The sequence below is a fragment of the Rhododendron vialii genome, chromosome 5a (assembly GCF_030253575.1).
Source record: "Rhododendron vialii isolate Sample 1 chromosome 5a, ASM3025357v1".
NCBI classification, from domain to species: Eukaryota; Viridiplantae; Streptophyta; class Magnoliopsida; order Ericales; family Ericaceae; genus Rhododendron; species Rhododendron vialii.
In genome coordinates this window covers 31,463,074-31,524,021 of record NC_080561.1, presented here as the reverse complement: position 1 = coordinate 31,524,021, position 60,948 = coordinate 31,463,074, and the positions used below count along the sequence as shown (strand labels likewise).

General features: G+C 38.3%; 4 protein-coding genes across 5 annotated transcripts in view; 3 read left to right on the top strand and 1 right to left on the bottom strand.

Annotated features, from left to right (window-relative positions):
* Positions 1–1,918: 1,918 nt before the first annotated feature.
* LOC131327820 (uncharacterized) lies at positions 1,919–2,398 on the top strand. Its single transcript, XM_058360951.1, has one exon. It carries the CDS (start codon positions 1,919–1,921, stop codon positions 2,396–2,398), a length of 480 nt encoding a protein of 159 aa, XP_058216934.1.
* A 5,649-nt stretch (positions 2,399–8,047) lies between these two features.
* LOC131325268 (multisubstrate pseudouridine synthase 7) lies at positions 8,048–30,252 on the bottom strand. Of its 2 annotated transcripts, none has more exons than XM_058357422.1 (21): positions 30,107–30,252; positions 28,379–28,457; positions 28,106–28,303; positions 27,791–28,005; positions 24,166–24,238; positions 23,880–23,936; positions 22,347–22,426; positions 22,165–22,227; positions 21,958–22,045; positions 21,446–21,548; positions 21,204–21,307; positions 20,079–20,152; positions 16,966–17,030; positions 16,633–16,814; positions 12,777–12,844; positions 12,622–12,682; positions 9,585–9,622; positions 9,267–9,335; positions 8,806–9,166; positions 8,394–8,543; positions 8,048–8,273 (listed from the first exon to the last, which is right to left on the bottom strand). In XM_058357422.1, the coding sequence occupies exons 1-20, from the start codon at positions 30,187–30,189 to the stop codon at positions 8,514–8,516; spliced, it is 2,091 nt and encodes a 696-aa protein (XP_058213405.1). In that variant the 5' UTR covers positions 30,190–30,252; the 3' UTR covers positions 8,048–8,273; positions 8,394–8,513. The 2 variants fall into 2 exon arrangements, with proteins under 2 accessions (XP_058213405.1, XP_058213406.1); XM_058357423.1 differs by having other exon boundaries at positions 8,048–8,276; positions 8,433–8,543.
* A 9,812-nt stretch (positions 30,253–40,064) lies between these two features.
* LOC131327819 (uncharacterized) lies at positions 40,065–41,714 on the top strand. Its single transcript, XM_058360950.1, has 2 exons — positions 40,065–40,801; positions 40,895–41,714. The coding sequence occupies exons 1-2, from the start codon at positions 40,065–40,067 to the stop codon at positions 41,712–41,714; spliced, it is 1,557 nt and encodes a 518-aa protein (XP_058216933.1).
* Positions 41,715–53,843: 12,129 nt separating this feature from the next.
* Positions 53,844–60,948, top strand: part of LOC131325263 (uncharacterized) — a 10,431-nt gene continuing 3,326 nt past the window's right edge. The window contains exons 1-7 of the mRNA XM_058357419.1: positions 53,844–54,217; positions 56,443–56,507; positions 58,505–58,553; positions 59,142–59,236; positions 59,401–59,486; positions 60,609–60,668; positions 60,815–60,896. Of these exons, the coding sequence (XP_058213402.1) occupies positions 54,031–54,217; positions 56,443–56,507; positions 58,505–58,553; positions 59,142–59,236; positions 59,401–59,486; positions 60,609–60,668; positions 60,815–60,896 (624 nt within the window). The 5' untranslated portion in view covers positions 53,844–54,030. The remainder of the gene's footprint in view (positions 54,218–56,442; positions 56,508–58,504; positions 58,554–59,141; positions 59,237–59,400; positions 59,487–60,608; positions 60,669–60,814; positions 60,897–60,948) is intronic.

Below are 60,948 nucleotides of genomic sequence, written 5' to 3'. Positions count from 1 at the left end.
AAAAGCCAAAAAAACAAAAAGTCAAAAATAAAAAGCCAAAAAATTAGCTCTCAAACACCCCGTATATATCTCATGGCTGCATGTTCTGGTTTCCAAATCAATCGACAGACGGAGTTAGCACCTTCACTGCTTTGTCTTGACTATGCAATATTCTACCTACTCCACTAGAGAGAGACAGAGAGAGAGACAGAGAGAGCGCAACGAGCACCGAAGCAGCACAGTGTCTTGGTCGTTGACGCTACTAGGCCTCTTGCTACTGCTAGGTCTTCCTAGCTACTGCTTAGGCTAATAGGCTCCACAAAAACTTATTTTTCTTTTGTGTTTTGTTTGTCTTTTTTAAAAATTTTGTTCGATTCACGTCATATATTTTGAATTAATCATTCTTCTGGACAAGAAGAGTCTAAAATGTATAAAATTATGACAAAGCAAAAAAAAAAAACTCTTATTTGTCTAAAATACCGTCTTATTTAAATTTTTTGAACATTAGTTCATATTTTTATTGTAACCGCCCGCGCCAGCTAACTTGTTAACCATTCGCCTAATCACGTGACTCAAAAGGTTAATTTCAAATTATACAGTAGCTCGTCACCATCATTTACATAACCACCTTAATTTCCATATTTTTCCCGATGTGGGACTTAAATGGGTTATCACATTTATATTTTTTCAATTCTTCTTGTCGAAACAAACGATTAACCCCAAAATTACAATGAAAAGCTAAACAAAAAATTATAAAAAGTAAAAAATATCAAAATAAGTTTCAGGCTTACAAGTTTACAAGAACGCAGCCTTAGCCTACTTTTGTCTATCACGTTTCTAAAGCTAAACCTCGCAGCCCTAGTTTTTTAATAATGGATGGATTTTTTTTTTCTAGAATTTTATATTTTGAAATTTGTAAGTCATACATGGTAATAGTTCTAACTTTTAGGACTTCCAAATATGGTACTTGTCTTTTTTTTGGTAAATATAAATAATAATATAGTACTTTTCTTGTGATGGAGTATGTAGTTTTTGTTGTGAAATTAATGACCGACAAAATGTAAGTAATGATGAGAGTCATAAGTTTCAACGAATTAAGTTTACAGAAAACGCAATTATAACAGGCGTATTAAATATACGATTGTAAACTTGTAATCTTTGGCTCCTATAAAAACAGAATATAAATTGCAATGAATAGTAAGAATCAAAAGTATCTGATTGATCCTGTAGATCAATTGTGTTTCTGATAGTTCTGGAAGAACTACATTTAACATATATTGTGTTATTTATTGTCTTTATTTTCTGTTCTGTTCTTTTGATATTTCCTTAGTTTTATAATACGTTATCAGCACGAGTTTATACCCAACTAAGAAGGTAATTGGTTACGTTTCACTTCGGTATGTATCACTATTTATGTTTGTCTATTACATGCGTACATAGATATATAAATTACAAGTAAATTATTGACAAAGAAAAAATGTTCTACCAGAAGTAGTTTCCTGATAAATATACAAAGTATTCTTGCTAATAAATTCTTGAAGTCAATTGAATTTTGACAACAATAAATACCTGAAGTATTTACTATCCAAAACAAAAGTACTCGAAGTACTTATTTATGAGCACATATAATACTTATACTACGAAATGAATTTATATTAAGTGAAGGATGTACATTTAATATCTCATTCATTATCTGTGATAAATTAACATCGGCATATTTTTATATTGCTTTGCATATGTGAACTTACAAATGTTGGAGACTAGAAATTTTTTCATTTACAAATTAGTGAAAGTCATATTATGCTTTGTGCATTTTATTATTGCCAAACATTTTTTTTCCTAATTAGTTACACTTGTACTATTAACTTGATTGTCTTTTATTTCAACATCCATCTAAATTAATATTTCTAATTTTATAGACGATGTCAAACTACACAAAATGGATTTCCCTGTACTAGACATTTCTGGAAGGAATTATTTGTCATGGATACTTGATATGGAAATCCATCTCGATGCTATGGAACTTGAAACCACAATTACCGATGGTAACGACGCATCCTCGAAGGATTGTGCAAAAGCTATGATCTTCATTCGGCACCATCTCCACGAGGACCTGAAGTCTGAATACCTTACAGTGAAAGACCCACTAAGTTTGTGGAATAATCTGAAGAAAATGTATGGGCACCAGAAGGCTGTAATCCTACCAAATGCTCGTTATCACTGGTTGAATCTACGGCTGCAAGATTATAAATTTGTTAGTGAGTATAACTCTACTCTGTTTAAGATAGTTTCAATTTTGAAATTATGTGGAGAACAGATTACGAAAAAAGATATGTTGGAAAAGACTTTTTTCACTTTTCATGCTAACAATTTGCTCCTGCAGCAGCAATACAGAGAGCTTGGGTTTGGAAATACTTAGATTTAATCTCTTGCCTTTTGGTCGCTGAACAAAACAATGAGTTATTACTGAGAAATCACAAGTCTCGTACAACTGGTGCTCTACCATTCCCTGAAGCGAATAGAGTTTCTTTTCCGAGTAATGGACAAGGTCGTGGTCGTGGACATTGACGTGATCAAGGTAGCCATAAACACCAAGTTCGTAGAGAATATATTCATAAATCAGGCAAGAAACCGGAGTATCCCCCGAAGTGGAATAAGTGGAATAGGTCGGAAGTGTTCAAAGAAAAGGGCAATATGGTGCTGAATAAACCCTCCAAGAACTCTGAGGATTCTTGCTACAGGTGCGGTGGGAAGGGTCATTGGTCGCTTACATGTCGTACGCCAAAGCATTTGATTGAGCGTTACCAAGCATCGCTTAAGAAAAAATGAAAAGAAATTGAAACAAATTTTACCGATCAAATTAGTCAGAACCAATCCGTTGACCCTTTTGAACCCATTGACATTCCGCCTTTCAACATTTCTGAGTACCTTACAGGACCAAGTGGAACCAAAGATGATTTCTTTGGTGATGGAGGTGACTATTCTGAATGGTCACAAGAAAAATTGTGTGCTTATAGCATACCTTGTGTTTCTACTTATATCCAAAATAAAAACATACTAAGGTTATATCTCAATAATGTTCTGATGTCATAAATTAATCAAGATGCACTTATTCGATAATAATATTTTAAAGTATTTTTTTTAATTATTTATTCGTGAAACTTTTGAAATTATGTTTTGTATATAATAGAGATATGGATACTAATCGGGCACTATCAAACACGAAGATAACTAGTGAAGATATTTGTTTAGTAGACAGTGGTACAACACATACTATTCTCCGAGATAACAAATATTTCAAACAATTGACAAAGGTACAAGCGAATGTCAATATAATATCAGGTTCTGCAAACCTAATTGAAGGCTCTGGAAGAGCAAATATTGTGTTAACAAATGGAACAAATCTAAGTATTGATAATACTTTGTACTCTACCAGATCCAGAAGAAATCTGTTAAGTTTCAAAGATATACGTCGTACTCCCTCCGTCCCTTATTTATAGTCTGGTATTCCATTTTGGGCTGTCCCTTAATAAGTGTCCATTTTGTAAAGTTAGTGGGTAAAAGTTGGTGAATTGTCTATTTTGTCCCTAAAAGTAGATTCCATTTTAAAAAGAAAGTGAGTAAAAGTGTAATGATGATGGGTAAGTAGAGGAAAAAGTTGATGTGAAAGGTATAATAATGATGTCTTTTTAATAAGTTAGAATTACGAAGCAGGACACTTAAAAAGGGACGGAGGGAGTAATGATTATCATATTGAAACCATCAGCGAAAGTAAAGAAGAGTATTTGAGTATCACTTCTTACGTATCTGGCCAGAAGCTAGTACTGAAAAAACTTTCTACATTCTCTTCTGGATTATATTATACGACGATTAGAACAATTCAATCGTATGTTGTTATGCACCAGAAGTGTACTAACCCAAAACTTTTTATGCTATGGCATGATCGCCTTAGGCATCCAGGTTCAATAATGATGCGTCGTATTGTTGAAAATTCACATGGACATCCGTTGAAGAATTAGAAGATTCTTTTGCATAGTAATTATCCATGTACTGCTTGTTCACAAGAAAAACTGATAACTAGACCATCCCTCTCAAAAGTCATTGTTGGAGCCCCATCCTTTTTACAAAGAATTTAAGTGGATATTTGTGGCCCGATACACTCGCCATTTGGGCCATTTCGCTTTTTCATGATTCTAGTTGATGCCTCAACCTAATTGTCACATACTTGTTTATTGTCTACACGAAATATTGCATTTGCTAAATTACTAACCCAAATAATTAGATTGCGAGCACAGTTTTCAGACTACCCAATCAAAACAATTCGTTTTAACAATGCTGGAGAATTCACATCTCAAGCATTTAATGATTACTGCATGTCAATTGATATTGATGTTGAGCATCCTGTTGCACACACTCATACCCAAAATGGTTTAGCGGAATCTTTTATTAAAAGACTTCAATTGATTGCCCGACCATTGCTTATGAAAACAAAATTACCAATTTCTACTTGGAGACATGCTCTCTTACATGCTGCATCTTTAATTTGTGTTAGACCAACTGTATATCACACATATTTACCTACACAACTTGTACTTGGTCAACAACCGAATATCTCTCACTTAAGGGTTTTTGGTTGTGCTGTGTATGTGCCCATTACACCTCCCCAACGCACTAAAATGGGTTCTCAACGTAGACTTGATATATATATATATATATATATATATATATATATATATATTGGTTTTGACTCTCTATCTATCATTAAATACCTTGAACCCTTAACAAGTGATGTTTTTAAGGCACGATTTGAGGATTTGCATTTTGATGATACAGTATTCCCACCATTATAGGGAGGTAAGTTGCAGCTAGAAGCTCAACGAGAACTATCTGGAATGCTTTGACATTATCTCATCTTTATCCTCATACTAATCAATGTGAACTAGAAGTTCAAAGGATCATTCATTTGCAAAGTATTGCAAATCGGTTACCGAATGCATTTACCGACACAAAAAGGGTAACTAAATCCCAAATATCAGCTGCTAACGTTCCTGCACGGATTGAAGTTCCTACAAGACAGACCACTTGTACAACAGCTGATAAATCTAAGACACTCCAGAAGCATAGGAGACCAGTCGGTGCAAAAGATAAATTTCTCCGGAAGAGGAAAATCCAAGGCAAAGAGACTAACGCCCCAGAAGTAACTAACACTCTCAAAGAGACCAAGCTTACAAACGCAAGTTCTCCCGAAGAAACAAAACCTACAGAACAGGCAAATGAAAGAATGAATCTACCAATATTTTCTCGAAAGTTTGAATCTCCCGAAGAGAAGTCTCCTGAAGAGGTGTTTCCTAAAAAGGAATAGATACCTGCAAATAATGAGATCTCAATACACTATATGAATACGAGAGAAATATTGGATAGAAACAAAATCGTTGTCGACAACGTATTTTCGTTTAAAGTTGCTCTTAACATTACCAGAAGTAATGAGAACATTACTGAAAATAATGAAGAAAGTGAATCACAAACTGTCGAAGAATATCGACATAAGAATGATTGGTCAATGTGGAAGGGAGCAATTCAAGCAGAACTAAGTTCTCTGACAAAAAGGGAAGTATTTGAACTTGTAGTCCAAAGCCCGGAAGGGATACAGCCTGTAGGATATAAGTGGGTGTTCGTGCGAAAGCGCAATGAGAAGAATGAAATTGTGCGATACAAAGCACGACTTGTAGCACAAAGTTTCTTACAGAGACCTGAAATTGATTATGAGGAGACATACTCTCCTTTAATGGATGGTATCACATTCAGATTTTTGATTAGCTTAGTAGTCATAGAATGTCCAAATATGCATCTGATGGACGTAGTGACAGTATATTTATATGGATCACTAGATGCTGACATATACATGAAGATCCTCGAAGGATATGCTATGCCTGAAGTATACAATTCAAAACCTCGAAGTGTTTATTCTCTTAAACTACAAAAATCACTGCATGGGTTGAAACAGTCTGGTCATATGTGGTACAAACGACTTAGTGATTATTTGCTAAGGGAGGGATATGAAAATGATCTAATTTGTCCATGTATTTTTACTAAGAAATCAAACTCTGGATTTGCGATTATTGCGATTTATGTCGATGACTTAATTCTCGTAGGAATTTCGGAAGAGCTTATAAAAACTGAAAAATATTTAAAAGGGGAGTTTGAAATGAAAGATCTTGGCAAAAAGAAATTTTGTTTCGGCCTGCAAATCGAGCATTTGCCAAATGGTATCCTAGTACATTAGTCGGCATATACGGAAAAAGTCCTGAAACAATTTTAAATGGATAAAACGCATCCATTGAGTATTCCCATGGTGGTTCGATCACTTGATGTTAACAAGGATCCATTTCGTCCTCTTGAAGAGGGAGAAGATATTCTTAGTCCCGAAGTACCATATGTGAGTGCAATTTGTGCACTTATGTATTTGTCGAATTGGACACAGCCAGATATAACATTCTCGGTCAATTTATTGGCTCGATACAGTTTGTGAAAGACTACAATACACATCCCTTATTTGTGTGTGTATCAAATGCACCCCCCAAAATGTTATGAATTATAGAGAAAATGTTACGAATCATATTGCTAAAAAAGTTACGAATCGTATAAAGGTTACGAGATACACCAATATGTTATGAATCATAATGAAAATGTTACGAATCGTACTGTTGAAAAGTTATGAATTCTAGAACAAAAGTTACAAAACACGCTAAACTGTTATGAATGAACTATAAAATAGGTGCATATGGTACACCCTTTCAAGGGGTGTGTATTGTAGACTTTCACATACAGTTTTGCTCCAACTCAGCGACATTAGAAAGGAATTAAACACATTTTCTGTTACCTCCGAGGAACGGTTGACTTAGGCTTATTTTATTCAAAAGGATTGACGTCACAATTAATCGGATATGCAGATGCTGGTTATTTATCGGATCCACATAAAGCCCAATCACAAACAAGATATGTGTTTACTTGCGGCGGTGTTGCCATTTCATGGCGTTCTGTGAAGCAAACTTTGACTGCTACTTCTTCTAATCACTCTGAAATCGTCGCAATTCATGAAACAAGTCGTGAATGTGTTTGGCTGAGATGAATAATTCAACACATTTGGGAGAAATGAGGATTGTCTTCAATCAAGGATTGTCCAACAATTTTGTATGAAGATAATGCCGCATGTATCACACAGATCAAATGTGGTTATATCAAAGGAGACAAAACTAAGCACATATCACCAAAATTCTTTTAAACTCCTGACCTCCAGAAAAGCGGTGATATTTATGTTCAGCAAATACGCTCTAGCGACAATCTAACAGACTTATTCACTAAGACATTATCAGCTACAATGTTCAAGTAGCTGGTAGCAAATATCGGAATGCATCGACTCAAAGATTTATCATGCAGTGTTAAGGGGAAGTCAACGACCTGAAGACTATATATACCATGTGTACTCTTTTTTCTTTGCCAAAAGTTTTTCCCATTGGGTTTCCTTGACAAGGTTTTAACGAGGCATGCGTTTAATATTTTGTCATCCAAGGGGGAGTGTTGTGAAATTAATAATTGACAAAATGTAAGTAATGATGAGAGTCATAAGTTTCAACGAATTAAGTTTACAGAAAACGCAATTGTAACAGGCGTATTAAATATACGTTTGTAAACTTGTAATCTTTGGCTCCTATAAAAACAAAATGTAAATTGCAATGAATAGTAAAAATCAAAAGTATCTGATTGATCCTATAGATCAATTGTGTTTCTGATAGTTCTGGAAGAACTACATTTAACATATATTGTGTTATTTATTGTCTTTATTTTCTGTTCTGTTCTTTTGATATTTCCTTAGTTTTATAACAGTTTTCAATCATAGATATCATACTTGAATTATGATTTAATTTGGTCACTTGAAGAAATATATTCTTCTGTTGTTTCCAATGTGCACCACACTTCATTGAGGCACGCCGCTCGCTTAGCGTTTCACCGCTTAGGCTCGAGAGGTCCTTACCACTCCAATGCGCCTCGGGCCTTTTAAAACACTGGATGAAACAAATCATTCCAAGATAGATGAAACAAATTTAGGACAGACTTGCAATACATCTTGATAATAGAAAATCTCAAGTGAACTTGAAAATCGAACACATAAATTATGACTTTGACTTCCTTATCAATCATCCCATCGATTCTTACATTCTCCCGTCGTCAACCCTTTTATTTGTAGCCTACCGAAAAAGTTTCCAGGAAAAAGCAACAAGATCTCAGAATATAACCTGCATGTTCACAGAAGACATTAACGTACACTCAGAACACTATCAACAGTAAACAAAAACAAAATGAACTTTCTTCTTCTCGTAAAGCTAAAATCTCAAGAGCACGGGAGAACACTGTACCTGTTTTGCTCAAGTTTTCCTTGTTTCAGAGGCACTCTATTTTATCCAATGAACCCCATTGCATGATTGAAAGAAAGTCCATTATATGCGGAGATCTTCGTTTTTCTACCCGCAACAATTTTACTGGTTCAAGGTTTTGTGAAATGCGACCTGCACAGCATCCACAACACAAAATGATATAGGCAATACACGTTTCATTGACTAAAACTCGTCAGAAATCAAAAAAAAAAAAACCTTGTCTCAGATTACTTGATTCATTTCTATAGCTGATTCTATCATAACTAAAGAAAACTATCCCAATACTTTCGTGATCATATCCTTTGAATAACTGTCAAACTAACCCCTTATTTCGGAGTGACAAGACTATCTAGTACCTACAAAATAAAGCTTTGATGATGAATAGAATACGTACAGATGTAGATGTTTTAAGCAGCTCCCTTATGGCCATCGTTGCATAACAAGAAGATGGAAGAGTAAAGCTCAACTGGAGAGCCGTCTTCGCTTCCTCAGCATTTGAGAAACCTACAGTTGGCTTCTGTGGCACCTCTACCTCTCTGTCACCATCTTCTGCCTTGCTATTATACGTTGAAGATGATGAAGCATTTTTTTCAGGACTCTCCTGTTGATTTGTGCAGTTAGATGGAAGTTTTACTTCTTCACTTCCATCGGTTGGATACTCTTTTCTGACCACACTTGACGTTCTTGACTTGGCAATAATTTCCAAATCTGTCTCAACAAGCGGTATGTCTCCGTCTGTATATGTGAGTAGTTTCCTGCAACGATAGAGATAAAGTAAGTGAGCTACTTATCATTTAATATTTGGACCAACTGCACCAAAAAGAGATAGATGATGGGATTTGAAATGCAGGATACCATTCAAAGTCCATCGGTTTCTGAAAAACTCGCCTATAGCCCCCAGTCATACTGGTTATTGAGAACTCCCTAAAATAACATTATAAAATACAGACCATCAAAATTTAGTACCAGGAAAATAGAGAGATGTGGGGTCCTCTGAGGTAATAGCTGAAATAAACCATGGTGTTGAGAGTAGTCACATGAGCAGGTGGCTCTTATACCAGCAAATACACAAAAGTCTGGCTTTCCAAGAGCCAAATTCTCTCTAGACCATAGCTTATTTGACAGCAATTTTCTCCGCACTCCAGAGGACCCACTCCGTTTTCAGTGGCTTACTTGACACTATGAACACTCTCGGTCAAGCTAATATCATCCTGTTAACAAGAAGACAAGAAACACAAGAACAAAATCAGATTCAGCAGTTACTAGGGTAAGAATCTTCAAAAACATAATAACAGACAAATAATACAAAGAAGACAAAAGATTTCTTGAATTCCAGTTTTTTTCTTAAAACAGTTGACAAATTGGGAAGTCGACAATTTATTGGTAGGCCACCAGACAAACCATGAAGTAGCATATTGCAACATCATGCTAACAAGACAACAAGGTCAATCCTCTTTCCTCAACGTACAAAAATGCGAAAAATGTTCTACAATAGCCAATTCTAATCATAACTCATTAAACCAACTCATACAACCGTTATTTTGTGAAACTTCGTTTATTTCTACTCATCTGTCCATATGGTTCTGCCTTGAAGAATACCCCGCTAATCTAGTCTGTTTCACTGTCTGCTAAACTAGTGAACACATCCAATTAGATGTTCACATCTGCACATTTCCTCCAATTTAGATTCAGGTTTGATGTTGACTTACGGACAAATAGGGTTAGGACTAGAACCAAATAATCCAACAAACAACTTCCTAAACTAGCATCAAACTCACTAGTTGACTTATTCCATGTTGGCCTCGCAGCCTTTCCCAATATTTAGGTAAACATAAGCATCCTGAACTGGCCATTTTTCAAGGGACAGAGCCATTTTTTGGCATGCTACAGCAGCAATTAGCCAAATTTTAGCAAAATTGGTCCAAGGAACTTCAGCCATGTAGTAGCAACAACCTTCTACACATAATCACAACCCTTGGGTTATTACCATGTAATCTGCCCTAGGATCAATTTTCATAAAATCGCAACCCTTCAATCACTTCCAAAGGATCACAGCCTTTACTTTACCTTGACAAGTCTCTGGAATTCCAAGTGCCGACTCGATCTATCATGTCTCACTCGCATTACATTTTGTTTCTTGATCTCTCTTCACCCTTCTCTGACGTTTTACTGCCTTTTCTCCCAGAATTGATGGAATCGGCGGCAATCAATCATCAACCTCCTCCCAACTCTCATGGCCAACATTCTCTCTTCCAAGAAACTCTCATGATCGGCACTTTCTATTTCTTGGTCCATTCCTAGGGTTTTTCAAGGTCATTTTTTTGTTGCCGTTGGAGTGGTGGAAGTTGAATCCCATGCCATAAATTGGCTTTGGCTGAAGATATAGCAGGGTTTCAGAGATGCTCTAACAGTTTACCTTCACCTATAATAAATACACTGATCTACCTCTTTTTTCAATCCATCTAAACGCTGCGCTAACAAAGAATGCTTATCAATGAGTCCCCAGAAACTAAAATATGAAATAAGAAACAAAAAGGTATAGTGATCATTTCTTAAATAAAAAATAAAACCCAAACAGTGAACCAATGTCAAACTTTAGTTAGATATGGAATTCAAGCCACTAAAAGTTGATGTTGTAGTTGACTGCTCCTTAAATTGGCATTTAAAAGAACACTATCCAAAGTACTCTATGATAATCTTTTTTTGGAAATGAAATTTGTCAAATGAAATTGGTCTGTTAATTTCATTCTTTGAAAGTGATAAAGAAAATCCCCTTATCATTAGATAGTTCCCCACAGATCAAAAGTCCAAGTAAACACTCAGTAGATAGCACAATGTACGAATAGCGCACCTTAAAAACTTCACAATTCTAGAAAATTAATTAGTACTTTAGGAGCTTGAGGTGCATATAGAAACTGCTATGCCATGAGTATTAAGCACGTCAATATAAACAACCTACACCAACAAAAGACTTGAAACTATTTTGGAACAAAAAAGTAGAGTAGGAAAGACGAGAAAAAAGAGAACCTGAACATCAAGTCATATGCAGTGTTGTCAAAATCCTACAATGCGTGATTTGTATCCTAAAATTCTATATGATTAGAGTTAAAGTTGATACATATCTCTAAACGTATCTTATGTCTAAATAAATCTTTAGTTATGCATAAGATACGATTTGATAGAAACCCTATGATTCAGCTCGTTTAGAGGTCAAACCGATATGTATGACAAATATCTAATCTTGTAAATATTCTTGCAGGATCCATGATGCGATGCGCAGTACTTTTTCTTATTAGAACATGCCATATAGTTGAAGAGGGAAATTTTGCATCATCAAAGTTTTTATTCAATATCTGCAATCAATTTTGTATTTTACTTTGGGTGTAATTACTTTTTTAACTTATATGTAAACTTAATAACGTATCCTACAACATTCAATATGTATCCTGTTATAAAACATAAAATGAAAAGAACGATATATGATGTCTTCCCTGTTTTCACAACCTCGGTCATAAGCATGAAAAGGAAAATAACTACGGAAAATAGGCGAAGGGGGAGGATAAGAAGAAACTGATTATATCACTCTTCTAAACTAAAACTACACAACAATATCAATAACAGAACCCATCAAGTCCCCAATCATTGGAGATGATTATATATCACTCTTCTAAACTAAAACTACCATTTTTTTTTATTTCTTTGCCAAGATAAGCAACTGTGAGTTCAAAGAAGGACAGTAGGGGGAAAAAATCAGATCATACAGGGAAAATGTATTTTAAATAGGTGATAGAGTTCCTATATAGCTTCCTACAGGTCTGGCCTCCCTAAACTGCTGACTCATCGTCTACCTCTCTAAGGCTATCAATATCACTTTATGAACTTTACTCTCTTATCGCAAGTATTCTTGGAGCTAGGAAACCCAACTTCTCCAAAAGTTTGTCCGTTGATTATGCCATAAGAACCACACCCAATGAAGTCATGTCCTTGAGAAAATTAAAGAGGGACACTTTAGACTAATTTCCAAATCCCAAACTCCAGACAAACTACTTAAACATGGTAACATAAATGTTATCCGCTTTGACATTATACTAGGCACAAAGCTCCACAAATAGCGCATCACCTTACATGAATCAAGTTGAAAAGAAACAGACTTCTTTACAGGACAAAAGGGAAGGCATTAAGAGACTTTAACCCGGGAAAAACGACTTGCCTTCTTGGCTAAATCATGAAAATTTTTGCTTATCTCATTCAGCGGATAGATTACTCTTGATCTGCAAGAACAGTAAATGTTAGAGAAAAAACAAAGCAAAACTACTTCATAATTTAAATGGTCCAAATGAACTGAAACCTGGTACAGAAACTTGCCCAGGCATAGGAAGGATAACATCCTCAATAGTATAGTTTCCAGCTACTAAGTCATCTTCACCAATAGCCTGCCCAAAAGGAAGAAACTCTCTTAGAATTCTCAAAGGCATCAAGCCAATTGGTTATCATTACATGTCAGAATGACAAATGACAGGTAAGCAATTAAGAGAAATAGCGTCGCACCAACCCTACCACCACACAATCAACTCGTCAGTGGACGAACTCAGCAACATCAACTCCTCTCTCTCTATCTCACGCAAACACGCACATTCACTCAGATCTCTACTTCTTACCTATTAACCTGATTACAGTACAGGTAAGCTAGAGACAAGTTTAAAAGATGTCCAATTTGCAACAGATTTTCAAACTGCTGAGTCGAAAATGCTAGACACTCCAACCAACTCGTTGTCTTAAACTTGTAGTTTTGTCACTGCTTAATTTCAAGGACACCCCCTCAACTATCACGTTTTGTCAACGTCACCCCCTCAACTAAAAAACTCATCAAGCACACCCCCTCAACTTTCAATCTCCATCAACTCCACCCCTTCCGTCCAAATCTGTTTAAGAAATGTTAACATTACAGGGTAACTTGGAAGAAAAAAGGAATTTCAACCCTAAAATGCTCTTGGCCTTGGGGCGGGAATAGCCTTGGGGCATTTATACCCCTTAAAACCCTAAAACACACCACCAAACACCCCTACTTCTCTATCATCTCCACTACTCTCCCTACTACTCCATCTCCCCCACTGATTCCGAAATTTCAAACCCAGAAATTTCAAAACTCATCTTCTTCTCCTCTCATCTCTACTAGTCTCTCTACTACTCCATCTCCCCCACTCATTCCCAAACCAAAACCCATAAATTTGAAAACCCGTCTCCTTCTCCATCTCTCCAAACCCAGAAATTTCAAAACCCTGGTATAAAGGAAACGGTGGGGGGGGGGGGGGGGGGGGGTGGGGGGCCTTGCAGAACCGATTAAAATGAGATTGCAAAACCGAACAAAAGGAAATTGTAGAGCCAAATCGAAATGAAATTGAAGTACTTATCCCCAACTGGTCCTTGTTTCCTTGATTCAGCCACAATTCCGAGAGCAAATACCCAAGCAATCAAGATCTACCTATCAACGAAAGGAAAAATCCCAAATCTCAAATACACGCATTTACGGGCTCGGCCCTGGACAGAAGCCTAGAAAGCCAGTGCTTAAATTGATTTTTTTTTTCTTGATCGGCAAAGAACTGCTTAAATTGGTTCAATCTTGGTGTGTGGATCGGACAAACCAATACCAACTGGGAGTGTTTATTTACTAGACCCTAAACAGATCATGCTTAAGCATCTAAATTACCCATAAACAACTGCAAACAGATAGATTGACGACACAATAGAGAGAGAGAGAGAGAGAGAGAGAGAGAGAGAGAGAGAGAGAGAGAGAGAGAGAGAGAGAGAGAGAGAGCCTTACCTGATCGATTTGAGATTTTGGGTGGGTTCTGATTCAGATCAGTTTAAGCATCAAAATTTTGAATTTTTTTCCAAGTCCAAAACCTAGTTTTAACATAACAAGGGGTAACTTAGTCTTTTCATTCATTTCCGTCCAAAAATTTAACGGAAGTGAGCGGAGGGGATGGAGTTGATGGAAATTGAAAGTTGAGGGGGTGTGCTTGATGAGTTTTTTAGTTAAGGGGGTGATGTTGACAAAACGTGATAGTTGAGGGGGTGTCCTTGAAATTAAGCCTTTTGTCTCTATTAGAACAATTCCAACCCCACCAGCAGTGGTTTTTCGTGATATCTGTCCGAAATCAACCTTCACAAACTTGTACATACCCCTATAGTGGACACTGTGTGGTTAGAGATAATTGGAGGTGGAGGAGAAGAAAGCTGATGCACTGAGCACTCTTGGGAAAGAGAGGGTGAAATTAGAAGATCCTAGCCAAAGGAGAAAAGAGTTACAAAACCACAAGAACTTGGTTTCTTAAGCTTGATGGACCACTTTATACAGCTCACCAAATGCAGAGCAGCTCACCTTCGGCAGGTCGTTTTAACCCATTTCACTCATATTCCACCCACCCACCCACCCACCCACCCACCCCTTACTAACACATGACAGACTTTAAGGGTCATATCCAAGGCGTCACATGTCGTGGGCAACACTCCTCCTGCCCTAATACTGCTCAAGGTAGATCAATCCAAACCAGAAGGACCAAGCAATACTGGCAATCCCTCAACTCTAGCCTACAAGGTGCAAGTTCCCGAATGGAGATTCAAGGTCCTGCTCTTAACCTAAGTTGCCTTGTCTTGAGATGAGTGTAAATTGAGACGGATTGCATAGGAGATCTCTGATAGGATCACACAAATGGAGATCCGTGCTACGCATTTGCTTAAATGGGGACGGACAAAGCCTTGGTTTGCCTCGAAATAGAATACTACCTTGAGAGAACTCATGTAGCTCATGCGGAACCGGTTGTCCCCATGAGTTGAGTGGAAATGATGTGGCAATGTACTTAGAGCCTAGTGGAGATGGACGCATGGTAAAATTTGAGTGCTAGCCTGTACAGCTTCACAGTTAGTTATACAATTGTCATTCGTATTAATGCAGAAAAATACTGATGCAGGAACAAGACGAAAATCATATTCTCAAGTCATTTGGTTTTACAGTAGGGAGATTCAAACAATTTACCCATTAGGGCTGCTAGTTTGGTTTGAGTGATTTATTTCTAGCCATTGATTAAGATGGGTTCAGTCATTACAAGAGTTTAGAAAGTCTTCTTTAATGATAATTTCATTTTTCCCTACATGTAGTAAGGCCCTTTCAGAGCTCAACAATTTTATGAGTTTTTGATAAGTTCATCATGGGTTAAAATTTAGCCCACTATTCATACAAAAAAAATAAAAAATTTACCTGTATTACTGAAATTTCAATCATAAATGGGTCTTCTATTCAGTGGGCCAATTTAGTGACCTTAGTCTCTATGTTATTATAGTCTCTATGTTATTATAAGTTTCTACTATCTCTATGAAGATTCCCCCCGGAATACGTATTTAGAGTGGAAGGAAAACCTTTTCTTAGTTAAAGAGGTGCAGGACCTGTGGAGCTCTTCTAGTTTGCATGTGGATTCAAAAAACTAGATTGAGTAGGATTCTTATTTCCCTCAGTTACTTATCTCATTTAATGAATACTCCATTTTAAATCTGTTTGCAGAACTTTATCTTCAAAATCTGAACCAAAGAACTGACATGCATTTGTTTACAAACCCAAACCTTTTCCCCTTTGTCCCACCCCTAAACCAACCATTTTCTGTTCCAATATACACCTAGAATACAAATTAATTTGCTTTCCTACGTCGAACAGAAAACTTCTTTTCCTCTCATGATCCAGATTCCTGTGACTGCGTAGACTCGGTACATACACCAAATGTTCAAGATTCGATAATGAAACCTTAAAGTAGAGCAGTATAGCATAATATGCGTTAGGTTTGCAAATGATAGAAGGTGTATTGATGCTTTAAGGGTGTAACAACTCCTGCATATAAACAAAGAAACAAACATCTTTCACAAATTCAAGTCTCCGTAAGTTTTTATCCCCCTCAAACCCACAAGAAAGAAACCTTCCCATGGCACAAATGTTATTAGACAAGAACTTATGGTGGTATAATTATAAGTGGACAACGAAGAAGAAAAATATCATAAACTTGCCAAAGAAAAGTAACATATATCATGCCATGTAGACTGTTGAAAGAATGTTACCAATATTTTACCAAAATGAGGAAGTCTCTAAGTTGCAATCTTTCAGAAAAAGTTACCTTATAGGTCGGAATTTATGTGAACGCATGCTATATAGCTCGAGGAGTTCAAAGTACCATACCTTCACGGAGTTGCTTATTTCCTCAGGGAAAACTGTTTCGCATATTTCATCTAGTTGGCTACACTCATTCATGTCGTTACAGCTATCATCTTCACATTCAGAATTATGGATCGTTGCTGCCACTTTTTCCCTATGGTCTCCTTTACAATACACCAAATCTCCAAGCACAACTTGGTCAATTCCTGCGAAGAATGCCCAAAAAACGAAGAGACACAAGAGCATAGTCAATCGCAAATAGTGCAAACAAGGACTCACAATGACAACTATTACATAACAGCATATGCATGAGATATTCCTTCAATTACTAACAGAAAAACGGTGTAGCCCAAATACCATATTTTTGCACTCTTGTACTTGCTGCATGGTTCCATAAGTAGCTTTGGTAGCTATGCACATACCTGCAGCACAGAAATTGACAGTTTTGTTGGTTTGGAGAAGATAAGATGACAATAAAGGGATGAAACCAAATTTAGTTTCTGGTTCCCTCATTATTTTCCTTTTTCTTGGTAAATATCTCCATAAATTCATGATCCAATCAAATCATCCGTATAGTAATTAAGTTCTTTTTTTGTCCTTTACTTTTTATTGGGGTATTTGGGGCTTTGCTGGAGCGTACATGATGTAGTAGAATCATCGCCCCCAAATGTCCTATTAAATCTATACCTAAGACACAAAAATCGTTTTTGATTGCACCATTTTGGTAACAGAAACCTAGGTTCCGATCCTAATTCTTTTTATTTGATTCACAAGTGCGACACATCATTGCACATAATCAACTGACTTCGATATGTGGAAATGATGTTAATCCGAATTGACTATGCTTCTGAACAAATTGACTGTATTCAAACAATCAATTGCCTGCTGCACTAATCTGAATTGCTTAAACTGAGACAAATTTTCTTTGCATTGCTTCAAACTAATTACAAAAGCCAAGTAGACATCGTTCATTTATTTCAGGCTACCAAATTTCATCTCGTTCATTGCAAATTCAGATTGTTTCTGGTTGCTGGATACTAACCCAACTTGCTTCGAATTGTTTTGGTCTCAACTTGGATTGCTAACAGTCTTATTATAAGGACAACCTTTTGAGTGGCGATACCTTACAGTTGCTTCGCAAAGTCTCTATAAATCAGATTGAAGCTGAATTTACCTAATTGTTTCTTCGTAACACTGACAAGTTCATAAAATCAATCTCCCTGTGTTTGGGGTCTTTTTGCGGCCTCTGTGACCATATTTGGAGTCATACTGGTATGCATCAAGCTTTACGCGACATTAAATTACTGTATTGGCGAATAGTTTGGAGTACCTTCATTTTGCCAGTTGTCCCCATCAACATTCAGGAACAAAAAGGAACAGAAGAAAATTCCACTTGAGAGATAATGATATGGTTAGAAGAGATACAAAAGGTAGAGCTGCTGGATAGCTTGATATACAATGTCGGGCCCATTTCCTAGCAGCTTAAGTTTTTGGGACAATTGGTGACTTAACATGGTATCATAGCTTAGGTTGGGAGAGGACTTAAGTTCAATCTCTCCATTTGGATTTTGTTGCCTGCTAGAATTCTGCTTCTCTTTCAGTTTCTCTTGATTGATAGATGTGTGGCAAGTGAGCACGAGTGTTGGATAGATAGTAGAGCTGTTACTCGAAAAATCGATCGAAACCGGAAAAACCGGACCGGACCGGACTTTTTAAACCGGTTGAATAATTTCAATCCGGTTCCAGTTTATAAAATTTTATAAACCGGAAAAATAATTTCGATCCGGTTTATGTGTTTTAAAAACCGGTTGAAACCGGAACCGGTTATATATATGTATAATATATAGATATATATATAGATATATATATATATATATATATATATATATATATATATATATAAAACATAGGGGAGGAGTTGAATTATGGGTTTTTGGTTGATATTTTGTGGTGTATATTGGTCTAATAAATATATTTATTAGATAAAAACTATTTTTATGGGCTTAATTATGTTTTTATGGATTTTTTTTTATGTATTGGGCTCAAAATTGATCCTTTTTTGTTGGGCCCAAAAAAAAGGGTTGAATTATAGATTTTTAGTTGATATTTTATGAGTTGAATTGTGAATTTTTTGATGTGTTGAGCAAAAAATATGGCCCGTGAATGAAAACCGGATAAACCGGACCGAAACCGGTTGAGCCGGTCGAAACCGGACCGGTTTTGTTTTATCTCAACCGGTTCCGGTTTCTAAAAATCTCAAACCGGATATCCGGGATATCCGGTTTCGACCGAAAAATACACTCAAACCGGTCGAAACCGGACCGGTATCACCCCTAATAGATAGATACACATTGGTGGGCCCATTTCCTAACAAGTTAAGCTTTTGGGACAATTCATAACTCAATAAGAACAAGAGGTTGAAGGCTTAAAAAGCGGAAACTAAATAAAAGAATTCGCATTTTTCTCTATTTTGATTTTGTATTCCCAAATTGCATCAATGTGCAGAAAAATTCTGGGTCGAGGAGTTGGAGGGGGGGGGGGGGGGGGGGGGGAAACAAATCAAAAAGCATTTCAATTCGAGGAAACGATCCTGCATGGTTCTAACTACAAATAGAAGCCAAATCTGCAATACAGAAAAGATTGCAACAGCCATTTCTACAGGAGGATAAACATGAGGAAAGAAAGGCTACTGTGGGGCGAATTGAAACCACCAAAACTCAAAGACAAATGGTAAAATTTTACAAATGGAAGCAACTCTTGATTTTCACTGAGAATAGAAAATAGTGCAGGAACTTCGCGAACTAGTTGATGGACAGAAAATGATGTCAAACTGCAGTTAACATAAAACTTCAGAATTAGAGAAAATTAAGTGTGGTGGTGGTGGTGGTGGTTGTTGACAGATACTGGACATGGTTGAGGTTGTGAACTGTGAAGAATAAAGGCCAATATATTAAACTGAAACTAACTTCAAATGGCCAATCTCAATTATGTAACCGACTTTCAATAGGTACCATGAAGACTCCATAAACATTTCTGAAACAGACACACTTGCGCATGAATCAACTATGGAGGTTCTCTTAGGGTGACAAATAACCTAGTAATTGGTTAACCAGAACTAGTAAAAGGTCCGCTGGAATACTTGATCTGGGCTGTTTGAAGAACTTTCGAATATTTGATCTGGGCTGTTTGAAGAACTTGTGAACACAGGCCACTTCAAGTTAGTAACAACAATACCAGAAGAAAAGCTTATCGACACAATTTGACCTTATTACTATGGCTACCGTGCTTGCATATGTATAAGGCTAAAACTGAAGTCTCAGCCTATTTTGAAACAAAATCATGTGTTAAGTGGTAATCAAATCTTCATGATCAAACATTCAAGGGGGGGAAGCCATTGAGATTTTTCCATTCTGCACACTTAATAGGGCCAATAAAGATCTCCTCATATCACTGGTGAGCAGATCACTTACATCATTCTTAGAGTTCTCGGTATAGCCTTTAGAGCTTGCAAGTAGTTTCCGGGACATTTCTTCAAACACTGCAGCTGACAAGGATTGAAAAGTAAATCTCAGTCAGGTAACCCATAACTATACCTCAAACATCAGGAATATTAAAGAGGAAATGCATTGGAAAACCAACAGAGAGCAGCAAGTATTGAAAGGGAGAAGCATACACCAATCTGTTCAAAACTTTACTAGTTCAATGATTTTACGTTCTACCTTCAAGGTATGTAAGTTGTTCTTTTTCTCTTCTGTATTGAGGTTCTACTTATCTTTTGAAAGTAGTGTTGCTTTGTATAAGTAATTTCCCAAAAACAAGAAACAAAAATTGGTGATATGGTCATCGTTATGGAACAAAATGGGGTGGACTGAAACAACATTGCAGAAGAAGATGTAATACAATTTTCACTTTAGTCAACATGACATCTGGCTTTTTCCAAAGAAGCTTTGAGAGACTGCCGAGACTGCCTGGATACAAGCATCACTTACTACCTCCAATCTATGGCAATATAACGAAAATAGATGGGAACATTGGTCCCTATGATTTGCTTTGCTGCAACTTCGGCAGAGCTCATAATGGATTACTGGAAGTGGCGCTGCAAGTAAATTAAGCTGGACGCAATTTCAGCATTAAACAAGGGTCCACAATGTTTTAACAAAATGCAACCAGGGAGTAAACCAATTATAGGGAAAATGCTCAAGAACATGTGGTTTATGAGTCTCTCTCTCAGAGATATCTCCTCTCCTCATCTCCCCCCTCCTCCCCCACCTTTGGTGGTGTTTGGCCATCATTCTGCCTACCACCTTCCTAGAGGCTCATAGTTTGCCCGCATCGCCATGTAACCATTGACACAACGATTCAATTTCCATTAGGCAATTGCATGACAAAGGCACAACTTGCATACATGTACATGTATACCTTTTCCTATTTATGAATGTACTTGCATATGTTTATACTAAATTATTAAGCTACCGTATGGAAAAGAATTTATAGCATAATAGGAACTTCGTACTCTATTCTTTCCAAGAAACACACACCATCATAACGGGGGGAATTGAAAGCATGTGAAGGGATGTTGAGGGTTCAGAACTTACAATGGCTCTTTCAGCCACCAGATGACGGGGCAACTGCTTCAAGGTCCCATCAATATCATTACTCTCTTTGTAATATTCCCGTACCTTCTGTATTGAATCCTTCTGTATTCAAATATTTAAGTTAAGAAAATGACAGTCTGTCATTCTGATGCTGCATCAAACCAATGCACAACAGAACAGCCTTTAGAAGAATTTAAATAAAACATTATCTCCAGTGCACATGGAAACATATAAAAGGATATCCCCTTCTCTCGGATCAAGAAGCATTTCCACTGCCTTTCTCCACTCTCCTCTAAGTAATGTAGCTCCAACAAGGTGAGTTGGCACTGAGCCACTTCCAAACCGCTGAATACAGCATACGCTTAACCAGTTAATTTTGAAAATACAGAAAACAACTATCAATATCGCAGAAATACTTTCACAACTCAGAAATCAAAAATTGGCAACATATTTACAAACACCAGTTTAAAAAGACACATTTCCCAATTGAGATGACCAGAGACAGCAGTAATCCTCCTTTCTCGCAGGAAGAAGCTTTCTAGTTACTAAAAACTAGAAAATTCGCAAAACTAGTAGTAAGTTTGGCAAGTGCTTTCACAACAACCAATCTTGGACCCCAAATGAACCCAGCAAACATATCAGACCAAATAGAAATTTTGCAAGATCATCCATTAGTTTTCGTAGGTTATGGCATCTTAAGGATTTCATTTCAAATCATGTGGATAAAGAGAAGTGGTGATGATCAAGAAAGTACTTGCAAACCAAAGTAGTTAATAAATCCATGCTTTCCTAAGGCATCTGCAGATGCTTTAATGGTATCTGCAGAATCTGCAACAATACTCCTGCAAATTCGAGCACATACAATCAGTATACCCCACAAGATACCAAATGATGGAAAAAAGTGAATTTTGCAGTAAGATAAACAGTAGTGCTTTTAACAAAGTGAAGTGCATTTAGATACCTTAATGTGACAGTGAATCGGTTCCCATACAGCTGCCCAAGAAGAAGTCCTTCTTTGACATGGCTGGACAACAATTAGGTGGTTTCATCCATAAATATCAAGATTTATTTATTTTTTTGATTGGCAACCATCAAGAAATTACAGTGCAAGTAAACTAAGAATTGAGAACTTTGAATGCTTACCAAAAGTCACCAACTTTGATACCAAACAACCTTTCATTAAGAGCAGCTAATTTACTTGCACGCTGCTTGAAAACAGTTACCTGCACGTTTAAGCACATAACAAATGTAAGCAAAGTAAATATGAAAATTTCTATTCACATGAAGTCAACCAAGTAACCCAGCTACATTCTCTCCTTCTTAAGGCCAAGAAATTAAACAAGAAGAAAAAGAAGTTGTCCACCATATGACAACATCATAGCTGATAAGCAACAATCAGATCACTTCCCAACAATCTTGCTTAAATAGAATTTGATGGCTGATTGTTACAACTTACAAGCAACTATCTAAAGTTGGCAATTCCACATTTTGCTACCGTTTCAAATATCTTTCCCTCATACCAATGCTGGAGCAATTCATGCCTCTACAACCGTCAACTGATAAAATAATCCCACTCTTTACAACTCAATCACAACTGCGCAGCACCATGCAGAGACAACCTCTGCCAGCTCTTTCTACAACAGGAAAGATGACCCACAAAATGAGTAAACTGTATTGTCTGCATCCATCTAAAGGTAAAGGTAGTCCCTCAACAGAGGCAAATGACAAGATACATATGTTAAGTGGATTCTGCTATTGAATGAAGGACCCTTATTGGACAGTTGACCCCTGGGTTAATAATGTAAGGAAAGTTCGTCTGGCATTAACTTAACAAGAATTAACCATTCACACAACAAGCATATTCAAGTGTGTCAGTTTACCATATAAACATTATAGAACTCACGCATTGCATGAATTAGATCAATCCGACACTTTGACCGACACTCATAGCTGAACCCATCTAAGATATGATAAAAAGCATTAACATTGGCCGATATAGTGAAAAGAACAGTACAGTGAGATGAATTGACTGTATGATTGGAATGGATGCTTGGTTTCTAGAAAGATTTGCAAGAAAGGAATATGAATGATGCTCCCGAGTCATCTCTTTGTCAGCATATTTATTGATTCGTTTCTCAGGGACAATGATCTAGGGATCGCGAGGAGACAATCTTAGTAATAGAAGTGGCATTTAGCGATAAGCTTTTGCTGGCTTGGAGATTGTAAGATCCTTGAACCAATTGTTACTTTCCCAATTCTCAGTTCCCTCTGTGAAATTCTTATTCAAAGATAAAGAAGAAGAAAAAACCTTTCCTGTTATTACAATAACATGTACAAAGCATAACAAGGTTGTTATCAGACAGAAAATTTCTCACAAGATAAAAGGTTACTCCGCAAGGGCATTGGATACTTTTAGATCGCCAATTTGATAGATATTGTTATTCTGATGGTTTTACGGAGCCCAGCGACCTTTTCAACTTCCAATTTCAATTAAAAGACTTTCCCCTACAAAGAGGTCCATAATTTTGACAGCAATATTGCTCGGTTAAGTTATTTTCCCTGAATCCCTAAAAGAAGCAACTCTAAGTGAACATTTAGTAGTCTGCCACTAATGAATAAACGAACAATGATGAAAAAGCAGGGCTAGTAACAAAAAAGGGTTGGAAATAACTATACCCTTTGAGTCGATACAGCACGCTTATCTTTTGTACCAGCAAATCCAAATGACCTTGTCTGCCAGACAAAGATACCAAACATAATGACAACATAGTGAAGCACGGAAATTTCTATTCATACTTGTACTCACTCCATGTAGCCAGGATATAGTTGCAACAAAAGATACAACCCATTTAGAAGTAGAAGATTGAAAAAGAAACAGGCAAACTGCATCTCTTTCATTTCATCGGCACATCATAAAATGAACAAGCTATCAAACACTGAAGCAAAGCGAAACAAAGGATACCTGAACCCCTAGCATCTTTCCAATCAGTCCTAACGCCTCTTGGGTATCCTTATTCTCCTTGTAAAGATGGAACCTGAAAACAGTAATGAAGAAGAATCTTGCTCACGTCTGGACTAAGCCCAACCCAAAACACTTAAACTCGTACATAGTAATTGGAAGTCATCTATGAGAAGATTTCATGGGGACAAATAAAAGAGAATATATATGTCCCAAATTGACTAGCATTGCTGAAAGGTTCAATTATTGTCTCTCTTCTACTGCATTACATACCCCAAGACCATTGAAGGTAACAGATTAGATTCTAAAAACAAGCTCTTACTCTAGTATAGTTCCTTAGGTTATACTGTTCACAGATTAGATTCTAAAAGTAATCTCTTACTCTAGTATAATCGTTAGGTTCTGCTGGATGCAGATCACATTCTACGATAGAGATTGATCAAAATGGAGATGACGAGAGGAGGTGGAAGGGTGCAAGGGGGGATTTTAGAGTTTAACTTTCCTATTGCGTTTTTCTTGGTAGATGAAATTCCCCCTCAAGAAAGTATATGGATTGTTACTAGTGTTGTTTAAAGTGCCTCACTTTTGTTTGGAGAGAAGAATTTATAAACTTGCCAAATTTTGTAAAGTTAAGTGCATTAAATATAAAATTGTGGCATTTTAGTTAAGGATGATGAGCTTAAGGGAAGATGGAACTATGTAAGAACTACTTTGATATACTAATAAATAAGAAGAATGAGGAGAACCTAAGCGAAGAGGGTTTGGGTGCTTCTATTGGGAGTGAGAGCCAAGAATACAAGTTTTATGGCAGAGCACAAAAGTTTGAAGTGGCAAATGCACTGAGAATGATGAAGAGAGGCAAATCTTTAGGACCAGAGAATCTTCCTATTGAGACAGGGAAAAGCCTAAGTGACATTAAAGTGCCATGGTTGACAAAGCTATTCAACAAGATTATTCTGACTAAAAAGATGTTTGATGAGTGGAGAAAGAGTATATTTACCTACATAGAAGAATAAAGGAAATATTCAAAGTTCCAATAATTATGGAGGTATTAAATTGATCACCTATACAATGGAAGCTGTGGGAAAGTTATGCAAAACGATAAATAGAAAGAAAAAAAAAACAATAAAAAGATAAACCTTCGGAATCCACTCCTAAGGAACACTAGAAATACACATCTAGGAATTGTAAAGGCATCCACACCAATACTTACAAGAAATTCATTCCATATTGTTAAAGCATCCAACTCAAAACCAATTGACAATGAGTGGAGAGGCCGCCCAAGCTCATATACTAGTTTTGGAGGGGATAATTAACCGTTCTGGGACAAACTCTAACACTCCCCCGCACGTGCGACCCCTGACTCGCACGTCTTGAGGTAAACAAAGGATTCAACGCATACGAGAACAATCAAATATCAACAACAAACAAAGGGAGAACCAACCATCAACGACATAGTGTCTTGTTTAAAAGCCTCCGAAAGCCTATCTCTTATACCATGTTAAAGCATCCAACTCAAAACCAATTGACAATGAGGAGAGAGGCCACCCAGGCTCATATACTAGGTTTCGAGGTGATAATTATCCGATTTGGGATAAATTCCAACACTTCCCCACATGTGCGACCCCCAACTCGCACGTGGAGAAGTAAACAAATGATCAATAACACTTGAATCACAACAAACAACGGTACACTTATGGCACAAACAAGAGGGAACAAATTCTCTGCAACATTAGCTCTGATACCATATTAAATTGTTAACCACCAACTCATCTAAAAGCTTAAGCTATTAGAGACAAGGGCAACTTAATTATTTATATTTATAACACGCCCCCTCACGTGAAGCTAGGCTCTCATCCATAAGCGGGCTAAACACGTGTAAATTTTAATCATTAGGCAAGCAGTGAGGTGAACACAGGATCTATTGCCTACTCTGATACCATGCTAAAGCATCCAACTCAAAACCAATTGGCAATGAGTGGAGAGGCCGCCCAGGCTTATATAGTAGTTTTGGAGGGGATAATTAACCGATGTGGGACAAACTTTAACACATCATAAGGTGAAGAGATTGTGGATGATGCAACACAGAGCGAAGTTAGATGGTGGATAAGGTGGCGAGCGCTTCGAGAGTGTTGTGCGACCACAGAAAACCCGCAAAGTTTAAAGAAATTTCTATTGTATCGCAACAAGGCTAGCATTTATATGGCATGTATTGTTGAGCTACTAAAAAACAACATGCGAATAAGATGAGTGTAGTTGACAATGTTGAAATGAATGAAGTAAGACTTTACGAGATAGAATCGCGGAGTGGTAGGGTAACATCGGTAAAAGACACGATGAGAGAACACAAGCTAATTTGGTTTGGACATGCCTATTGTAGACGTTAGATAGGCGGACGCAGTAGTTAGGAGGAATGATATGGCTACGCTAGAGGGTAACACTGAGGAGAGGGGTAGACCAAAATTGACTTTGGAGGCGTTATTCAAAAAGATCTAGGCTTTTTAAGTATCGAAGAACAAGATGCCCTCGACAGAGCTGAATGAAGAAAATGGACTAACGCAACCGACCCCAATTGAAGAGACTTAAGGCTCGGTTTTGTTCGGTTTAACAGATCTCGATTCTCTCTTTAAAATGTATGGCCTTGGAGGCTTTAGTCTATTAACAGTTGTTGCATGTGCTGCAAAGAGGAGGATTCGTAGCACTTCTACTTTATTGCAAGGTGGCAAGAGTTGCATACTTTGCTTCTTTCCATTTTTGTTGTAGAAAATGTCCAAGTTTGCATATTGTACCAATCTTGGGCAGGTGGATGTCCATCAGAAGGGTACTTACAACCTAGAAAGTGCGTGAAGTGTAGGCATTAACGGTATAGACATACTTTTGAGCGGTCAAACCCTAAACCCTAAGTTGTGAGCGCTTAGATTAAAATCTATCATAGACTAAGGTTTTCAATTTTTGATTTTGGCTAATACAAAACAGATAATCTTCTTCCCCCATAAATCTATTAGGCCCAATTACTCCCGGTAAATGTTTAATAGACAGCATACACCTAGTGTGGTGGTACCCTTCTAGAACATTTGAGTACAACTTAGAAGTTTAATAAAGAAGATATTCAAAATTGTAAAATCTACTCTATACGGGACACGTTGAAGTGCAAAACAAGTAGAATGCAGCAAAACCTAATGATGAAGTTGACTGCCTCCAACCAAAAAATAAAATTTAAAAATATAGTCTAATACTATACCATAGAGATTGGGACACAAGGCTAGAAGGTGAATGTGTACTTCTCATAAAAGAGGGAGCGATTGTTAATGTCCATATGATTTTCTACTGACATTATCTTCTTATCTTAGCTTCTCCTTTTTTGTCCAAAAATTCTCTTTATTGATGAAACATTATGCAAGTATCTACATGCATAGACTGACTTATATGTTGTTGTACAGCTAAATGACGATTACTTTGGTTTCTTTATATTTCAAACTTTATCCAAATTACACAGCTATTCATTGAAGAGAGCAGAAAAGGCAGATCTATATGCACCTTTCTAAAAGATGAATCGGAGGAAACCCACACAAAAAATGCAAAAATGCATAGAAAGATGAGCAATAGACAAGCACTGTGAATATATTACCTAAGGAACTTGCCGAGATGGTCTGGCCAGTTATCCGAACCTCTGTTATCATAAGGCTTATCACCCCTATCTTTCCGTTTCCTAGAGTTTCTTCCCCTCCCATTATTCCCTCCTGCATTGAACCACACACGAATGCATTTCGATGAGGTGTCTGGCCCATCTACGGTGTCTGTGACAAGGAATGTGAAATGCTCCTTGAAAAAATTGTGCACTGCCTGAAGAACATAAACGAATAATCGGCAATATACAACCAAGCAAAAACATAGATGAATAAATAGGAATAAATAATACAATTGACTCGAACACGAAACTAACCGTCCGATGTGATTTATCAGAACTTGGCGAAAGAACAATTGGTGAGAGACTGTCTTTAACACCGGAACTAATTTGATTTACAAAAGCTTTGAGACAATCAGCATCAGAGTCGCTAGTGAGGGATTTAAATGATTCAAGTTCGGTGTCATAACTTTTATTCAGCTGATCAGACATCTTTGTTTTTTTTTCCTCCGCAATCTGGGTTCTCAAACAAGGGTCAAATTAGAAAATGTGAACAAGATGGCACAAGAAAATTGCAAGTGATGAAATTACCTCTGATGGGGCTTCTAAGTTAGTTAAATGAACGACATTTCCCTCCAAATCTACTTCATTTACAATGAAATCAGAATACCTACAAAACATAAAACAAGAAGACTAACATTAAAAAAAACTACCTTAATTTATTTAAATAGAAATACAATAGCAACATATAGATGGAAGTGGAACCCATGTCCTTAAACTATGCGAGTTCAAAAATACAATACAAACTAGGAATAACAGAAATGTTGTAAAATCAGAAGATAGCACAATTAATATAGAAAGTCCTCATACTGTAAGAGTCACTGATTTACTTTTCAGCTTGAGGTAGTAATATTGATTGCAAAACATCAAAACAAGACTATTAATTGTTAATTGAACATATGTTTTGGTTCATGTCTTAAACGAAAAGAATATATATTTTGGTCATTTTCCCTAAAAATGAAAGGAGCATGCTAGTTTTCCTGTGCCTGGACTATAAAATCGTTGATTTTACATATTATTTATTACTCTCTCCGTCCCATAATGTTTGTCCAGTCCACAAAACGAGAACGTGAAAATAATACAAAATTCAATTTTTTTTTCAACAATTCACTAGATATTGATGCGTTCTTTTAATTTATGAAAAAAAAATTGAATTTTTTCTCGAAAGAAGTACATTATTTTTGAGTTCTCATTTTGCAGATCTGACCAAATATTTTGGGACGGAGGTAGTATTGTTTAAGGAAAAATTTACAACTGACAACATCTTAAGCCGGTGTTTCACAACACAAAACAAGGCTATTTTTATAGATAATTATTCTCTCCTCCCGGAAACTGTGGAATGTTCAAGTGGTAGGAACAGATCTAGGATGTGTGTCATGCGGAGGCAATTTTTTACCTAAACACCCATAGTAACTTTTTATAATTTCAATTCAAAGAAGAATAGTTCTTATAGTCACTGTAAAAATACAAACTATGTTATTCAAGAATAAGAGTCATAGTATTTGATTAAACCTGACCCTGACGACTTTGAATACTAATACATGGTACTCCCAATTAGAATGTGACTTCATTTGTAACCGTTATTATTTATGTGTTATCTTAGTGGCAATAATGTTCATTTGGGTCTTTATAACACAGGTCCGCAATCGTTTTAGTATGAAATTTGGTACCCCATTTGGGGGCTAGCCAAAGGACCGGCAACAATTACATATTTTGAGCCCAAAAAGTTTATACTATCCTGCGCCCAGTTCAATCCCTAAGACTTTAGGTTAGAACTGCAATTCTGATTCATTCAACGGGTGTGCCTAACCAATTAGGCCACAGGCAAGGGAATGGATGGGCTGACTCTGTTTCCCAGTCAGCCAACACATGACTCCTGTTAAGCTGGTTCGGAAACACCTTATCAGCGTCTGGGAGAACTAAAAAATTGCCCGCTCTATAGCCGAAAATTTGTAGAAACTATACTTAAAACTGAAATTTGGAACTAGGAAGACCAAACTAACTGTTTTTATCTGTCTAGCTTGCAAAAAAAATAACACAAAATTAGAAATTGATTTCTCTTCATTTCATCTTTACTATGGGCATCCAAACAGAGTATAAGCTCAGCGAAAAACGTTAGGGGGAAGAAAAAACAAAACACAAGCTTTCCATGAATAGGAATAAGTAAGTATCTTAACATGAATACCGAACAGATACATTCGCAGATACATTATACATGTGTGTGTGTGAGTACATATATTATCAGTACTAGTACTTGACCTTTGTTTAAGAACGCCACTAAAGCCTGGAAGCTGAGAGATATAGCAGAAGATGCCAACTTCTGCTTCGTCTAGGGTTTTCATGGCTGTTTCTGTTTCTAGGGTTTGTAACTCTGGTAGAGAGGTGTTAACCCCCAACACAACCCCACCCCGTGTCAGCAGCCTGACACGGGGCACATCCATGTCCCAGTTTCACCCCCACCTCCACAATAGAAAATTGCTATTCCCCCCCCCCCCCCTGACACACCCCCCCCCGGCCCCACCTCCCTTTTCCCATTCTACCCCCCTCTCTTATCTCTCTCTCTCTCTCTTTTCTTTCTTTCTTTCTTTTTTTCTTTACCGTTTGGTTTTTTTTTTCTTTTTCTTTTCAGTTTCAGTTTCGTTTTTTTTTTTTCATTTTATTTTCAGTTTCGTTTTTTTTTTCATTTTATTTCCTTTTCGTTCTTTCCAGTTTGAATTTTTTTCTCTCTTTAATAATAGGTTCAAGTCTAATTCTAGGCTTTGTAAAGTAATTGAGAGAAAAAAAAGTGTTTTAATTGATCATGTTTATCCGACTGTTTTATTTTTATTTTTTTGACCTTTATAGATTAAAAAATATAGTTACTAAAATAAGTGTTTCAATTTTCAATCCGTTTGAACCGGTGCAAAGTTGTTATTTTTCTGATCATTTCATCCTAAATGGATCTAGTAAATTTTTGGCTCCAAGGCCTTTCAATGGACACCCTAAAAGAGTTTTGAAACTAAATAATGAGTCTTAGGGTATTTGTTGAAAGGCCTTAAACCAAAAAATTCATTATGACCATTTAAAATAAAATAATAATAAAAACGATCTTTGCTCTGATTTAACTGAATTGAAAATTAAAACACTTAATTCTTGAATTATATTTTTAAATATACAAATGGTGTATTTATAGAAATTAAATAAATAAGGTATAAGTAATTAAATAAAAAAATAAATGAAAAAATAGGTGGGACCCGGGGGGCTCAACTGCCCTCATTGGCACAGTAGCCCCTACGAAGCCCCTAAAACGTTTCCGTTTTAGTTATAAAAAAAATAGAAACCAGCCATTTGCAATCCTATGGAGTAGAGACGTGATTTGAAGCAACATACTACTGAATCAGTTAAGAGGATTTATGCTAAATAATAGTTAACAAATTTATTAAATTGTACTATAGTCAAAAAAAAGTAATCCTAAATATAACATTTGTATTTTGGATTAGTATGTCGTTTGCAAAATACATTTCGTAATTAGTTCCCGAACACTAATTGTAATCTTAATTGAAAATAGAATTTGAGTTAACCAAAAAAAAAAAAGAAGGGAGGTAAATGGGAAAAGAAACAAATAAAGAAAATAATTGAAAAAAAAAAAGATTCAAAGTGGAAGGAATAAAAGGAAATAAAGAGAAAAAAAACGAAAAAAAAAATCCAGCCGAAAAGAAACAAAAAGAAAATAAAGAGGGAAAAAGAAAAAGAAAAGTAAATGGACGGAGGGGGGAAGCAGGAGAAGAAAAGAGAAAAAAAAAAGTAAATGGGAGGAGGGAGGGGCAGGAGAAGTAAAATGGGGGGAGGGGAGGGGGTAATATGGGAAATGGGGTGTGGGGCCGGGGGGGTGGGGTGTCGGGGGGGGGGAAAAGCAGCCCTCTTTTCTCTCTCTCACTGCAATCTCTCTCTTATTTTATTTTTTTTATAAAATTTTAAAGGAAATGATATTAGCATTTTAAAAATTGATGCAGGTATTCTAAAAAATAAAGAAAAGTGGCTTTAGAGTTACACATCACTTTATTTGGTTTACAGCTTAGAAAGTTATTTTTGAGAATTGAGTAGTTGGTTTACATCTTAGAAAATTATTTTTGAGAATTGAGTAGTAATGAGTGAAAAGAGATATAAAGAAAGATTTATTGAAAACTGTGCCGAAAGTTAAAAGTTACTCTCAAAAAGTTAAACCAAGCGGAGTGACTAATTTTATAGTGCCTGCATCAATTTTTTGAGTGTCAATATCATTTCCAAATTTTAAATACTAATAACTTTTGTTTCACGTAGTTTTTTTAAATAAATTTTATATTTTTGAAATGTACTCAATGAAACCTATCAAACGAGCCTAATATTGATTGTGAAATAATGTAAAACGGAAAAACTATATTTTTTGATAGTTTAAACTGTCTAAAGAGGTTGAAAAATTAAGTGTTCCAAATTTCAATCCGTTTGAACCGATGGAAAGATTTTAGCTTTCTGATCACTTTATCCTAAATGGTCTTAAATTTTGACTCTACGGGTTTCGTTAATTAACCCTAAGAAAGTCGTAGAATCAAATATCTCTTAGGGTTAATCAACGAAAGCCCTTGAGTCAAAATTTAATTATGACCATTTAGGATAAAATGATCAAAAAATTAAAATCTTTCCACTGGTTCAAACGAATTGAAATTTAGAACACTTAATTTTTTAACCATATTTTTTAATATATCAACTTTCTAAAAAGGTTGAAATGACGTATTTTTTTAAATAAATTTTATATTTTTGAAATCTACTCAACGAAACCTATGAAATAAATCTAATATTGAATATGAAATAATTTGTTTAAATTAAATAATTTTTTTGAGCCCAATATATTATCTCTTTGTTTTTATTTTTTTGTCCTTCAGTTTTTTAAAACTTCTATATTTGAGTTTTCAAGTAAATTATGCAGGGGAACTTATTTAGCCATCCTTTTTACCCTACTTATTTAAGTGCTCATCCTAATGTGTTTAAATACTTATCTTTTCATCCTCAAATTCAATTAAATCCTAAATTACCATTTCTTTCTCCGAATTTTTCAAATCTTTCTCTTCTTCTTTTTTTTAATCTTTTCTGATTATCTCAATTCTCTCTCCTCTTTCAAACATTTCTCTCACTTAATCTTTTGAATTTTTTCTCTCTCCTAATCTTCTCTCTCATATTTTCATTCCCCTAAAATCTAAAAAGAAAACACGACTCTTACAAAAATGAATGTGTAAGCCGAAAAACATGGTCAATTCACAAAACATGGCAAAACCTGATCAAGGTAAATGAACAAAACAAGCATGACAAAATCGAAAAACATGGCAAGTTTCAAAAAGTGTAGGTTTCAATTGAGATAGATGAACAAAACATGATCAAATAAAAAATATGACAAAAATCAGAAAACATGACAAGTTTTGAGAAGTGCAGATTTCAATCGAGGTAGATGAACAAAACATTATCAATTCACAAACATGACAAAAATCAAAAAATATAATACCTAAAACTGATATTGCATACACAGCGTAAAGCATGTGTGAAATGATAATAATCTGATCAAAACATCCATTAATTCACGTAAAACAAAACAAGCGATCATTTGAAATGCCAAAAGAAGTGACGATAAGGAGATAAGAAATGGGACCTTCGTGTTGAACGGATTGACGCTGGTGGGAAGGGTACGATTCCTATAGTCCGGCCCACGAAGAGGACGAGGGGGAGTTTTTCGCAGAAGGAGATGTTGGATATGGATTTGGCGGCGACGGAGCGGTACTCGGAAGGGGTGAGGTGGCGATTGATCATCTCGCCAAGGAGGTGGTGGTGTGCTACTCCATTTGTGGGGCTAGGGTTTGGGTGGGGGAAAATAATTTGGTGCAACAGAATTGGTGGGTAAGAGGAACGAATTGATTTTAAATGGGAGTCTAATCCCTGTAATAGGGGGATTATAAATGTCTGTTATTCTATATATAATAATATATATATTAGTATTAGGGGAACAAGTTAAATAGGGGTCTTGCCAATATAGATATGGGTATAATGGGGCAAGAATGCATTTTGAGGATGGAAACATAAGTATTCAAACCTCTATGGATGGCACCTAAATAAGTCTTACATGTAAGATGCCTATTTAATTTCATCAATTATGTATGTTGAATCCACTTAAATTTACTTTATATTTCTATGAACAGTCAATAATGCAAATTGAAATTAAATTTCATTTAATTATAATTGAGTAGAACCAATACATGAACATAAATAAATACACAAATTTAGTCAATATTTTCCGCCAAATTGTGGTCGTCGTCCCGACGGATTTATCTGCATTACTTCGTACTACAATTGGAGGCATGCTTCATAAGGATGAGCCCATCTGTGTGCTTCATCTGATGCATTTGGCTTCCACCATATGATGATGGGTGGTACAGGGTAATGAAGGTATAGGAAAACTTGCATGAAGTGATTGCCATTAATATGGCCAATAACTATATGTTTGCACAATGCGAATGAAACTGGATAGGAGCTCAACGACAAGTAAGTGAGACAACTCGAAGCAATCATATCAAATGTATGCAGTGCAACGTTGTACGTTGATGCGATGACAAGTCCCAATGATATAGAATCCATCCAATGATCCTCTGGTGCCGATGGCTGGAAGCAACGAAGTCTTTGTAGTATCTAGTATACATAATCACGTTCTGGATAAAGCTGATCGTCTAGGACCAAATTTTGTTCAATCTCTTGGATAAGGTCCTGTCGTACTTGAGGCCATTCATCTTCAAAACTAAAGAGTTGCGCGGCTATCGCCCTGAAGCCACAATGACCGTCAGATCAAACGTCAACACAGTGGGAAATATAACGCTAATATTGCTGAGGAAATTTCAGAACGAGGTGATCACTCTCATTGCTCCTTCTTGATGTTGGAATACGTGAGGCCCAAGATTCTGAAATGTATACTGTGAAGGAAGGTATGCAACCTCTATTCTGCTCATCTCTGCTTGTAGGTCAACCCCTGTATTCTGTGTTGTATGCTGGGAGTCGAACTATGCAACGAGATGGATCCGCCATATCAAGAAACATGTTCATCATAGACTCTCGACTGTCGGAATCCATTTCATTTAATCTTTCAATAAGTTGAGCTTCCTGTCAGATCGTGCTCCTTTGTCAGTATGCCTTTGGGCGTGCATGGACAACGTACTCCAATGAGGGTGGATAGAGCTTAGCGGAATTGGTCTGTCCACAAAATGGTAAAGTGCAATATAAGCATGGCAATCTGTGTGTCCTTTTGATCTTACAAAAGCAAAGGTCGGCTCGTTATCAGTGCGTTGTGCTTGCTTATAGATCAAGTTCATTGCCTGTAATGAAATGCGACCTCTGATTTCACTATAAATGTCTTCATGTATATGTATGTGTCGTGGAATATTGAGAGATTTCTGGAACGACTCATGAATATTCCCGAACGGGCTGGTCAACATATTTTCTATTTTCTGAAAAGATGTTTGAAACAAGGATATGGTATCTCCCAAGTATTGTTTGAGCCTCGCATGCACAGACTCCGCCCTGTAGTTTAAGAATACACTGTATTAAATAGGAAAGTTACATAAAGTATTCTTTAGTGCAGTACAATAAATATACAAATGACTATAGGAAAGTTACCTTTGGCTTGAATTGTTTCTGATGTGCATAAACTGGTTTATATATGCTGCAACAAATCGCTCTCTGTAAGGACATAACCATGTATCCCAAAGATATTGTATGGCATTGGAGTATTGCTCAAACTCTCCGCACATGACATTCCACCTCTGTAGCAAAGACATCGTTGTCGATAAATGAATAAGCAACTGCCATGCATTGGAAAACTCATCCCACCTCGTACCAAGCATAGGGCTACACTTCTTCATTACACACTGGTTTGTGTGCCAAATACAAAGAATGTGTTATGTGAAGGGAAAATATATTCCAATGGCACCAAGAAGTGCCAGATCCCTATCTGAAACAACCACCGATGGCAACACTGCCCTTTTTTCAACAATCCATCTTTTTAAGGTATCCAACGCCCATATCAGTCGCTCTTTTGTCTCATTATTCAAATATGCAAACACAAGAGAGTAAGTTTTCATTGTGGATTTGATACCCACAACTTCCAAGAGTGGTATCCGATACTCATTACTTTTGTACGTCGCATCAATAATTAACACGGACGGAAAGTTGACAGATAGCTCTAGGCTTCTAGGATGAACCTAAAGAATATTTGTGATTACGTTGGTGTGTTCATTTATAAGATAGTCATAAACGTATTTTTTCTCGTTTAATTCTTTCAAGATGTACCCAATAAGAGATAGACCCCCAGTTGTTCTTTCTTATACAGTGCTTTCACATTGCAAATACTCCTAATTCCTATACTAATTGACAAGTCTTGTTATCTCAAGAAACTAAGAATTTCTCGAGACGCGGTGCTGCTAGATATATCACGAACTAATTGCTGCTAGATTGGGGTCAGCCTTGATGGGTACTCATGTCCCTCAAAACTTTCAGCTGGTTCATGGTTATGAAAACCTTTAACAACCTTCAAACTCCACATGACATCGTTTGGAGGTTGTGGTACACCTCTTTTAAAAATTTGAATGCACTTCGGCATCTTGTTGCCCTTTATACTAGCAGATTTACTTATGACAATCACAAAACCATTTTCCTTACCAACTCTCCGCACCCAATCTAACATGCTATCTCTAGTTTCAAATATCTATAACAAAAAAAAATGAATACGTATAAGCACAAAATTATGCAGCCTACTTTCAAAATAAGTAACAAATATGTATAATAACAACAGTAATAACTAATCTGGTCAGTTATAAATTCGGCTGTGTAATCACGCCCAACGTAGGAGCTGCTCTCCCCACAAGGAATATCATTCGCAACATCGTTCCCAGCTGACCAACTATCCGAAAATGAAAAATTGTATTGATCCATAATATTTTTTAATGAATTACAAAAATGAAATGAAAGTTGAGAAAAATTGTGAGGATGTGATTACTCAAAAATTGCTCTCAATCTCAATATATGCAAGAGTACATCATCAGATTATATAGCTAAGGGAAATTAACGTTGAGCAACGAGCAATTGTTGATAATGTGCTCAACCATAAGCATATTCAATGCTCTGCAACTTCCTACATCTGTAAATTTGCAACTGTCCTGCAAGTTGATAAGGTGCTCAACTATAGGCAAGTTGATAAGGTGCTCATCTCTAAAAAAAAAATTCTCTGCAGGATAACTGATTACTCATACTTTCTTCCCCACTGTCATCCAATGTTTAGTTTATTAAATTATACCAAGTGATGTTTAGTCATTAAGCCCCAATTCACCTATGTGTTCCACGTCCAAAACTTTTCAAGGCTCTCATGCACACAAAAGCACCACGTGCACTACAAGGCATTGATTGCCTCTCTTTTTTTTCATTTGAACTGGTGGAAAGATTTTCCATCGGTTCAAACGGATTGAAATTTGGAACACATTTTTCAACCTCTTTAGACAGTTTAAACTACAGAAAAAATATAATTTTTCCGTTTTACATTATTTCACCATCAATATTAGGCTCGTTTGATAGGTTTCATTGAGTAGATTTCAAAAATATAAAATTTATTTAAAAAAATACATGAAAAAAAAGTTATTAACATTTAAAATTTTATAACAAAAAATTCAAATAAGAGATAGATAGACTGCTGGGAGTGGGAGAGAGAGAGCGCACCGGGGGGGTGTATGATTAGCATGTAAGATTGTAAGATCGTGGTGCTAAAAGTTCCCTAGCTTGTAGCGTTTTCATTTATTATCGTCGTTTTTATGTGATTTTACTCGTAAGGTAGTTTGTTAAGTGTTTCAGGTAAAACGCCCTTAAAAGGCGTATTTTGATCACGATCCTAATTCCCAAGAAAGTTCAAGTATCCGCGCCCGATGGTACTTCTGCCAGGAAGGCCCAAGAGCGAAGGCGTGAGGCGTTAGGCAAGCCGTTGAGGCGTCGGGTGTCAAGTTTGGAAGGCTGGCTTTCAATTCTGAAGATAAGTTCTGCGTATCGATACGCCCATAAACCGTATCGATACACGTTGGTTAAATGGGAAGTCAGGTTATTCCGTATCGATACGGCCTTAAACCGTATCGAAACAGGTGTGTTACGTAGGAAATGGCCAATTCAGGATAACGTTGTGGTATTGATACTTTGCATAGTTTGTATCGATACGGGGAGCTTTCGGCCAGATATTTTGTTACTTTTTGGACTTTCCATTTATGGAATACTTGCCTTTAATAGTATATTTCTTAGATATTTGATGAGAGAGAAACCCATTGTGTATAAATAGGGGCTTCATCTCTCTCTTTTGGTAGCTAGCACATTATTAACTTTAGTGTTTTCTCCATTAAAGCTCTTTAAGCTTTTTCAAGTGTATTTTCCTTAGAACTCAAGTAAGTTTGTTCTCGTTTGTTAATTTCTCGTTAATTAAAGTTGTTTGTACGACTTGGATCCTTTATAATATCAAGTTTGTTTTCGTTTTTATCGATTAAAAATCATGTCTCCTTTTTATGCTCTCTTTTATGCTTTAGCTATGTGTGAGTAGTCGATAGGCTAAGTCTCGGGGTAATCTTTCCCGAGCACTTAGGTGGTTACTCGGTTCTCAAGTCCTCAAGCTTAAAATCATGATTTTCGGAATAGAGATTAACTTGCGTTTTTTGTCTAAACAAGGGGTGTTAACTCCTTGGTAAGATGTTTAGTCAAGAGGTCTTGGCAGGCAGCTTATCGAGGGCTCGTGGCCTCTTATATGTTCGACGAATATTAAAAACAAGTTTGTTCGTCTCCGTTTAATCACATCTTTCGTTAAACGTAGTCATTAAAGCTAAATTCTCCGGGCATGAGCATGCGGTCGTGACTCTTGTCTGAGTTATAATCGAGAACCGGTAACGGCTTAAGTCAAGGGTTAGATGATCCCTAGACTGGCCTCTTTTAGTTTATAAAGCCCGTATCTAATTTGTTGCTTTAGCCTTTCCACCTTTCAAAGCAAAACTAAGTTGGTTGTCTTAAACGCTACAAACCACCTTATAAAACCTTCAATCCGGTTAAGCTATCTTCGAATTCCCTGTGGTATGATCCCAGTCTTACCGGTTTATTATGCTACCGACGACCTAGCCCTACGCTTGGGGTTTTTCTCAACCTTATTTGAAGGCGAGGTTGTGGCAGTAAGCATTTTTTGCGCCGTTGCCGGGGAAATTCTTTATATAGCTTATTTGGAGGATCGACAAACCACTGTAAGTACTCCATTTATTTTTCATTTTGAGTAAATTGAACTCAACTTAGCGGATACCTCTAACTGAGCCACCAATTCGACTTGAGGTTTGACGAAGCTAATTTGAGCATCAATTGCCTTTTTACCGTTTTTATTGCTTATATATAGCCGTGGAGGTGGCATAACCCCACGAGACTATTTGTGAACGAGGCGGTGGCATAGCCCCTTTAGTCTGCTTAATCAACTTGTGCAGGGCATATGCTAAAAGTTTATCGTAGCCCTTTCTCAAATCGGTTGCATAGGTTAGCTTCACCTCCACGGGTTCGTAGAACCATTTCGGCATATTCTCCACCCCGCAAGCTATCACCTTCGCTAAGGCCAATGGCAGATCAACCGGCAGCTCGTACTTTGCGTGACTACCTAACTCCAGAAAGAGGTCTGCATGTGTCTCCAATAGTGATTCCAAACTGCACTGAAGCGAACGCTTTTGCTTTCAAGCCAGAATACCATCAGGTTGTACCTAAATTTCGGGGGCGTGAACTTGAGGATCTGTATGCTCATATTCGGGAATTCGAGACTACCGTTGGCATATTTGTGAATGGACCAGGGCAATTAGACCAAGCTCGCCTGAAGTTGTTTCCTTTTTCGCTAAAAGACAAGGCCAAGCAATGGTTTAATTCGTTAAAGCCCCAATCTCTGCGAACTTGGAGGGAAGTGCAGGATGTGTTCACTACAAAAATTTTCCCGGTTAGCCAAACTAAGCTTCTCATGGACCAAATTCAGAATTTCAAGCAAAAAAATGGGGAGGTCTTTTACAAGTATTAGGAGCGTTACAAGGATTTTCTTGCAGCTATTCCGCACCATAATCTTCCCATGTACTTGGTCATTAACTACTTCTATTTGGGTTGTGATCATAATGCCAAGCAGCTTCTGGATACGATGGGAAACGGTGATTTTATGGGGAAGAATCCTGATGCCGCTTGGGAATTTTTAGACGCTTTGGTAGAGAAGGCTCAAACTTGGCAATATATAAATCCAGGCGATCAAGCAATGAGAAACCAAGGCCCAAATGGCTCCGGCAAGTTTTCACTAAGCGAGCAGAATGGTTTCAAGACCAGGTTAGACGAATTATCAATGAAGATGGACAGAATGAAATTGGACGCGGTCCAAGTGAAAGACGTCAAGGAAGTTCGACAAGTAAAGAAAGTGTGTGTCATTTGTGAGACTGTGGGCCATTCAACTGACAATTGCCATACCATTCCCGCCCTCCGACACCATTATAGTCAACTTCCCACGGAAGAAGTTTGTGCTTTGAATCAACGTTGTGATCCATATTCCAATACTTACAATCCGGGGTTGCGGTCCAATCCGGCTTTCCGTTGGGGTAATCAAAATGAATCAGGCACTTCATCAACGTCTCAAGCTCCTCCTCCCGTTCAGAATCAAACTTGGCGGCAACCTCAGCTTCAAGGCCCGCCCCGTTTTCCTGCAATTCAAGGACCACTAGGTTTCATACCGCCCAATCAATTTCACGAGCAAAACCAGTTTCAGTCACAGCATGCACCGCCTCCGCGGAGATCTTTGGAGGACACCATGAATGCGTTTTGTCGAATGCAAACTACTACCAACGAGCAAACCGCTCAAGCTTTGAACGATATAAGGAATCAAATGGGCAAGTTGACTATGTCAATTGGCATTCTACAATAAGAGAAAGGGAAGCTTCCTACTCAACCTTTGGCAAACCCTAAAGGTCAAAATTTGCTTGGTAGCTCTTCGGTGAATTTCCCCGAGCAAGCCAAGGCCATTATTTCTTTGAGGAGCGGGAAGATCGTGGACAATGCTCAAGTGGAGCCACCAGTGACGCCAAGTTTACTACCGTTTCCGGCACCATTGCAGCCAACGACGCCAAATGAGGAATCTCCCATGCAAGCTCCTACAGAAGAAGAGAAGGGAAAGGCCAAGGAGAGTGATGTTCCGCAAGCTTTCACCGTTCCCCCTCCATATCCTAACAGACTAAAGAAGCCAGCTAAGCCAAATCTGAATACTGATATCTATGATCTGCTTAAGCAAGTGACCGTCAATCTTCCTTTGCTCGATGCTATCAAACATATTTCGTCCTATGCTAAATTTTTGAGGGACTTGTGTACTCATAAACGCAAGCTCCAAGTACAAAAGAAGGTGTTCTTAACCGAGCAAGTGAGCTCGCTCTTTCAGTCAACCCTTCCTCCCAAGTATAATGATCTGGCGTGTCCGACAATATCCATCACCATCGGGGGTAAAGTTGTGGAAAAAGCTCTTCTTGATTTAGGCGCGAGTGTCAACCTATTGCCGTTCTCGGTATACGAACAACTTGGGTTGGGAGAAATGAAGCCAACTCGGGTGACTTTACAATTGGCGGATATGAGTATCCGAGTGCCTAAGGGGATGGTCGAAGATGTGCTTCTTCAAGTTGATCAATTTGTGTACCCGGTTGACTTCGTGGTTCTTGACACATGTCCGGTGCCGGCGGCTCAGGCCGCCGTTCCAATTATTCTCGGGCGCCCGTTTTTAGCAACATCCGATGCTGTGATTCACTGCCGGGATGGCTAACTAAATATGAGTTTTGGTAACACGAAAAGGCAAGTCAACATGTTCCATATTGGGAGCCAAATGGGGGATGATGAGGATGTATGCGGAGTTAGCAGGATCGATGCCCTCGTTCAAGACCATGTTGATAAGTTCGTTTGCAAGGACGAGTTAGAATTAGCACTTACTTCCGCCGAGGCCGATTTTCTTGATGCCCCCGAAGTTGCATATTTGTGCTCTTTATTGGATGAGGAGGCAGTGTGTGGTATCAATCCATGGATCCCAAAATTCGAGGAGTTGCCTCCTATTGTGAAGCGGGCCATTCTGTCTAGCGTGGAACCCCCGCCACTCGAGCTCAAACCACTACCGGACACTCTCAAGTATGCTTATCTTGGCGATGATCGAACATACCCGGTGGTGATCTCTTCCGCCCTTACCGATCTTCAAAAGTGCCAATTGCTAGTGAAATTGCGAAAGCATTCCAAGGCTTTAGGGTGGTCCATCGCCGACATCAAAGGAATAGATGCATCCCTTTGCTCCCACCACATCTATCTTAAAGATGACGTCAAGCCATCTCGCCAGCCTCAACAGTGGTTGAACCCGATCATGAAGGATGTTGTGCGAGCAGAAGTGCTCAAGTTATTGGACGTAGGCATCATTTACCCAATTGCTGATTCTCAGTGGGTTAGCCCGATTCAAGTGGTACCTAAGAAGTTCGGGGTGACGGTTGTGCGAAATGACAATGATGAATTAATCCCAACGCATGTTCAAACCGGTTGGAGGGTGTGCATTGATTACCGGAAGTTGAATGCTAGCACCAGAAAGGATCATTTTCCTTTTCCCTTCATTGATCAAATTTTGGAAAGGGTGGCCGGTCACCAGTTCTATTGTTTCCTAGACGAGTACTCAAGCTAAAACCAAATTGAGGTGGCTTTGGACGACCAAGAGAAGACAACGTTCACGTGCCCATTCGGGACCTTTGCTTATCGTCGTATGCCGTTCGGGCTTTGCAACGCCCCCGGTACTTTCTCTCAGTGTATTATGGGACTTTTCAGTGACATGGTGGAGAAGATTATGGAGGTGTTCATGGATGACTTTTCAGTGTTCGGCGATTCTTTTGAGGTTTGTCTTACCAATTTGGGGTTAGTGTTAGCCCGGTGCGAGGAAAAGAATTTAGTGCTCAATTGGGAAAAGTGTCACTTTATGGTGAGCGAAGGCATTGTTCTTGGCCACATTGTATCCTCCAAGGGCATTGAGGTCGATAGAGCTAAGATCGATTTGATTGGTAATCTACCTACTCCAAAGTGCTTGAAGGACATTCGTTCCTTTTTGGGGCATGCCGGTTTCTATCGGCCGTTCATAAAGGATTTCAGTGCCATTGCTCGGCCGTTGTGCCATTTGCTCGCCAAGGATGTGCCGTTTGAGTGGACACCGGCGTGTGAAGCCGCCTTCGCCAAATTAAAGTCCAGTCTTACCTCACCACCTATCGTGCGGTCTCCGGATTGGGAGTTACCATTTAAGCTTATGTGTGACGCCAATGATTACGCCGTCGGGGCCGTTTTGGGCCAACGCAAAGGGAAAGAGCCGTATGTTATTTATTATGCGAGTAAGACACTCAACGAGGCCCAAATGAACTATTCAACTACAGAGAAGGACTTACTTGCCATAGTCTTTGCATTAGATAAGTTTCGTTCTTACTTAGTGGGAGCTCCAATCACTATTTACACTGATCATTCCGCCCTCAAATACCTTTTCACAAAGCAAGATGCCAAGGCAAGGTTGATTCGGTGGATTTTACTCTTACAAGAGTTTGACCTTACAATTAAAGACAAGAAGGGCGTCGAGAATGTGGTGGCCGACCATTTGTCTAGATTGGAGTTCGAAGATCACACTTCTCACATTCCGATTGGTGACTCCTTCCCTGATGAGCAACTATTTGCAATCTCCTCTATTCCTTGGTACGCCGATATTGTGAATTACTTGGTTACCGGCTTGATGCCCGCTCATTGGACTATGCATGATAAACATCGATTTTTGGTGGAGGTGAAACGGTGCTCCTTTGACGACCCGTACCTTTTCAAGTATTGTGCCGACCAACTTGTCCGACGGTGTGTGCCCGACTCCAAACAACAGAGCGTGATAAAATTTTGCCATACGGAAGCTTGCGGCGACCACTTCTCGTTTAAGAAGACCGCCGCGAAGATTTTGCAAAGCGGGTTTTATTGGCCAAATTTGTACAAGGACACATTTGCCTTTTGCCGAGGTTGTGCTTGGTGTCAACTTTTGGGGTGTGTGACACGACGCAATGAGATGCCGCTTGCACCCATTTTAATCATTGAAGTTTTCGACTGTTGGGGAATCGACTTTATGGGGCCATTCCCATCGGCCTTTGGGTACCTTTACATCTTGTTGACGGTCGACTACGTTTCCAAATGGGTAGAGGAAATTCCTACGCGCATGAACGATCATTCTGTTGTGGTCGAATTTTTGAGGGACAACATTTTATCAAGATTTGGGATGTCGAGGGCTATAATCAGCGATCAAGGGTCTCATTTTTTGCAACTGGTCAATTCCGGCACTTATGAAGAAGTATTCCATCGTGCATAAAGTTTCAACGGCTTATCATCCGCAAACCAATGGCCAAGCAGAGTTGGCAAATCGGGAGATAAAGAACATCTTGGAGAAGACGGTTAATCCTACCCGTAAGGATTGGTCAACACGTTTGATCGATGCCTTGTGGGCTTACCGTACTGCTTACGAGACGATTTTGGGGATGTCACCTTATCGGCTGGTCTATGGGAAAGCGTGTCATTTGCCGGTGGAGTTTGAGCATAAGGCCTATTGGGCAATCAAGAAGCTCAATTTCAATCTATCTAAAGCCGGTGCCCACCGGAAGCTCCAATTGACAGAACTCGAGGAGATGAGGTACGATTCTTATGACCATTCTAGTGCTTACAAGTCTAAGATCAAAGCTAAGCATGATCAGACAATTGTACTTAAACACTTTGAGCCGGGTCAAAAGGTTTTGTTGTATAACTCTCGCTTGCATCTTCACCCCGGTAAATTGCGCTCACGTTGGGCCGGTCCTTATGTTGTCAAAACTGTTTTCCCTCACGGGGCGATAGAAGTAGAAAGCATGAGTAATGGTTCCTCTTTTAAGGTGAACGGCCAAAGGCTTAAGCCTTTCCTTGGTAGTTTCGAAGTTGGGGAGCCCGATGAAGTTTTGGCGGATCCAGTTTACACGAATGGCCCTTCGGTATAGTTTTGTGTCCCATTTATTTGCACGGGGAGCGAAAGCGTAACCGCTGAACTTAATTGTTTGTCGGACCCGGCCCCCGGGTAGGGGGTACCCTCCATTGACTTGGGTATATGTAGCTCTGCACGCCGCTACTAAAAAAAAGATCGTGTGCCCAGCTCCGGTTAGTAAGGGCAATATTAATATCAGTGACATAGGGCTTTCATTAGCTTTTCTGATAGGAGTAATTCACAGTGCACCACTCACGTCTTCCAGAGTAGCCCCAACGGGGGCGGTATAGATCTTCAGTTAGGCCTTGATATTCCCGTGCTCCATTACCACACTTGGCTCTATCTTGTGCCTGAGTGGTTACTATCTTAGGGGACGCTGGACTTCATTGTTTGACGGAGTCCAGCTGTGACTTGGACGCTCCGAGCTCTAATATTAAATTCTGTATGTTTGTACATTTGTAAATACTGCTTTTATGTTCTGTTCTTATTTATCATGTTTCGGGATTTTTTTTCACCAAGAGATTCCACCAACGCATCATTGTATCGGACTTTAATTAGTCATTCTTTGTCATAGTTTGCCGTTAATGATCCATGCTCACCAGATATGTCCGTATTGGGGCAATTTAGGTCTTTAGGTTCGGCTTAATATTCTCGTGCTTTGGCACTAGGCTCTGTCTCATCTCGCTTTGTTTCGATCATAGGGAACGTTGAGCTTAATTGCTTGGCGAGTTCAAGCGGTGAATTTTACTTCGGGCATAATGTAACAAATCTGACGGTCTAGTATAGCCACCCGTGTTTTATCTCTTCGGTGAGACTCGGGGAGAAAAGTATGACTCGTGAGATTGCGTGAAAATCGGGTGGTGTTCTTTGATGTGTTCCTTTGTATATATTTATGTTTGATGGTGCCCGGATCCCGTGAGCTGGGTGCTTCTAATGTCCTTTGGCTCTTAGTAGGTAGTTCGAGCTTAAGTCTTTTGCAGGGTGAAAGTGCTACCACACCAGCCTTGGTGGATTGGATATAACGTTGGAGTGATTGAGGCATTTAGGAGCCCTAAGCATGGGTGCGATTACGTGTCGCGGTTGTTAGTCCAATAAAGTTTTGGCCATGATCCTGTGTGACTAGCTGTGGTTCCGTTGGAAGAGCCGAAGGAGTCAACCTTGAAAGCCGTTCGGATGACGAAAGGAGCCGGTGACCCAAAAACCTCCAACTTGGTTGAGGTATAAGGGGGTTGACATTCCCTCATTGGTACGATATTTTATTCCTTTTCCCTACTGTTGTTCTCCATGTTATGAGGGCATAACATATTTCAAGTTGGGGGGAGGGACATAAATCGGATATTTATGTTTTATGCTTTTTGTTTAAATTTTTCATTTTTGATAGATCAATCCTTCCATTATTACAAAGTTAGTGGAATGGAGCAACTTAGCACTTGGTCATTAGTTCGTTAATTGGCAAGAGTTCGTGTAAATATTTTTGGTGAACTTGTGCTATCCAACTCGTATGCATGTTGAAAGAGTCAGAAATTAGGTGTTGAGTGTGTTGTGAGCAAGTTTGACCCATATCCCGTTGTTTTTCACATTATATTCTTAGTTAGGTATTAATCTTATGTCATGCCTAAACATGTTCGTTATCTACATTAAATCGTTTTGGAATCTATGGCATATTTAGGAAATGATACAAGGCCATCTTTGTTTGATTAAAACCACAAGAGAGTCCCATTGTCCTTTAAAATAAAGCCTAGTCCGCGTCTCGCTCTTATCCATAGGAAACCGGATGTTAAGGTGGATGGTTGGAAGTTGGTTTTGAGCTTTGTTGGGCTGGCTCCAGGTTTTACAGGCTCCGGGTGTATTTTTAAAGTGGCTTCGGGCGTCGGCATTGGCTATCGGGTGGCAAAGCTGAACTTCTGGAGATAAGCTCCCCGTATCGATATAGCCTAAAGCTGTATCGATACGCGTTTGTTTCGTGGGGAGTTAGGTTATCCCGTATCGATACGGATTAAGGACCGTATCGATACGCGTTGGTTAAAATCGAAATCTGTAGCTAACCCTAGCCCGATCATCTTCATCTCCTAAACACATTTTCTCTCACTTGCCCACCATAACTGCCAAAGTTCTTCGAGAACTCAACCCCAAAACACCAAAATCTTCACCAAAACTCCATAATCTTCCACCAAACCTCCAAGCTTTCAAGGAATCCCAAAGGATTTCAAGGTTTGCAAGTTGAATCCTACTAGTACAAAGGTAAATCCACTTCCTCTCTCTATACGCACGAAATTTCCCAATTTGTTTTCTCTATAATAGCTTAAACCCTTGATTACCCACCATATATTGCCATGCATTATCATTTTGAACCATTTTACCGTGCACTCTACCCCCTAATTATGAAATCACCCATGAACCCTTTCTGAGATTTTTGAAATTTTGATTGGATTGGGGATTGAAATTGCACTGCCTTGTTACCATTATTGTACTGAATTTTAGAGGCTGAATTTGTGTCGTACAACTCGGAGTTTTATGGATTTTGACTAGCTGCCTATTTTTGTTGAAACTTTTGTGCTCCTGGCTGCATTCTGGGTTGTTTTCTGTAGTGTTTTGTTTCAAGGTTTGGGGTGTTGCTCTGTTTGGTAGGTTGTTAGTGCAATGGTGAGAACAAAAACTGTGGCTGCTAAGGGTAAGGGCAAAGCTCCGGCTTCTTCTTCGCAACAAGTGGAGGAGATAGTGTAGGAAATGGAGGAGGAGGAGGAAATGATCGCGAATCCGCAAAGGGGCCGGGCTAAAAGAAGGACGGCCGCTGAGATGCGAGCAGCAACTAAAAAGAAATGGGAAGAGGGAATTCGCAACCGGGGGTTCAAGAATGAGCGACATGTGGACGTCGACAACCTTGGCATTGAGAATCCATTTGTTCGTCGCATCCATGATCAAGGTTTTTCTTACTACCTTGCCCCTAATCCGAGTTATAACAAAGAGCTTGTCATAGAATTTTACAAAAATATTAAGATTCCGCCCGAGGAGGATGAGAAGAAGGATGATGCTAAGGTAACATCGAAGATTGGAAAGATTCCTATTGAGGTGACTTCAGGGTTTATTGCACGGGTTTTGAATTACCGCCAACCACCCGCAAATGACGTGAACTATCCGGATGAGGAGTATGTGGCGGACGAGGCCATTGTTTAGGAATTGTACAAAAATCCTAGGGAGGCGAGTCTCCCTCATGTGCCAGGAAAGTTCAAGGATGTTTATCGGCTTGTCAATCAACTAGTGCACCACAATTTCAATCCGAGGGGGACGGAGAACAAGCCGGACAGTTACGAGGGGGAATGATTCACGCGTTCATGAATTCGAATGTGGTGTGTGACTGGGCGAAGGTCATATTTCAGGAGATGATTGATTTCAAAGCCAAGGCCCCAACCAATTCTAGGTTGCCTTTCCCATGTTTGGTGACCGTTATTTGTTTGGCTCAGAAGGTCCCTGCTTCAAAGTTTTCGGAGCGTGAGAAGCTCAATCCGGGGGATATTAATAGTTCCATACTCACACGGAGTATCTCTCAGTCTCGACCAGCCACTGCTGCTGCCCCACGTGGGGCGTACTTGACTACTTTGCCACCAAAGGGTGCAAAGTCGGCTACTTGGAATAAATTGCTTTTTTGCCAAGGGGTGGCCACTATGGGATGCTTGAAGAAAATTAAGAAGGAAACTCGAGCCAATGCAATGAGGCAGCGGAAGATAGATCACAAGTTGGATTGGGTTCTGAGTCGAGGAGTGGGGCAAACTAGTGAGCAGTACGTACCACCGCCAGAGGAGCCAAATGCGAACAGTGATGATTTTGCTGGGGATGAACCTGTGTTTGTGGATGATGAGTAGGGTTGGTGGAGTGTTTTGAAATCCCTATACTTGGTCGGGATGCTTGGTGGTTGACAGCCCACATTCCTATCTCTTTATTGTTTTTAGTTCGGTAGAATTCTAACTTAATAGCTTAGTAAATTTTTGTTGAGGCCGGCATATGGCCGTTGACTTGGTAGTTAGAGTTGGTGGCGGCCAAGGGTAGTTGCACCTAGCTAGTATATAGCCGCCACCTCATTTTGCTAACCGTTCTTTGATTAAACCAAGGTCATTACAAGCTTTAAAGCCCTTAGTAGATCCCTAATATGCCTTGATTCCATCTTGATTTATCACATGATAGTTAGCATATTTAGTATGTGGCGTGTTTCTTTCGGCAATGGAATTTTTATTTGTGTAGTCGTAAGTTCTGTTAATGGTGCTTTCCACTTAAAAGGCACAGTATTTTTGTTCCCTGTGCCTCATTCGAGCACCATTTTTTGTGGGACATGGTTACTTTGAATGCAATTGGTTTAGTTATAGCTTCGTATCCGCCTTTTGTCTTTTGACACTCATTTTGGATACTTGATTATAACTTGCTCAATATTTAGTTGAAAGCTCAATTGTCGGCTGCGAGTTGTTTTGGAATAATTAAGTTGTTTTAATTCTTGCTAATTAGCTGCGGTGTGAGTAGGTGCTAAGTAGCTTTGTCGGAAGGATTGTTGGTTTTCCCTTTTTGTTATGACTTTGTTGCTAGGGACTAGCAATGTTCAAGTTGGGGGGCGTGATTAGCACGTAAGATTGTAAGATCGTGGTGCTAAAAGTTCCCTAGCTTGTAGCGTTTTCATTTATTATCGTCGTTTTTATGTGATTTTACTCGTAAGGTAGTTTGTTAAGTATTTCAGGTAAAACGCCCTTAAAAGGCGTATTTTGATCACGAGCCTAATTCCCAAGAAAGTTCAAGTATCTGCGCCCGGTGGTACTTCTGCCAGGAAGGCCCAAGAGTGAAGGCGTGAGGCATTGGGCAAGCCATTGAGGCATCGGGTGTCAAGTTTGGGAGGCTGGCTTTCAAATCTGAAGATAAGCTCTGCGTATTGATACGCCCATAAACCGTATCGATACACGTTGGTTAAATGGGAAGTCAGGTTATTCTGTATCGATACAGCTTTAAACCGTATCGATACGGGTGTGTTACGTAGGAAATGGCCAATTCAGGATAACGTTGTGGTATCGATACTTTGCATAATTTGTATCGATACGGGGAGCTTTCGGCCAGATATTTTGTTACTTTTTGGACTTTCCATTTTATGGAATACTTGCCTTTAATAGTATGTTTTTTAGATATTTGATGAGAGAGAAACCTATTGTGTATGAATATGGGCTTCATCTCTCTCTTTTGGTAGCTAGCACATTATTAACTTTAGTGTTTTCTCCATTAAAGCTCTTTAAGCTTTTTCAAGTGTATTTTCCTTAGAACTCAAGTAAGTTTGTTCTCGTTTGTTAATTTCTCGTTAATTAAAGTTGTTCGTACGACTTGGATCCTTTATAATATCAAGTTTGTTTTCGTTTTTATCGGTTAAAAATCATGTCTCGTTTTTATGCTCTCTTTTATGCTTTAGCTATGTGTGAGTAGTCGATAGACTAAGTCTCGGGGTAATCTTTCCCGAGCACTTAGGTGGTTACTTGGTTCTCAAGTCCTCAAGCTTAAAATCATGATTTTGGGAATAGAGATTAACTTGCGTTTTTTGTCTAAACAAGGGGTGTTAACTCCTTGGTAAGATGTTTAGTCAAGCGGTCTTGGCAGGCAGCTTATAGAGGGCTCGTGGCCTCTTATGTGTTCGACGAATATTAAAAACAAGTTGGTTCGTCTCCATTTAATCACATCTTTCGTTAAACGTAGTCATTAAAGCTAAATTTTTCGGGATTGAGCACGCGGTCGTGACTCTTGCCTGAGTTATAATCGAGAACCGGTAACGGCTTAAGTCAAGGGTTAGACGATCCCTAGACTGGCGTCTTTTAGTTTATAAAGCCCGTATCTAATTTGTTGCTTTAGCCTTTCCACCTTTCAAAGCAAAACCAAGTTGGCCGTATTAAACGCCACAAACCACCTTATAAAACCTTCAATCCGATTAAGCTATCTTTGAATTCCCTGTGGTACGATCCCGGTCTTACCGGTTTATTATGCTACCGACGACCTAGCCCTACGCTTGGGGTTTTTCTCAACCTTATTTGAAGGCGAGGTTGTGGCAGTAAGCAGTGTAAAAGGGGGAAGTATCGGCCGTGTTATGGGGGGCCTGACACAGGGGGCCGATTAGTAGTTCGCCTTTGGTATCTGCTTTGTCGCTCTATTTAGAAGAGCTGCTTGTTTTTAGGTCACACTAAATCCTTAATCCTATTTTTGTTCAACTAGAAGTTACAAATTACCCCTAAACTCTCACTCAAATACTCCCATAGTTATATAAACTATTAGATATTTCAAATCAACATTTAAATTTGAATTTTTTTTTAAAATTCAACATCCGTTATCAAGTTCCGTAAATTGAATTAAGTTTTTTAATTCAGCACCTGTTGTTAAGTTCCCTAAATACTCTTTATCCTTCTTCGATTATCGAGAATGTTACGTGGGAAATTGGTTCTCAAGAAAAATAAAGTGTGGTGAAGTACGTGTGTGTTCTGCTGACAAAAAATCTTGCAGAAAAACAAGAGTTCCTTCTTTTTGGCAAGACTTATTTTGCGGAAAAGTATTTTCCAGTGGAAAAGTTGCGCCTGTGAGTCCTACAACTTTCTTTGTAACAGAATACATAGAAAAGTTGAATTTCTCATCATTTTTCATCCGTTCCCTGCAACTGAACGGGGCCTTAGAGAATCTCCAATCAAGCCTTCATTTCTTATTTTGAAGAATGGTTGGCTTCTAACCATGCTTCATTTTCTTCTTTCAAATTGAAAATCATTTTTCGTTCTTCGTATACGAAAAATCTCCTTTTAAAAAATGAAGCATGTTCTTCATTTATTTTTTTGAGCCACAAGCATGTTCTTCATTTCATTCCTTCGTTTTATTGCTATAATTTAAATGTCTTAAATTATAGCATCTTAATTCATTTTTCATAATATTAATATATTTTAAAAAGATATTTGTGAGACCTTTAAAATAGCCACTCATCAATATATTTTGGCAATATTTGAAAAACTAAAAGTTCAAATTTGAAAGGAAAAAATGAGTTTTAGTGAATGAAATTTTAAAAAATAGAAATAGAAATGAAGATTTTAGGTTTGAGTGTATTGTTATAAGATAGTGATTTTCACACTTATAAATGCATTCTATTTTTTGTCCTTCAATGAAACTTTTATGTGTAATTTCTTTTACTAAAAGACAAGAAACGGAGTGCATTTATCAAAAAAATATAGGATGAAATCAATTCTCTAGTTATATTCTTCGTACTTACTTTTTGAATACAATATAAAATATAATTTTGAGTTTTCAATTTGAAGACTTGAATTTAAGATGCTCTTATATGAAAAAGTTGAATTTTATTACGTCGAATACCCCAAAAAAATCTTATTTGACCAAGCACAATTGGATACTGAACATGGGGTGGCGATAAATCCACGACAACTTTTGTTGGTGGCACAATCGCATATGCTATTGTGACAACTTTACTCCTATCCACACATGTACGGCTCCCAGTATTTCCTTCCCTCTGTTCATCGTCTCTCCTTATTCCCCTTGTTCCTTGTTCATCGTCTCTCCTTATTCTTATCTCTCATCCATTTTCGGCATCAGCTTCTATCATAGAACAATCTTGACCCATCCGCTTGGATTTGGAATTCCATTTCTAGGACACTAATTAACACAACGGGGACCTGTTTTTGGGTTCCAATCTATCTTCCAGAAAAAAAAGGAAAAAATTAGGGTTTTCAGGCATCACCAACCCACATACAATTGATCTATGAAGAAATTTCTAGTATTTGTTCAGAAAATGGAACTAATTACATAGGCAAAACAGAGAACAAAAGCAAGGGACCCAAGAGATTTGACATATTTTATCTGAAATTGTCGATTTTAAAAAAGATAAATAAGGAAAACAGTGTAGGATTTGAAAAAAAGCATGGATCCTGTAGAATGGTGATGATCCAACTATGGCGGTGTGTGGCTGATGGTTGTAATTGGGGCGTCAACCTCAAGCCAAACTGTCAATGCTTCTATTGCTTGGTTTAATATTAGTTTTGGGGGGGGGGGGGCAACCAAAGTTCGAGGGTAAAAATGTCAGATCAATGCAATATTCGTGGCATGAACAGAAGTTATCGTGGCATTGTCCATGCCCACATTATACTATAGCTCAAGGTTTGGTACATGGTATATCAGATAGCATAAGATATTTCCCCTTTCTATGATAAAGTTATTTCCTTAATCATCTACGTGAACACTTTTTAATCTTTGTGTTTCTAATCATCCACTCTTTTTGATGAATCATCTATTATGGTAATACAACAGATATGGTAATACAAATATGATAATAGATAGTCAAAAGTCCATAGCATAGATTTAATCTTTTAAACCCGCTTCAAGTCATGATGTTCTTATTCGCTAATTTATTCAATGTTGGAACCAAACCTACTATTAGCGTGGGTATCTCGGTTTCCAGAGTAGGGTTTGACGCTCAAATTGATGAACTTTTAACCAACCCAACCCCTAGACAGATAATACTCTCAACATATCCTTTTCCAGAAGGCCTATTACAGAAGGGTACTCGTGGTCTCCTTGAGGTAAAGAAGAAAGATTTTATGGAAAGCTAAATAGGGATACAAAGAGATTCAAACTTTTAGTACAATCTGTTAATTGTTATGAAGAATCTTCAATCATCGTCGTAGCCACCTTACAAGATCTCAAAATCTAAGGGTTTATTCACATTTATGACCCAAAAACATTGGACAACCTTCAAAGTCTTCTGATTGAGTTAATTTTTATAAGATATTTTTTAAAAATATTATAAGCAAATTGAGAGGCCTTATCATTTGTGAAGGATGACGAGATGGGCCTTTTACACATGTGCAAGTGGTGATAAAAGGACTCCAAACGAAATCCGTGTAACTCAAGGGTAAAAGTGAAATTACTCCAAGCTCCGTTAACAGATCCAAAAACCGGCCACCACACACAGACACAAGACTAGACACACAGCGTAATACCCAGTGTCTTCGACATTGAGAGAGAGAGAGAGAGAGAGAGAGAGAGAGAGAGAGAGAGAGAGGGGAATTGAAACCTGAGATTGGGCGAAAGAAAGATGGTGAGCAAAACGGAGGAAGCGCGAGTGGCGGTGCTGGAGAACCAGGTGGACAACGGAGGGGGAGGCGCTTGGGAGTACCTCTGTCTCGTCCGGAAGCTCAAGCTCCGGCGCTCCGACAAGGTGCTCAAGCACGGATTGTCCATCTTGAACGACCCTGGTAAACGATCCAGTCTCGGCCCTGAAGGTACTGCGACTAATTCAGCCACCACTAAAATTGTCTGCCTTACGCCTTTCAATCAATCTTCTTAACACTTTATTGGTACTGATTCACGTGGTATCTTGGTCGTATTATGATTTATTTGTATTTTGTTTAATTATGATTTATGAAGCATTAGAATTGATTTTTCTTAATTCCATTTCTATTGATGCACGGCCAGTGGCGGCTCCAGAGAATTAAGTAGCCTACTAGGGTGTTAAAAAAAAAAAATTAATCTCCACGAATTTCAACAATACTTACGAATAAACAAAATTCACTAGATCGATATCAACTGCTAGACGAAGCAAACATGAAATTATATGAGATGACAGCTGTTATAGATGAGTTTGTATGTTTGAAACCGTTACATGGTAGTCTCATAATCAACAACTTTTTATACATCTTTTCAAATATACATAAGCATGCAATCAGACATCTATATCTATCATCCTTTGCTTCAGTGGTTTATCTAAATAGACATAATACTAAACATACAAGATAGTGGATATGTATTCATCAAATGATCAAAATATATGCGACTGGAAAAGAATCGTTACTATGCTTGGTGAAATAGAAATCAGTGGCAAAGAAATACTGCAATGTCAGTTTTTATCATTCTCTTCTTCTCTCCCGATTTTCTAATTTCAGCATTTATGATTGTGGGGTACTTGCTAGGTGTTCGAATTTGAGTTGATCAGGTTGATGAGCGTTCAAACTATGTTGAGTTGTGTGGTCAAATGAGGGAGAGAATGGAAATACATACTACTCTTGTGCACCCTAGAAGTGGAGCCGCCAGTGTGCACGGCTGGATTGTTACACTTTTGTATTGAGAGGCTCGTGGTTTGGTTCTCGAAATTACTAGGATTATGTTTTTCTTTCTGCTTAGTAATAAGATTACTATTCTTATTTGTTTGTTTTAGTTTGTGAGTGAACGAGTCTCGTTTTTAGGGGAATTCAATCCAAGACACTCAGTGTCGCTTGAGGACCGTTAAAGTTACTATCATGAACTTAGTCAAAGAAATCTTCTGGATAGCTTTTTAGATCATGTTCGTGAAATTAGTTACGCTCCAGTTGCACTGTGGGCTGATGATGTCAAACTGTTAATAGGTGCACTGTGTTTGGTTGTTTAACTAGGGGCGGGACAACCTTTCACAGAATCTAAGCTAGGACTGCAGATTGAATTTAGGACTATAAGATGCTTTAAATCATGAATTCAATTGACCTTTCACGGAATTGAAGCTAGGACTGCAGATTGAATCTAGGCCTATAAGATGCTTTAAATCATGAATTTGATTGAAGTTCTAAAATCGTAGGTATAAAAGTAAACTATTAAAACAATTAGGGAGAAGATTTCACGCTCCACTTTCACGTGAATAACACTCCATTTTATGGGGCAAAGAGAATAGAAATCATAGATAGCACTCATATTTCATGAATCTTAATAGGGAAAGTTTTAAGATTTTAGCTGGACATTTGTGAAAATAGTTAGGGAAATATATCTACAAAGTGGAAAATTTTCCCCCACTCGACCTAGTGTAGCTCTGCCTTGCACTCAGATTTGTAGTGTTTTTAATCTGGTTTATGCAATGCATGATAGTCATACCAATAGTAAAAATAAATGTGCATTTAAATTTTAATATTCTGTTTGAATTATTTACTGAGGTTGCGTACACCTGAGCCCTTCCAAGTCCTTTAATTGTGGGAGCCTTGTGACTAGGCTGTCTCGTTTCTTATTGCTATCTTTGTTTTCAAATAGAAGCTACAGCCTACAAGACTTAAGCTGAGAGTCCCTAATATTCAAAATGTTATTGGTGTTTAAAGTTTGTACTTTCTTATTTCGTATTAGGATGTCGTGCACAGAATACATATCCATCTTATAAATGTTTACATCTTTTACTTTGCTTTGTTGCTTAAGCCGTAACTATTTGTAGGTTTCATTTCCTTGGGGTGAACTTCTTGTCAAATAAAGTTGAACAATACTGGTTAATTGATTTCTTAGGCAGCTAGGGCCTAGAGGTATCCAATTGTAATTGTCGTGGAAATGTATAATCTTATCCATCTAGCTCAGATTGTATCCACTGCTTCTTCTATTGGAGGATTTAACGGAGAGGGGAACCGTACCTCTAGTTCCACCCTTCCTCCAAGCCCCTTATTTTGCTATCCAGAACCTTATGGTAATTTGTTGTTTTTCCTCTGTTTTTTTCTCTCTGTAGAATGGACTTTGTACGAACAGGTTGCTATTGCAGCTATGGACTGCCAATGCCTTGATGTTGCGAAGGTATAAAGTAATTCTTTTTGCGAGCTGTCTAGAATAGCTTTCGGTTTCTCAATTTGCATCTGCTAACAACTTCAGTTAAATTACCAATATATTGAGCATTTAGTTGATCTACTTTGGAATCTGCACAGTAAATTTTATCCATTACGAGATTTAATATAGTACTAGTATACGGTGATCTTCATGGGCAGCTCATTGGGCTTTTCGAAAGATGCATTTTTTATATGGTCTTCAATGTGTTGAACTTTTATTTGCTATGTGCACCATACTGGTCTTGTATGGAAGCATGAGCAGCTTCAAAAGCCATTTGGTTTTTTGATAACAAACCCTACTTATGAAGGATAGGAATGAGGGAACCCTAAATCATCGTAGGACCAATATCTGCAGGAGATTTGGCTACCTTGCGACACAATTGAGGTGTATTAGTTTGAAGTTCATATCAGAATTCTTTATTCTTTTTCGTTTAGGGTGTGAACTGTGAAGGGCATGTGTTTGTAATTGTTTGCTTATCTGGGGTTTACAGGAATGATTTGATTAAATCTTTCGTTCATTGTAACTGAGTTTTTCTGTTTGGTCAACCATTTGGGACAAGATTCTTGCCATTAACCTCCTTCTGATGAGGGGACTAGGAAGTGTCACATTCTATTGTTATGCAACAAGCATAACTTGAAGCAGTTGTTGTTTTATGCTTTCTTACCTATGTTTTATTTCTTTTGAAGTGCCATTGGATGTTCTTTGGTCTTTGGTCATGAGCGCTAATTCAACAATCTGAGTAAGTGGCTTATGAGGGCTATTAGTGCATGGCTAGCATAGGTTGGCAATTCCATCACTTGTATGGGGAATGTCAGATTGAACCCAAGCTATAATGAGGAGAGCAAGTTTAACACACCCATGTTTTTTGGGAAGCTTGATGTGCTATGGAATATCTTGACTGGCACGAGGAAATACAATGACAGAACTTCATTCGCATGGAGCTAGCATTGGACAAAGCTTGAAGTGATATATACCCTCTGAAGCGGGCTATAGTGGTGCAGAATATTTTAATTCTAAGGCAGGCGTTGAAGAAGCAAAGTGAAAACCCATTGATTGCCCAAGCACCAGTCACACCCCCTCGTGGCCCATCAGGGCCATCACGTCACAATACAGCGACCACCCAGTTCTCCCTACTGCACCCTCCCTCGATGACATTACCTTGCCTTTTCGCCTTCTCTCGCATTTCCACCGTTCACTCCTGTCTCGATTTCGCTGGCAGCTAAGATGGATTACAGAAGCTGAGAACAGATCCATCACATTTTGGTATGGTGTAGGAGGAGCTATCAACTGCTGGCTCTGAACCAAGTGTTCTTGTTCTTGTGTGGGTGTATGTCTGGTTTGGACATGGCATGTAGGTTGGTTTCTTTTGTCCGCTGCTGTGGAGGGAGGACATCTGGTCCCTTCTCTTCTTGCTGTTTTCACACTGGGTTTTGGCTAGATCTTTTTTTTTAATATTTTTTTTCTAGCGGGGTAAGTAATTTTTTGTAGATCAGCGGTTGGAGAGGGAATATGGAGTTATTCGGGGTTAGACGAGTGCGGCAGGTGGCATTAGTTTGTTATGGTATCACATTTGAAAGGTGGGAAATACTGAATAGTCAGTCATATAGTGGGAGGAAGTATGATTGGAGACGTGGAAGCAATCGAATCTTCGCTATCAGTGATATGCTTTCACTTTTAGAGATTTTAATTCTTTTCATATGTAGGAGATTGTAGTGATGTAATGCTTTCTTTGATTTTCTTGCTCCTTCTACACAGTGTCTATACCTGGGTTGCAGCCCATTGGCAGTTATGGTTTTTTTTTTTTCTTTTTTCAGCTAGCAAACTAAGAAACAATAGCACATTGGCTTTTCTCATTATTTTCGTAAGGCTTGTGCTATCTATATGTGCACTTTTTTTTTTGATAGGCATATGTGCACTTCATCTGTGGATGATGCAGTCTGTAATATGATTTTCCTTTTCCTTTGCAGGACTGCATAAAGGTCTTACAAAAGAGATTTCCTGGTAGTAAAAGGGTTGGTGAGTTAAATAAACTTGCTGCCATAATGGTTATAACCTTGCCGTTGTAAGCTTACTCATGTTGGTCGCTGTTGAGTGGTCATGACTTCAATCTTTAACCTCTTTATATCAAGATTTTCCACCCAGTTCAAATAATTTGCTGTAACTGGCATCATTGCCATTATTTTGGGTGCTGTCTTCCCCCTTAAGTCACTCTGGCACTACTGTTGTTCCAGTATCTTGGTTGCCAAACTGCCCAAATTTGTGATTTCATATAAATGCTCGGAAGGACCACTTCTTCCAAGACGGTAGTCAGCTTTCACAAACTTATTCAATACACATACATTGGACATGCGCAAATGGAATGGGCTAGTTTCTATTTTACTTATATCACATCTACTAGCTAGTTTTGCGGGAGGTTGCTATTGGTTCAATTGAGCATGTAGTTACTGGATATATTACTGAATAACTCTTCAAGACAATCAAATTGAGCTTCCTCTCTGATTGTGATTTCATTTGGCTTAGAGGGTGCTGTAACCTGGATGGAGTATTGTTTTCGTTATCTCTTAATGCTGATTTATCTATATATTTATTTTGGCATATTTGTAGGCAAGTTAGAAGCAATGATTCTAGAAGCAAAAGGATCCTGGGCAGAGGCAGAAAAAGCTTACTCAAGTCTCTTGGAGGATAATCCATTAGATCAAGTAAGTTCTTTTCAGGTTCTTCATCAAATGTCATTCATTTTTGTTGGAATGATTCAGCTTCTTCTCTGCAACAAATAGGATGAACACTTTAGTCCTTCCTGGCAGAGATAGCGATACAAAATGTAAACCTAACGTCTCAATCCTGTCTCATTCTTTTAATTCAGGTAATTCTCAAGCGGATGGCAACTATGGCAAAGGCACAAGGCAATCTTTCAGGGGCCATTGAATTGCTAAATAAATATCTTGAAATGTGAGGAGAATCTTGAAAGCATATTTCTTTGGGATTATCAATTAGGCACCACATCCATACTAATTGGATTTGATCTACTAGCACCATCATCACTTCCTTAAAAAATGTGATGGAAATGGTTGAAGGGCCAATGAGGAGAGTTCAAATGGCAAAGGGGCAGCAGTGAGTGAGTTTGGATTTGTTAAACAGTTGGGGGTAGAACTTGACTCCAAAAGCGAGGGTGTCCTCACGCTTATATACTGCACACTATTTTCACATTTTGGCTATGTGACTTCTCTTTTTACACTCTCACACAGTGCGCTTCTTGGGAAACATCTTTTGCATGGAGCTGTGGAACACCCCCTCTAGTGATGGCTAATATGCTGCTTTTGATATCATGTCACACGGTCTTGGGTGGAATACAAACCCCAAAAGCTAGCTCTTGAGATGATTGTACTCTCATGTTTATAGTATACAATGCAGATACTTTCATATTGAAGCAATGGGGATTTGCCTCGCAGAATTAAGTATGGTGGTGGTCAAAAGTAAAGATAAAACAGAGAGGCGAAACACCACCATCTGCCATCACCAGTCAAAATCCACCCGAAGTATGTGATAATTATGAGAGATTAGAGAGAGAATCTGGCAACAATGGATGTTGGTTGGCGTTGGTTGGGCTGAGGGACGAGGGGAAGAGAGGTGGCAGTGGGTGGGATGAGAGATGAGTGTGCAGACAATGGTAGCGGGAGGCTCTGGTGGTGCTTTGAGGGATGGAGAAAGGAGGAGATGAGAGGGAGTGAGGGGGAGGGAGGTGGCAGTGGGTGGGGTGAGAGATGGGAGTGGACTGGAGCAGCTGCACAAAGGTGGTGTGTATGAGGTAGAAGGTATGGGTAAAACCTAATTTAAGTAATGGTTTTGGCCATGTCATAACCAAGTTACATGATGCCACCAAAAGATTTAACGAGATGCGATTCCGGGGGTTAATTGGTCGATTCTGAAATAGTTTGGGTGCAATATCAACAGATCACGTGTTTAATAGATGACGAGTCAATAGTTTAGGGGGAAATTTTCCTATTTTGTTCAACTTTACCAATATTCTGACTTGAATGGTTTCATGACTGGATTTATTTTATGTATTCTCAGATATATGGCCGATCAAGATGCCTGGAGGGAACTTGGTGAAATTTATGTCTCATTACAAATGTGAGATACTTGCAATTTGCTTTTTGTTATGGGGAAGAAGTTGCATATATATTAAGTTTGTTTATCTTGCTTGTTTTCTTATACATCTATATTTTCATACATCAAGCTGTAATTCTTTCGCTTCCTTTCTCATGGGGTTTAATTAGGTACAAGCAAGCTGCTTTCTGCTTTGAGGAGCTAATCTTATCTCAACCTACGAATCCACTGTACCACCTAGCCTATGCGGATGTAAGTTGTGTTTGATCCTGGGAGTGTGATATTGTTTGTTTTTCCCTGCATT

Bases quoted from the DNA above. Each gene is read 5' to 3' on its own strand.
- LOC131327820 (XM_058360951.1), top strand. From the start codon at position 1,919: ATGGATTTCCCTGTACTAGACATTTCTGGAAGGAATTATTTGTCATGG.
- LOC131325268 (XM_058357422.1), bottom strand. From the start codon at position 30,189: ATGAAAACCCTAGACGAAGCAGAAGTTGGCATCTTCTGCTATATCTCT. The intron at 22,427-23,879 runs GTATAGTTATTT...TTAAACGTGCAG, and splicing joins GTGCTGTATCGACTCAAAGG to GTAACTGTTTTCAAGCAGCG. The intron at 16,815-16,965 runs GTATTTGGGCTA...CATTCTTCGCAG, and splicing joins TACAAGAGTGCAAAAATATG to GAATTGACCAAGTTGTGCTT.
- LOC131327819 (XM_058360950.1), top strand. From the start codon at position 40,065: ATGGGAAACGGTGATTTTATGGGGAAGAATCCTGATGCCGCTTGGGAA. The intron at 40,802-40,894 runs GTTGACTATGTC...TTTGCTTGGTAG, and splicing joins ATAAGGAATCAAATGGGCAA to CTCTTCGGTGAATTTCCCCG.